The 72,089-nt window shown below is 39.5% G+C and overlaps 1 protein-coding gene and 1 pseudogene across 4 annotated transcripts; one reads left to right on the top strand and one right to left on the bottom strand.

Annotated features, from left to right (window-relative positions):
- Window positions 1–1,552: 1,552 nt before the first annotated feature.
- Window positions 1,553–38,529, bottom strand: RAB3IP (RAB3A interacting protein). 4 transcript variants are annotated; one of them, XM_008155562.3, is made up of 10 exons: window positions 38,254–38,529; window positions 37,276–37,534; window positions 22,455–22,550; window positions 15,667–15,744; window positions 14,210–14,413; window positions 10,728–10,856; window positions 8,942–9,054; window positions 4,762–4,861; window positions 4,609–4,678; window positions 1,553–1,905 (listed from the first exon to the last, which is right to left on the bottom strand). In XM_008155562.3, the coding sequence occupies exons 1-10, from the start codon at window positions 38,502–38,504 to the stop codon at window positions 1,823–1,825; spliced, it is 1,383 nt and encodes a 460-aa protein (XP_008153784.1). In that variant the 5' UTR covers window positions 38,505–38,529; the 3' UTR covers window positions 1,553–1,822. The 4 variants fall into 4 exon arrangements, with proteins under 4 accessions (XP_008153784.1, XP_027987019.1, XP_027987025.1 ...); XM_028131218.2 differs by lacking the exon at window positions 22,455–22,550; XM_028131224.2 differs by lacking the exon at window positions 37,276–37,534 and having other exon boundaries at window positions 38,254–38,336.
- LOC114227782 (NADH dehydrogenase [ubiquinone] 1 beta subcomplex subunit 8, mitochondrial-like) lies at window positions 14,447–15,603 on the top strand (annotated as a pseudogene).
- Window positions 38,530–72,089: the final 33,560 nt, after the last annotated feature.

Here is a 72,089-nt window from a genome sequence, read left to right on the forward strand (position 1 = left end):
ATATTTGAAAGCTGAAATTATTCTTCAAAAATATTAGCAGTACCTTTCTCTAGATGAGATTGATTTGTCATTTCATTCTTCTTGCTTTTCTATACTTACTATATGTCTACCCTGAAACACTTTCCTTTTATAAAAAATTTTAATAAATAATTTATCTATATGATGTCAGTTTTACAGTTTGGGACTTAGAGATCAAGTGATTCTATGACCAATGTATACTCTGCACATATACAGTGTATACTCTGTAACCCACACTCCCCTTCAAAGTCCCTGGTGCACACATCAAACTCCTTATTTATCTTTCTATCCTTTCAACAATTATTACAGTGCTCAACATATACAAAGTAGAAATATATTACATCAAGATGTTCCAGAATGCATTTCTGGGATAAAATGTGACTGTCCTCTATTATATTTAACTAGAGGTCTGGTGCCCGAAATTCATGCACTCGGTGGCGGGGGATGGGGGGGGTCCCTCAGCCCGGCCTGCACCCTCTTGCAGTGGTTCTTAGGGCAGTGGTTCTCAACCTTTCTAATGCCGCGACCCTTTAATACAGTTCCTCATGTTGTGGTGACCCCCAACCATAAAATTATTTTCGTTGCTACTTCATAACTAATTTTGCTACTGTTATGAATCATAATGTAAATATCTGTGTTTTCCAATGGTCTTAGGCTCTGCAGTTCTCAACCTGTGGGTCGCGATTTACATTACGATTCATTAACAGTAGCAAAATTACTGTTATGAAGTAGCAACAAAAATAATTTTATGGTTGGGGGTCACCACAACATGAGGAACTGTATTAAAGGATCACAGCATTAGAAAGGTTGAGAACCACTGCCTTAGGGGATGTCCAGCTAAGCCAGCAGTCGGACATCCTTTGCACTGCCACAGAGGCAGGAGAGACTCTCGCCACCGCCACTGCACTCACCAGCCGTCAGCCTGACTTCTGGCTGAGCAGCGCTCCCGCTGTGGGAGCACGCTGACTACCAGGGATCAGCTCCTGCATTGAGCATCTGCCCCCTGGTGGTCAGTGCACATCATAGGACTGGTCGACCAGTCTACTGTCTGCCCCCTGGTGGTCAGTGCACATCACAGCGAGCGGTTGAGCAGCCTTAACATATCATTAGCATATTATGCTTTGATTGGTTGAACGGCCGACCAGACACTTAGCATATTAGGCTTTTATTATATAGGATTAACATGTTAAGCGCCATGTCAATCACCGGTGACTGATACTATACTTTCCATCCAGAAGACAAAACAGGCTGGGCGCTTAATGTGTTAATCACCATAATAAAGGAATTCTTTAAATTACAAAGAACAGAATGAATAAAACAGTGACTTTCAAACAGAAGTCTCTTTAAATAAAATATTTTTTTGAATCCCAATATGTAAAAACAGAGTCAACTTAGTGGAGACAGAAGCTGATCCTGTCCACTCAGCCCTCTTCTTTGCTCCCCACAGATTGCTTGGAAGTTTGAAAATTATAATTCAATACATTCAACTAGCCCCACATGCTGTGTCAGAGCTAGAAGAGAAAGCAAAAACACATTCGATCTAGTATTTATTTATTTAGCTTTTTTTGTGACTATAAATTACAATCACTAGGACACTTGTAATTCATTATAGTGTGTTCAACTAAAGGACGAGCAAACACAGCACAGGCCAGTTTAAAAGAAATCACAGTACTTCTTGGTGTAATTTGCAAAAGGGGGGAAAAGTCCTGGGCCCACACCGTGGAAATAAATATCACGTAACCATGAAAATATTCAGCCATTTTCCAGGTATCAGGGAGGTTCGTGCATGGTCCCAGGCAGAGGATCAGAGTTCCTCTTTGAAATATCCCAGCTTGGCCAGTGACATCTCTTTTCTCAACTGCATAACCTCCCAAAACATGTGGTCAACTATACAAACAAAAGAGAGACACATAAATTATAAAATACTATCTTAATTATTTTTAATTTGTTTCAATGAAAATTTAAGATTAACTCAAATGCCAGTTGGCATTTCCTAATGACATACCTAATTGCCTAGACATTCCATCACTGTTTCACACTATTTTCTTCATATACTTGTGAGCATCCCAATTTTATTAATAAATAAGCAGTACTCACCAGTTTACTATCACTATTTATTAAATATATCAGTGACTGTCACACTTTAGTCCAACAGAAGGTATACATTTCACTGTCCTGAGTAAATGGCAATGCTGTTGCCTTCGTAAGTAATTACACTCAATGCTCAGTTATGCAAGAGTTATCTAACTTCTAGATCTTCTTGCTCTAGTTTGCTACATCTTGGCCATTTCACTTTTCATTAATACTAACAGAGAGTGAAAAGGAAAACAAGAGACAGTCCAGAGAACTCAGTAACATTCTTTGTGCCTAATAGGGAAAGTTTTATATATGGCTCAAATTAGAAATAAAAAATGTAGAGGGTGATCTGTAAATTTCCATTAGCTCTACTTGTGTGAGGCCCTCTGTAAATAGAAAAAAGATGGCTCTATATTTCAGACTATAAAATCTGACATATGATCAGATTAGACTGATTTAGAGCAGTGGTTCTCAACCAGGGGAGATTTAGTCCCCAGGGGTTCATTTGGCAATGTCTGGAGACATTTTTCATCGATGGCATCTAGTGAGTCAAGCCGAGGGACACTGTTAAACATCCTACAATGTACAAGATCATCCCCCACAACAAGGACTTACCCAGTTCAAAATGTTAACAGTACAACGGCTGAGAAATGCTCCTTTCGCTTTAACTGCTCTAAATTCTTTCTGGCACAGGCACAGATAACAAACAGATTTTCACATTAATATTTATTTACTACAAACCCACACAGTATATGATGTGCATCAAATACTGTCAAGTAGAAGAGTGATGGAAACCAGAGAAGAAACTACTTTTATCACCATCACTCATGATTCTTTCTATTTACATAAATTATCTTTCAGCCTTCCCTACAAAAACATTTCTCATTTTAACAAGGAGAAAAAATATGCTTGACACCTGAACATAACATAAATCCTCTGTTCTCCAGCTTAAGTCACATTATCCACCAAAGGGATTCAAAAAGACTTCAATTTTATTTAAGTCATAAAAAGTATTGCACAGCTTAAAGACTATTTTTATGCTACACAGCCTTTTGAAATTTAACAGAGACAGGTTTCCACCTTTATTCTTTTAGGCATTAAAATCTAATTATATGGGATTCTAACTAAATATGACTGTTTTAGTATACCAGAGCTTGAGAAATGCTAATCTATGTTATTATGGGCATGACTAATTTTTCCAGAGAATTAAGATTCACTGGTTTACCTGATAAAAATAGAAGGCTTCTTATTAGTTTTCAAGTGTAAAAATATTTTCAGTGTCTAAAAAATATATAAACAGACATTTTCCCACAACTTCACATACAAACTGGCATGGCCTTGTCCTCGCCATGTGTGTGACTTCTGGTCTAAAACAATCATGTGTACCTATGAAGCGCTGCTTTAAAGCTGTCAGGCGCATCTGTTTTTATGCTGGTACGTAAGACATTGGGCTATAAAACCATCATTAACCATGAAAGACACAAAAACACTTGCATGAAGGTGGCTCTCCTGGATAGATCATCTGCCTGTTTCTGCTCATTTAGAACACAGCAATCTTCATTCCATTCAGAATTATCCTCATGACTGCTTTATTAATGTGAAAATACAGGACAAAATTGCTAGCTCCTCAGGGTTTTCACCAATTAAAATAAATCTGACCATGTCTAGAGCTTGCTCATTTTTCTCTCTTAAGGAGTAAATTCAATGAACTTTGTACTCTTCTCACAGTTACTAGCTGGTTTATATATGTCTTAAGAGTTAAAACTGAGCCTGCTTTAAAACTCAAAATTAGAGTAAAATGAAGCAAATATAAGGATTAAACTCAATATGTTTTAAAAGAGACATTTGTACCCAAATTCTCCACACATTTTATTAGAACTATAAAAGAGACTCAATATAAATATACCAATAATAAAGTTTATTTGAGCATTACTACTGTGCCCTATACTTTTTACTGAACTGTTATATAAATATTTCATAACTAGAGACCCGGTGCAGGGGGGAAGGGAGGCAGTGTCCCTCAGCCCAGCCTGCACACTCTCGCAATCCAGGACCGCTGGCTCCTAACCACTCTGCCTGACTGCCTGATCACTCCTAACTGCTCACCTGCCTGCCTGATCACCAGTAACCACTCTGCCTGCCTGCCTGATTGCCCCTAATCACCTCTGCCTGCCTGCCTGATTGCCCCAATCACTCTGCCTGCCTGCCTGATGCTCCCCTAACTGCTCGCCTGCCTGGCTAATCACCCCTAACCACTCACCTGCCTGCCTGATTGCCCCTAACCACTCACCTGCCAGCCTGATTGCCCCTAACCACTCTGCCTGCCTGATCACCCCTAACCACTCTGCCTGCCTGCCTGATCGCCCCTAACCGCCTCTGCCTCGGCCCCCGCCATCACGGCTTCATCCACAAGGACATCCAGAATGATGTCCAGAAGGTCTTTCGGCTGTCTGGTCTAATTAGCATATTATGCTTTTATTATTATAGATTATTATAGAGGAATAAAGAACTTACCATCCTGCTGTTTCACAAGTCCCTGCTGAATATATCGAATGTATGTAAAAAAGTTACACACAGACGTGATCTAGGGCAAAAGGAGAAAATGTCATAAATATCAAATGTCTCATATCAGTGAGCTTTATTAAAATTCATTATTACATTACTTACCCTGTATCTACAAAAAGGAGAAATATAATAATAGTTGCTTGAATCTCCTAATTTAATTCTGTGTTTACAAGATTTACTCTGGCCAGTGAGAGCACATTTTCTGTAAAAGAATGATACATTTTAGTTTTTAAAAATTAAAGGCATTTTGCCCCTACCTCTGTACAAGCTGAAGACAACAAATATTTGAGAACCTACTATGGACCAGGCACTGTTCTAGATGCTGGGCTATCAAGATGAGAGAGACCAAGTCCCTCTCCTTTTGGGGTTAACATTCTAGTATAAGCTTAACAGCCTAAAATTAACAGTGGTCTAGAAATAGAAACTAAATGTTTTAAATATATGTCCTATCCTGGAGCAAATTTACATATGAGTAATCTGATTCAGGAAGCTCTGAGCTTTCCATCAGAACTTCAGCTTCTGTCTGAGTTGGAAAAACACCTAATGATGATTACTCAAGTCTCAGAACATGTTACTAATGCTTTCAGGATAACAGCTTCCAGGTAAGGTACTTTCTGGTGTGTTTGGTTGTTTACATGCATTTCATGTGGTAGCTAGACCTGAGAAATACAAAGGAATACAAAATACTGAATCTTAACAATTACATAAAGGGTGCATTACATTTAGACACACATCCCTTCTATTTACATAATATAAAATCTACATTTGGTTGGAATCAGGCTGTAAACCTCTTGAGGGCAGGAACTGTATCGTATTCGTCTTTAAGTGCCTGGCACCAAGCATGTTTCTGGCTGTTGGTTAAGTGATAGCCCACCTGTCCCTCACTCTCCTGCCCAGGATGAAGCTGGCTTGTCTATCTGGCTGGACTTGCAGCAGCTCAGCTATCCCTCTAGTAAGTTAGGAGCTCGGTTGAGTACAACTACCATCCCTATCAGTGTCAAATTACTGTGGCTCTAGGTAAAATAAAGGGGCCAACAGCATTTTATATGACATTACAAATTAAATAGTAAAGAAAAATATATTAAATAAACATTAAATTTCAGCTATACTTATAAGAAATATGACAAAAATGTGTCTCCATATAAGGAAACACATGGAAAATGTATATTTAACACAGGATAATTTGGGCAGTGGCCATTCCAATCACAAAATAATTTTTATCTTTTCAAAGGAATCTTGCCTCATTGCTCCTTTATTAGCAAATTCCTTTAATGATCTATAAAAATGTTTTTTAAAAACACTGAACTATTAGCTGGGGGAGGATAGAAGATTAAGAAATTTAAGGCACAAATGCTGAAAGTCTTTGGAACTTCCAAAAGTATAATTTATACGAGAGAAAAAAAAGGACCATCAAACTGATAAAAATCAATGTATACACAATCCTTCTGGAAGGAGAATATACCTGTTTGACTACTATTTTGTCTAATTTTGAAAGGCTCTGCTACAGTGACTTTAAATATCAAATTTTAAAATAATAAAGTATTCAACTTATCTCATTTTTAAAGCCATTTGTAAACTGTCACAGCCAATATATTTTCATTTGAGCTGGGATTCAATGCTAAGTCTTCCGACCTCCAACTCCAATGTTTTGTTAACATGCTGCTACACTATCTCAGTATCTGTTAACAGCTGTAGTCCCAAGATTTCAAATCCTTGCTTGCCATTTCACTTGCGATGTCCACAGTTTAAACCCAGACCTATCGCCTTCCCAAAGCAGAGCCCTTCCTACTCATTCCCCAAAGGCCACATCATTCTTCTAGTCAGTCATCTCTAAGTCCTTTGTCTTTGACCATCCCCTCTACTACTGTCTCCTAAATTTTCTTTCTTTAGATTTGTCACATCTTTCCTCTCCATACACTCGCCACCCTCTGAATACACCGTTTCCTTGGTTTGAGGCTTTCACAGTCACATGTATTGTTCTTTTTCTATCCAAATTCCACCTATGCTTCAAAACCTCAGGTCAAATCTCCCTCCCTCCAAGAACAGTCCCTGATCACCACCACTGGACTGACTGCCTTCCTCAAAACTCCCACAGCGCCCTGCTGTTCACTTAGGGATGATCATAACCTTGTCCACGACAGTCCTGGCCGAGGCCACACGTCACATTTCATAAAAGAGGGACAGTATCTGCCTTCAGGTGTTCTCCCACACAATACGCACTAAAACACAAATGGGCTTCTGGCCCTGTTCCCACAAGTACAATATCCTAAGTAGGTAAACTGTTCCCTGATTACATAACTATTTTACTAAAATACTATATAAATCCACTTTAACTGATATCCTCATTTGTCATTTGCACATGTGTGATATATTATGCAAGCACGAATTTAAAATTTTACAATAAAAAATATTACATACTATGTTTAAAATATGTTTTAACACAGCCCTTAAAAGCACAAAACTGCTCGCTTTAATGATCACAAACACTTGGGTGTTTGTGGAGGCATAGAATTTAAGAATGTAAATACCTTCCCCAATTTCGGAGGCCACAGTGCTACAGGTGTGGCACAGAGGGAAGTGTAGAACAGGACACAGCTCTGGGTGGATATGCAGCTCACAAATCGAAGGCATGACCAAGTCACCCACAAATGATTACCCAACTACCAGCACTATGTGATCCTAGTGAGACTGTAATTTGCATTAACAGGAACAGGATAAATCATACACCTCCCACAATAGGCTTTAACCAGACCTATGGTGAATCTCAACCAGCTTTTTCCTCTTGTACCTTAAAAATGACCCAGACAAGAGTCTTCTTTCCAATCCCCTATATTAATCTAGTTCTAAACCACCAACTAAGCAGCTTCCTCAAGATCTTTCCAAGTCACTTTTTAAACAGCAGTGCCAAAAGTTCTAGGTCCTGTTCATTTCGGTCTTTTTTCCTCCTCGGACTGGATGAAAAAAGCCTGCCCTGCTATGAAATGTGGGAATCTAACCTCTAAAGATTTATAAGTGCCGAATCTCTCACAGGTGGAAGACAGAACTGATTATTTACCAAAGTGGGAATCCTTTATGACAGCATGAAAGGAGAGGGCTAATTAAGTCGTTTTCATGCTTGATAAGACTTGGTCTAAATCACTGTCTTCCCAAACTAATTTTGATGGTAACCCTGGGGAATAAATACTTTACACAGAAACCGAGGACATAGAACTATATATATATATATATAGGGTGTCCTAAAAAATGTATACACATTTAAACAGTTGATAACTCAATTTTCACTCCTTTTCAGGTTTAACTGATTTGAAATAATGGGTGAAGCCTGACTAAGCTTTGAACAAAGAAATTTATCCTAAAGTGCCACTACTTTTTTTTATGGGGACACATAAAAGACAAAGTTTACAATACAAAACTGGCAACAGTCAATGACTTGAGGGTGCACAAATCAGAACGAAATGATTCTTAATGTTTGTGATTTCTTGATGTTTGTGATTCCATTGCTTCACATTATTAGCAGTGCTTGGACCAGAATGGTCATCAGTTTGAAAACAGGCATTGATTAAAAAAAATTATTCACTTCTATAGATTCTTTTAAATTTTGAAAATGAACTGTATGTTAATAAACACTGACTTTATAATCATTCAAAGTGTGTATACATTTTTTGGGGACACCCTGTATGTATAACAAACAAAAATTGTACTTATAACCCACTAAAGCAGGGGTGGGGGATGTCCGACCCACGGGCCATATAAAGCCCAGGAAATCATTTGGTGTGGCCCTGTCAAGACAACCACAGGCAGAACTCAAAATTCAGTAAATCTAGGAGCTTTTTCATAGCAACATTTATATATATAAAAACCTAAGTGACCAGCCAGTAGCTATGACACGCACGGACCACCAGGGGGCAGACGCTCAACATAGGAGTTGCCAAGTGACAGCAACTTTGCAGAGCGCCCTCTCGCACTCCAGGACCCCTTGGGGGATGTCAGACTGCTGGTTTTGGCCCAATCCCCTGCAGGCCAGGCCAAGGGACCCCACCAGTGCATGAATCTGTGCACCGGGCCTCTAGTATATTTTTGTAATTAAAAGGGCTCCTCTGTGATTCTAATTTGAAATGCTATGTCCCACACTCTCTGGAGACTTGTGCTTGAGCTGCACAGGCTCTAAATAGAAAACTAACAAAACATTTAACCACATTTAAAACTAGAAAAACTAAATAACTCAACAAGTACAAATTTTAAAACTCAGTATCTTCCACAGGACAAGGTTTTGAAAACATACTTTGGTCCTCCACATTCGACTGCAGAAGCTTTCACAAATCGAATAGGTTGTAATCCCACCGGTTCAATGCTTAGAGTATTGTTTTCCACAGCCTCCAAAACAGCTGAAGCCAACTTAAAAAAAAAAAGTATTAGACATTATGCTGGCAGAAAAATATCAAATTTGTATTCTACAGTCAACTTATTTTTAAAATTCTTTCTCCAAGTTCCACTAGCTTGGCCTTAGCCAAGGGGAGGGTGGGGGTGGGAGGAGAGAGACAAAACTACGTAACCTTGGTTTAAATTCTTTTATACAATTCAAACGTTGTTATGAAAGGCAATTCAGTTACAGCTAAATAAGTTTTCTCATTATCTGGAAGAGGATTAAAGGCATTAATTCCAATCTCTGTTCAACCTTCCTCACAATTAACATCTACTGTTAATGCAACTTCAAAATGAATATCATAATGCTTTATTTTGCTAAATATATGCAATTTTTAATATTGGTCATTCATAACACAGCAACATCTTACCTTATAATAGACACATATGCAAATTGACCGCACCTTCGCTACGCCCAAGCCACGCCCACCAACCAAGCCATGCCCACCAACCACGCCCACCAGGAAACCGTTGCAGGGACGTTGGGGTGTGGCGGAGCCCAAGGCCAGGAGAGGCTTTCCCGGCCTTGGGCACCAGCGGGGAGCCTGCACGGATCGCAGGAAACCACTTGGGGTCGGCTCCTGCGATCGGTAGCAGGGACGTTGGGTGCGGCCGAGCCCAAGGCCACCGCCCGGGGCCAAGCCCCGACCCTGAAAGAAGGCAGAAGGCGGTGGCCACAGCCAAGGCCTGGGTCCCCGGTGCCAGCAGAAAACTGGTGCAGGCAGCCAGGTGAATGAAGGTCTATTGCACGAATCTTCGTGCAAACGGGCTACTAGTATACTAATAACAGCTATGTATTTTCTGAACATGCATTTATGTGTACAAGAGTCTACAAAAGAATTAACAGAATTATCAAATATTAAATGCCCAGATGGAGATATTAGCAACTAATAAACAACAGAAGAAACAGGCAATGAAACTCCCGTGTGGCAAAACTATTAATACTCAATGACCTACCTAAAACCAGGCACAGAGCAACAATTAATAACATGTCTATGTATCAAGTGTTTTACTGCTCATCTTAACATCTCCTTATAAGTAACGTTATCATTAAATCCTCTGAAGACTTCAACATAAATAAGACCTTAGGATTAACTATCTTAAACACTGATTGGCATGATATTTACATATACACCTTCCCCAAACAAATTAAAATTATGATCTTATATGTGTATAGGGCCTTATATTTTTAAAAAGTGTTTGTCTATCTACCTCATTCACTTCATTTTATCCTCTTAACAACTCTGTGCTATAGACAAGGAAGGCATTTTTTCCCACTTTAAAGATGAAGAAACTAAATATAGTTTTCATCTTGTACAAGTAAATTCAACGAATATCTTAGAGTACAGAAGTTCCCTTACACTGAAGCCTGGACTGAGAATCAAGAATAAGCCCTGCCCCCAACACATATTTAATACTTCACTCCAATGCAACACACTGCAGTGTGAATGATCCTCTGCTCAAATAAGAAAAGATGTTCAGCACTTGAATGCCAAGAAATTATGATCCTGATATGGAATAGGAAAAATGGTAAAACATGACATTTTATAACTTATGTATATAAGAGTTATTAAAATATATAATGTGACTTAATGAAAGGTACAGAAACAACTCTAAAGCATTCCTATTACATTTTTTTTAATTACCTCACTTTTGGAGAATGTTAAACATGGAAAGATATCTTCCTGATAGATTTTGTCTAAAAAAGGACACGTTCTGTCCATTGTGGGCTCATCCTTCCAAGATCTGAATTCATTATACAGAGACAAGTCAGCCTGGCAAACCAAAAGAAAACACAAAATAACTTGTTAAAAAGTACAAATATAAAATTACTTTATAAACCAAAACCTATTTAAACATTACTGAAAAGAAATGCTCTTCATTTAAAATAATAAATTGAACCATTCTTGATTAGTTATAATACCTGGTAGCAATTTTTCTTTTTAAAAAAATCCAAACTCCCAAATGACTAATTGGCCCTTTTCAATGTACCCACTATGGTATTTAGTGATGCTATCATTACCCCTCCCAAAAATTAATGTAGAGCTCCTCTTAAGATACATGTGCACACTATCCTAAATATAAAAAATGATGACAAGTCTTTTCTGAAAATAATCAAAAATTAATTTGGACTCTAGTTAATTAAATAAAATGTTTGAATAAAGTAAGACTGACTAAATTGTGAAACCAAAAGTTTGGGGTTAAAAATTATGCTAATTGTTCTAATATTATCTGAAGGCATTTCCAAAGGAATTTCCATAGTGTTTATTGTATAAGCAGCAAGACTAAAAGAAGTACACATATAAGCCTCCTAAATTGACTAGCTTAAAATATAACATTTATTTAGATTTCTTTTTTTGGTATATGAATATCCAGTAACCACCAACTGAATAATCAAAAATAATCCAGATTGGCACTAGCCTTCCTATTCACTCTTCCAGTTGTCCCTCTCTTTCCCTCCTCCCTTTTAACTAATTTTCCCCAAGTATTTTTTTCACTACAGATTTCCTAGTCTAGCTTAATACCACCTGTGAACACACAAAGCTATACCTCCCCTCAGCCACCCAAACAAAGTAGTGTCCCTCAGCCTCCTGCAGCTCTGAGGTGCCCTTGTCCAGAAGCACTGCACACTGTAAGTGAGGCCCTGACACACCTCTGACTTCTAGGATAGCTGAGACAGAGGTGCTACCATCTACAGGAAAGTAACAAAAGGCTGAGTGTATCCAACCTATCCTACAGACTTTCTTTTAAGGTGTATAATGGCAATCTGTGAAATTTTTTCATCCCAATCCATAAATTCCTTGAATCAAAGCTAAAGGCAAAAGGATAAAAATATTAGCACATGAGTAATACTTACATTTTCAAATTAATTTTCTTTGTCAAATTTACCCTTTAAGGCAGCAGTCGCCAACCTTTCGGACCTCACGGACCACCAGTGGTCACAGACCACCGGTTGGCGACTGCTGCTTTAAGGGACATAAATGCCAGAGCAGATAAGTGGTGCTTTAAGGAAAGATTCTAGTTTAAAGGCAATAACTTAAACTATTTATTAAAAATGGACTCACTGCCAGGAACTATGGTAAGCACTTCATAAACATTTAATACTCACAGCTACATGAGATAGATATTATGATCTCTGTTTTATAGAAAAGGAAACTGGGGCTTAGAGAGATAAAGTAAGTTGCATAAGATTGCACAGCAAAGCACTAGTAAAAGTTCAAGTTCACATCTAAGTGACCGCATAGTGCACGTGGGTGCGCCTCACTCACCATGACTTAAATGTTGTGATTGTCATGACTGAACGCTCTCACCACATTTTCTACACAAACATATGTTTTACTTTCTTTTGGATTGCTATATCTTTTATTAAGATGTACATGGGTCAAATGTACACGTTTCCTTTGTCTAATAAAACATTTTGTATTCTAATGTTTTGGTATGTTTTCCACAAAACATTAGGATACAGGATACATCTGGAAAGCAAAAAGTTATTATTTTGAAGTTATATACTGCCTATTCATATTTTAAGGAATTTCATAAACTAAAAACAAAACTTTAAAATATTCCATGACAAAAACATTTCAATTTTGTCAGTGTAAATGACAGGAAAAAGGTTAAAATTACAAACATTGAGAAACTGTAGCCAAAATACAAGTTGTACCAAGCAATTAAAAATACTATTTAAATTAAAAGAAATTGAAGTTATGACTAAAAAAAGTTCCTTAAATGTTTAACAGAAACCAACATGAATTTTATATTGTGTTTACAGTCAGATTTGACAAGTACTGAATTTCTCTCTCATAGCATCTTTTGATAACTAAACAAAATATAATCCAATTAAAATATGTAACCACCTTGGTTATTCAGTTTAATAAAGTCCTGGCCTCCATGTAAACATTTAACTGAATGAGCACACATAGCTTCTTGAAGATTAATGGGCTTGAATTCCTCAATGTTAAATACAGCTTTTAAAAAAAAATGGTGAGGGGACAAGAAGAGGTAAGCCAAAGAACTTATATATTTACCAGAGCCCCGGTGCACGAATTCATGCACAGGTAGGGTCCCTCGGCCTGGCCAGTGATCGGGACCAATAGGAGACCAATTGGGGCTGACAGGCCAGCCAGGGGGAGGAACCGCGGGAGGTTGGCCAGCCAGGCCCGGTTGGGGTCTATCGGGGCCAGCCAGCCGGGGAGAGGGACTACGGGAGGTTGGTCAGCCGTGGGAGGTTGGCTGTGGGAGCACACTGACCACCAGGGGGCAGCTCCTGTGTTAAGCTTCTGCACCTGGTGATCAGTGCGCGTCACAGAACTGGTCAACCGGTCATAAAGGTCGCTTAAGCTTTTCTATATATAGATATGTGTAGCCCATAGACACAGGCAATGGAGTAGTGAAGACCTGGGGTGGGAAGGGGGCTGGGGGCTGGGAAGAGGGAGGTAAATGGGGAGAAATGGGAGATATCTGTAATACTATCAACAATGAGAAATATTTTCTTTAAAAAAAAAACTAAATGGAAGGGCTGCTACATAAATTACTGATCAATCCCCTTGGAAATGCATTCTCATCACATGCAAGGATTAAATAAAAAATATTTTACAATTATATAATTTTTACTCAAAACAGCTCAAAAATAATTCCACATTATCTCAGTTATCTTTACATTTTTTTAAATGATAAGGTTTCCATTAGTTCTATTTTTTGTTGCTTAATTATCTAAATTAACTCTAGGACTTTAACTTCTCCCAGAATTTAAAAGCAACATACTGTTCTTCAAGAAATCATCTTATTTTCACACGTCTTACTTTCCTTATTTTGTTTAAGTGCCCTAGCAATGAATTTTAACTAGCCAGATCACAAAAGCTACCCACTCTCCTTTATGCAAAACATGACAGTTTGCTCCTTAAATGAAATATCGAGATTAAGACACTTACCAAGTTTTCAGGAGGTACTCCAAGGTCAGCCAGGTAGAGAATGGAATTGAAGAATCCCTGAAAGCAGCCAACTCTAGATTAAGCCTCCCCCATCTTAATACTGCTAGAAAATTTTGCTGGCAAAAATCATAACTGACACCTCAGTGATGAGAATAAGTAAGTATCAACAGAGTCAGAGGGAACAGTCCTTGACGAGTTACCTCTTTGCAGTCTTTTACAAATGGCTGTATCACATTGAGGTCCTGGTGACTGCCACTCATAGCACTGCTTGTACTTTTATTTCTTGTATGCCCCTTTTTAAAAGGGGTCTTTCCACCTGGCAGAGGCTCCTGTGTTGGTGATGTTGGAGAACTGGACAATACAAGTGTCTTCAATGCAGCTACTTCAGCTTGAAGTACATCAATCTTGAAAAGAAATCAACATAATTTCATAACTAAATGCAGTTAATGACAGAGGCAGCTAAAGGTTAGCAATTTTGTTAAAACACTTTCCTTTCAAAGGTGAAATGTAAGTTTCACCTGTATCTCCTGGGGATTAATAAAAGGAAAGGAAAGCTAAGTTTTTTTATGTTTCCACATGGTTTGTATTCAGCTGCTATTCACAATGTCAAGTGATCTTTAAAAATTATCAAAATGTCTAACATTTATATTCCTGAAACAGTAAACTCTAACATTTCAGTGAATTAAGAAAACAAATATTAACTTTAAAATGTGATCATATAATCCTTTTGATAATACTTGTGATTCACAAGCCTTTGAATCATTTGGTTCTACTATGAATGGGCACCGAATGTTCATTATTAGTCTACATAGTAGCTATTTTCTCCTATACAGTTTCCTATAGTTTCTCACATCTTCTAAAATAAGCACTACTTTACAATCAGAACAAAACCAGTAACTGGTACAGTATCTTTAAGACAGTAATCACTAGGAATGGGAAGAAGGCCCAGATGGTGGCAGCCAGGGTAGGGTCCTAAGAGTCCGAAGGCTACAAAGGGCAACCAGAACCTGGTGCTGCTGAGTGCACAGATAGCCTCCCACTTTACCCAGGACCAGACCTGGGGCTCTATCCCAAGACCCCAGAAGAACGGTCTGCCGCTGCCAAGAAGTATATGCGGGTGGAAGACTATGAGCAGTACCCGGATGATGGCTTAGCATATGGTGTCTCCCCAAAGCTCCGTGACCACTCACAGCACATGAGGGATCCATGGTGTGACTGGACCACCCAGACCTGAGACTGAACTGGGGTGAGCTGATTCACTGGGACTGAAATGTGTGGATCAAGAACCATGTGGACACGGCCCCCAGGCCTGTTTCTTGGAATCTCATGTGTAAGCACCTCTTCAGCTTCATGGCCTTCATGCTATTCATGTCTTGGGTGGGAGAGACTTACCCCTCCTACCAGCTAGTGGGCCTAAGCAGTATTCTTATAATAATCTGAACTGAGAATGAGGTGGCGATCCCACATGGAGCCTGAGCAGGTGGTTCACTATGAAATCTGGGGAAATTCATGGGCTTTGTACCCCCTAATTGACCCCTTCATTACCAGAGATTTAACCTCAATGAAATCCCTAATAAAACAGTTCTGTGGTTAAAATAAAAAATAGTAATCACTAATTTCTTTACATTTTACGCTACTCCAAGCAGTAAAAACTTACTTTTCCTTGTGCTTCTTTTAGCTGTTTTTCTGCTGTTGCCTGCTTGACATTTGCTTCTCTCACCATCTTATGAGCTTCCTGAAAAAGTTAACATCTCAAATTTTGGAAACTAAGTATTTAGCATTTATTTTCAAAAATCTCTTAATAAGTGATTGAAGCAAAGATATACTACCAAAATTTAGCCTGAAAATAAGTACGCAATGTCAACTACTGAAATAACAGTTGTCAGCAGATAGACAAACTATTAGAAATTAGAAAGAGGTACCTTTTTTAGTACCTATTACCACTGAGGCAGCCAAGCTGAGGTCACTCCATCTGATGATGGTTGAATAAAGGACTGTGAATGTGATGAAGAAAATATATGACCCATATGTTAAACCCAACTTCTCTGAAGTTAGGTTTTTAAAACTTGATCACTGTGTGTGTGTGTGTGTGTGTGTGTGTGTGTGTGTGTGTATTAGTTACAGCAAAAACATACAGAAGGGAGAAGTAAAAATATTAAATCATCTATAGTGTTGCAGTTTACAGAAATTAAGCTGAGAAGCCATAGAGATTTCGATTTAAAAAATCCACAAATGATATGAAGTAATGACTTTGTACAGAGCAATCTAAAGAGATAAATCAGTTTAATATTTAATGGGGTCTTAATTTTATAGTGCCACAAATAGGAAACTCCAGGTATTTATCTTTTATTCATATATTTCTTCATCAAACATTTATTCACACCACCTCTGCATGAGGTTCCATTCCAGGTGCTCATAATATACTAGGAAAAGTCAACCTCCCTGCTCTCAAGGATCTTACATCCTGATTATGCTCTAATAATTAAAATATCTAACCAAGAATTCTGGGTATATTCTAAGTGAGGTATGAACTTTTATAGTTTTCTAAGAAAGAGAGGGATATGACTGAACTTGTATTTCTAAAAGATTACTCTGCTGTATGGAATAATCCCTATGAAGAATTAATGATGGACTGGAACAGTATATAGGGTGCTCAAGATAGTCCCCTGGGATGTAGTTTAGAACTCCGATTTGCAGTTCAGGGAAAAGAAGAGAGGAGGAAGGGGGAGGGAAGAAGGAAACTACTTTCAAGCTCTTTAATAAATGGTGTGACAATGACACCCTCACCAGGTCTGTCTGCTACCCAGTGGTGGAGTGGAAGAAGGGAAGTTCTCCGTTCAGAGTTTGACAGTGGCTCTCCTATTTGTTCATTTGCTTTTACAATATTTTTGTTGTTTTGTCAATCCTCACCCAGGGATATTTTTCCATTGATGTTTAGAGAGAGTGGAAGGGAGAGGGAGAGAGAGAGAGAAACATCGATTGGTTGCCTCTCACATGTGCCCTGACCAGGACCGGGGATCAAGCCTGCAACCTAGGTACATGCTCTTGACCAGAATGAACCTGAGACTCTTCAGGTGCACGCCGATGCTCTATCCACTGAACCAAAACTGGCAAAGGCTGCTTTTACAGTATTATAGTGAATTGTGGTTTTACAGTACTGTGGTGAATTGCAGTGCCCATGAACATGAATTTACACATTAAATAAAAGAAGCTTTACTATCAAAGCTTTATAATGAGATGAAATTAACTGTGAAAATCTCCCACTAACAACTGTGCTAGTTATTTTGTGTCAAAGTCCTCAAGAGCTGTCAAATTTAATAATGAAGTAAGCATTTTCCCTGTGAAAATAACCAATGTTTCAGATTTGCTGAATTTTTCTGAAATGATAAGCAGCTGTCAATAGTACTGTTGGCAAATATTTTCAAAATAACACACGTATCTAATCTGACTCTTCAAGAGAAGTGACATTTTAACTATAAATGTAGGGTAACTCATGCTATGTAGAGAATGTTTGTTTAAATGTTTAAAAATGGAGAAACTCTGCTTTCACTAATAGTAAACTATGCAACTTGGACAAAACCTCCCACGGGGGAACAATTAAAAGAGCTGGACATTTATTTTTTAAATGTTTGAAGGCATTAGAGAACAAATAAAACAGTGAAGGACTCGGGGACCAAGATCCAACAGAAGATGTAAACCCAGAAAGTGAGCTGGAATTAGGGGTGACTTTTCCCCTGAGATATAAAGGACACAGTGGAAAGACACAGCACACGTGTAATTGAAGTCGCAGAAGGAAAGAAAAGAGAGCTAGAATGAGGGAGAAGCAGTCTCTAAAAAAGTACCATATAGGATTTCACACGCTGACAAAAGACATCTGGTTTGGCTCACTGGGTAGGGTATCTGCCCACAGACTGAGGGGTCCCTGGTTTGATTCCAGTCAAGGGCACGTACTTCGATTGCAGACTCCATCCCCGATCCCAGTAGGGGTGAATGCGGGAGGCAACCAATCAATGTCTTTCTCTCTCTCTCTCCTCTCCTCCCTTCCCCTCTCTCTAAAAATCAATGGGAAAATAGCCTCGGGTGAAAATTTAAAATAATAATAATAATAATAAATTTTAAAAGTTTGAAATTTTTCCTATCACTTTATCACTCTGTAGCTGAAAATGACAGAAGTACCAGGAGTCAGCAAACTTGTTCTATAAGAGCCAGTTAGTAAATTTGGCTTTGTGAGCCATACAGGCTGTTGCAACTACTCAATTCTGCTGTTGCAATGTGAAAGCAGCCACAGACAATAAATACAGAACAAATGAGTGTGGCCATTTCAATAAAAATATATGGGCACTAAAATTTGAATTTCATATAGTTTTCATAGGTCACAAAATATTCTTCTTTTGATCCCCTGCAACCATTTAAAAATGTAAAAACCACCCTAACTGGTTTGGCTCAGTGGATAGAGTGTCAGCCTGCAGATTGAAGGTCCCAGGTTCAATTCCGGTCAAGGGCATGTACCTTGGTTGCGGGCACATCCCCAGTAGGTGGTGTGCAGGAGGCAGCTGATCAATGTTTCTCTCTCATCGGTGTTTCTAACTCTCTATCCCTCTCCCTTCCTCTCTGTGAAAAAAAATCAATAAAATATATTTTAAAAAAAAATGTAAAAACCAATCTTTGCTCAAGGCCATACGGAAGTAGACATAGACTAGTTTTACCCTGCAGGAAGTAGTTTGCAGACCTCTATTCTACGTAAACATTCAAATCTTTATACTTACAAACTTTGAAAAGAGAATTTTTAACCTAATTCTCCCCAAAGTACGAGTTACTCCTAATCTTCTGATTAGTTTGCAAAAACAATTTGTTGTTATTAGAGAAGACAGAAATTCAGTAAATTCAGTAGAGACTTTTCTGAAAAAACCTTCATGTAACTGTCAATGGAAATGAAACTTTAGTATAATTATTTAAAACAGGGAAAGATATACTTCTTCCATTTGGATCAATATGTTTGTTAGTTATCAGCAACATTAAATATAATTTTTAAAAAAACAAAATAAAACAAACACAAAAACACATTTAGAACAGAACTTAATCTGGATAACAAATTGTTAATACAAGATTTTCAAAAACAAGGTAATATATTCAATCACACTCTTCTCACTAAATACAGGGGTGAGCAAAAGTAGGTTTGCAGTTGTAGCATGCAAGTCACAGTTTTTTCTTGTATTATCATTTATTAATTAATGCATTCTTTTCCATACAAACTGTAAATCTGCTTTTGCTCAACCCTGTAAGCAAAAGCACACATATACACATTATGTTTTAGTGAGAAGAAAATATATTGTACTATTATAAAAAACTTTACGCATTTTTATTCTTACTCTTTTCAAAATTATTGCTTTATAATTTATGTAACACATTATTATGATGGTTAGTGTACGCATATAATTTATGAGTAAGTACATATGCTCTTAGAACAGTGCCTAGTACACAGGGAATACTCAGTAAATATCAGGTATCTTCATCATAATTAAGGTACATGCTCACTTTTTTTTTTACAGATCAGGTACATGAACAAAAAGTTTAGCATATACTGATCTAGGTAAGAAACGATGGTGGCTGGGAAGACGGTGACAGCAGATTCAAAATAGAAAGGCAGACAGATTATGTCATGTAATCCAGGTACTGTCACAGGACCTTCCGGACAGTTTCAGTGTAGGATGAAGAGGGGCCTCAGTGATGACTCCTTTTCTGTGGCCTGAGATAAAGGAATTGCTGATTTTCATAGAACTCAAGGCAAGAGTCCAGGTCATGAATTTGAGTCCCAGCACTGCTCCTTATCTATGCCTCATTTTCTTCACAGATTAAAATAATAATTTGTACTCTATGCCTCATAGCATTATGGAGAGAAAACCAGATATAGCACAAAAATTTACTAAAATTGTCTGACAAAATATTTTTAAAATCTTAACATTACCTATGTTAAATGTAGACTACTTTGTAAAGCATTCTTTCAATGGAATTCATTTTATCTCTAAATCTGAGATACCAGAAAAAAATATATATATGTAACTTTAAAGTCTTCGATTTGATACTTTTAAGACTCAACTTTGCTACATACAAAGTATAATTATATTCAAGATTATTTGTTCATAATACATTAATAAACTCCTAATTTGAATTTACATGGTAAATTTATCAAAACTGTACAAATTGATTTTATTCAGAATAATCTTTAATTCTTAAAACTATACATGTATATCATAAGATGCAAACAAATGCTCTTTTCATAAGACAGTGGTACATTGAGATCACAAAGCCATAATTAAGACCAGAGAAAAACTTTTAGCACTGTTTTTCAAAATTCATAAATAATTGGTTTAAATACAACTTTCTTCATTACCAAAATCATGTTTAATCACAGTAACTTCTTTCCCAGAAAGTTTACAGTATCAATGCAGGTTAGGGACCCCAAAACTATGTTTTTTAGATATACTTTGTCATTAACAGCACAAACTGCATTTCTGGTACTTCACATCCCATTACAGAGAGGAAAAAGTTTCTTTCTGTTAATTTACTTCTATTTCATCAAACAGAATATATATGTAAGTACAAAAGGGTGGAGCTAAGCATGGCTAAAAGTAGGGCAGGCAGGTAAGAAATCAAAATTAATATAAGTAGTATAACACACTTGCTTTCTTCTCTAGTATCCATATCATTACAAAATTTTCTTTTGCCAGACAATATTGGAAGAAAAAGTCTTATGTTTCTGTATACCCCTTGTATATATAAAATGTAACAGGTCACACAGCTCCTATTTCAGATCTTTAACTTTCCACTCTCCTCCACCTTAAATTTCTCTTCCTCTCATCTCCAATGACTAGTTAACTAAACAAAAGAAATTCGTTTTTAAATGTTCATGAAAGAAAATGACTCCAAAAAAGACAAAGACAAAGAAGAGGGCAAACAAGTGTGGAATCAGAAGGCGCATGGAAAGCTCACATGTCTGAAGATATCCACTGCAATGCTACTTATAATGAAAGAAACTGTGGAATACGTATTTGATAGATTATTCTTTCTTTACACTGACTATGCAGTAGCATGAAAAGAGGCTTATTTGGAAAAACACACACACACACCCCTACAAAATGTATTAGTACTGCAACTATGTGAGCAAACATGCATATCCAACACTGAAACAGATGCTGCATAAATACAAATAAAGGGTGAAGAAATTTTCCCCCTAAAATCTTGTAAAAGTTTTAAGAACAAATTTTTGAGAAAAAAATATTGATAAGTGATAACAACATTAGGTATTCTCGTAACACATCAATGTTTTTGATAAGGGATGTTTTCGGAAGCTAATCTGAAGGAGGCACTCCATGGAAGTGATTCTTAACAGCAAGGAAGTACTATTCTCTACTCAACCCTCATGGATATTTATAAGTTGTCAAAATGATCAGGGAGTATTTCTAGCATTTTGGGGGCAAAGCCAAGTATGATGGTTAATCTTGTATGTCAAGTTGACTGGGCCACAGGGTGTGCCCAGATATTTGGTCAAGCATTATTCTGGGTGTTTCTGGATGAGATGGACATTTAAATCAGTAGACTGAGCAAAGCAGACTGCCCTCCATAATGTGGGTGGGCCTCATCCAATCAGTAGAAGACCTGAATAGAGCAAAAAGCTGATCCCACAGAATAAGAGAGAATTCTTCTTGCCTTCAGAGCTGAATTGAAACATCAGCTCTTCCTGCATCTTGAGCCTTTGGACTTGGATTGGAACTATACCATCAGCTGTCCTAGGCCTCCAGCCAGCCAAATCACCCTGCATAACTTGGTACTTACCAGCCTCCATAATCACATGAGCCAATTCCTTATATAAGCCTCTTTCTGTATATATGTATATGTATCTATGTATATACACACATGCTATTAGTTCTGTTTCTTGGAGAATCCTGAATAATATACCAAGGATGCTAAATGTCCTACAATATCAATGGCAGCCCTATTGAGAAATACTGAGTTGGGTAAAAATTTTGGTCCGTAGGCTAGAGATAAAAAGGTGTACCTTCTAAGAAGTATGTATTACCTCCTAACATTCCGCAAATCATCCAGTATCAGATATACATCAAAGGTTTGCCATCTTTGTTGTGGAGTCATACAAAGTTACTCTAAAGCAGTCCCTAAGTATTTGGTGAAAGTCAAAATTAAATTTACCTCCTTTCTTTCCACATATCCATATTTAAAGAACCTGATACTGGCAGCCCATAGTGTTTTTTTGTTTCACAGCATTTTAAGTTGCAGTCTCTACATTTCTTAAAAATTTTATTTTTTTTAGAAGACTTATAAATATGTATAAAGTTAAGCATATTTTTCCTCAAGATTCCCTCAAAAAACAACTCTATCAATATATAAAAATCATGACTTTGCTTTTGGCCAAGACGTAAATAGACCAACCTCAAACAGACTAGCTGTGAGTTCCTCCAATTCCTGTCCAAGTTGATCACGTACTTTAGAAAGCCTCTCACACTCTTCATCTTTTAACTTCAGTTCCTGTGAGAAATTGATCATTTTATTTTGGATTTTCATAGTTTTAAGTCAGATTCAGCAGACTATATAATCTTTACTAATAAGATTACAAAATATTAATACTGTCCCCTCCTACTATATTCACACTGAAAATGTTTATCTAACACTTGCTATGTGGAAGACAATGAGGCAAATCTAAAATTACCAATAATTCTAACTCACATATTAAATTTTCATGTTTCATAAAACATACAAAGATTAAATAGTATATATTATGTATGAAAAGAAACAAGTGATTTCATTCTTTTTTCCTTTAATTTTTCTCTGAACATAATTTATTTCCATCAAGCAAGCAATTTCTTCAACTATGCTTATTAGATAAAAGTTCAACAGGTTTTTTTGCCCATTTTTGCTTTAAAAATTGTTTACTTATAATTTTATGTAATATACCGCAATTAGTCTAAAGTTCCCACCAGGCGACTATACCATTTAATACTACAATAAGAGGCAAATGATGCATATTTAAAATCAAGAAGAATGTTAACAACAAAAACCACATCTTACATTTATACATACCTCCCATTAGGTCACAAAATATGTTAGAAAATTTCTGTATTAAGATGTTACAATATGCTTGTCAGATAAGTACGAGATTTATCTGGATGATCACTTAGTATGTTATATAATGTCTAATCCAGTGGTCACCAACCTTTCGGATCTCATGGACCACCAGTGGCAACCGCTGCTCTAATCACTGGGGTCTACACATGCAACTAATATAATACTGGATATCAACTATAATTGAAAAATAAAAAATGATATAAATGTAAAAAATTTTAAGATGTTACTAATATGCCATTTTATGTTGCCCTAAATTAATCATTCAAATTTAGATATTTAAAAAAATCCAAGCTCCTTATATATTGGTCACAATTGAACTAAAACATAATGGTTTAGTTGTGTAATTATTGTGGTGGCAGCATAGTTTTTGAATATCCCAAGGACAACTTCTGAAAGCTAAACATACCACTGGGATATCAGAAAAACCCAATGACTACATCTTCAATAAAAGCAGGTAAATGTGGTTGCACTGCCAACACTGCAGGATCAGCAACTCTGAGAAAGGGAGCAACAGGAAGTGAATGAATGGGACTACAGAGGTACCTGCAAAATCCCAGAACCCAGAAAATCACTGTAAATACCCCAAAAGCAGAGGATTCTACCATTGGTGGAAACTGGAAGAAGACTGAGAACAAATGGGGAAAAGGAAAAGGTTTTCTCAGGTTCCATATTGTAGGTGAGTGCAAAAATCTGTCCTGAGGCAGCAAACAGTCCTACTGTGAAGCTCTACTCTCAGCTCTCTCAAAGCATCCAGCAGAGAAACCCTTCCAGGACAGAGTGCCAGGCTAAGGGAAAAACTCTTTATCTGAAACCAAACTGCAGGGCAAGAACAATGGAGATAGAGAGGAGTTTCAGATATTAAAGGAGGAAGGTGAGGGCAAAGTTCCAAAGGAAACAGATCACAGAAAACACTATGAAAATATATCTTATGATGTAATGTTAAGCCTACAAAGCTCACAGAGACACTGGGCTAGAGGAGAAACCTTCTTGAATAAGGTTTACCTCTGAGAGAAGTGGCTACACAGATACACCAATAACAATAGAAGGGAAAGCCCTGAACGTAAAACTAAGAAAGTTATCGTGATTTATCCTACTCCTTCACAGGAATCTCCTTCCCATATTCCAGGAAAATCCAATTCATTGAAACATAGAAAACCAATAAAAATCTGTGAAGTTCTCATAATAAAAAGTTAAACAGCCGAAACCGGTTTGGCTCAGTGGATAGAGCGTCGGTCTGCGGACTGAAAGGTCCCAGGTTCGATTCCGGTCAAGGGCATGTACATTGGTTGCGGGCACATCCCCGGTAGGGGTGTGCAGGAGGCAGCTGGTCGATGTTTCTCTCTCATCGATGTTTCTAGCTCTCTGTCCCTCTCCCTTACTCTCTGTAAAAAAATCAATAAAATATATATATATATATATATAAAAACTACAATGATACCACTTCACACACAGTGGGATTCTTATAAAAAAAAAAAAAAGTTAAACATAAAGCCAAGTCACCTAAAAGGGAAAGAAAATCAGGCTGGTATTAAACATCAACAGCATTTTACTAGTATATTAGAAAACAATATAAGTACTAAAAAAAAAGTGAGATGAAGATTTTATTTTTAATGTGTGTGTTTTTTATTGATTTTAGAGAGAGAGGAAAGGAAAGGGAGAGAAAGATAGAAGCATCGATGAGAGTGAAGCATTGATTGGCTGCCTCCTGTATGCCCCCTGCAACCGGGGCATGTGCCCTGACTGGGAATCGAACCAGAGGCCTCCTGGTGCATGGAATGATGCTCAATCCACTGAGCCACACCACCAGGCAAGATGAAGATTTTAAATCCAGCCAAAGTGTCCTTCAAGTGTAATGTCAGAGACAAAGAGTTGTAAACCTGTAAAACTTTAGAGAATATCTCTCCCAGAGCATGCCTGAGTGGTCAAGTGGAGAATGAGTTTCAGATAATCAAGAAAAAAATGAAGAAGATTTAATGTTCAAGACTGAGGATAAGAAGCAAATATATTTAATTATAGAACTGCAACTAAAAGATGGGGATATCAAGAGAATGAATCCATGAGAATATATCTGCAAAAGACATATCTGATAAAGATGTTTGTCCAAAATATACAAAAAATTATTAAAACTCAATAGTAAGGAAATGAACAACCTGGTTACAAAATGGCAAAAGATCTGAATAGACACCTCACACAAAAAAGACATACAGAGAGCAAATAAACATATGGAAAAAAATGTTCCAAATCATATGAAATCAGGGAAATGAAAATTAAAATGAGTACCACCAAAAACCAGAACACAGACAACGCTAAATGCTGGCAAGGATGAGGGGCAACAGGGACTCTCATTCATTGCTGGTGGGAATGCAAAATGGTACAGCCTCTGTGGAAGACACTTCAAGACATATTCTTTTTTTAAAATATACATAAGACTATTTATTGCAAAAGTGATTAGAAATAACCTAAATACCTATTAATAAGGAAGTGGTTAAATAAAGTACAGTAATCCATAGAATGAAATGGGTTCAATTTCAGGATTGGGGTTATGGTTAATGTGAATGCTGAGAGAAAATAGTCAAGAAAGCTTAAGTAAAAAATTCAAGATGTGAACAGTGCTTACATACCTTTACATATTTCAATAGTTTCGTGCATATAGAAAGACTTTAAGGAAATACATAAGAACTTCCTAACCAGGTTGTCTCTGGGAGGCTAACTGGCTGATTGACAGACCGAAAGCAATCTGACAAAAACTAAACACATCTTACTATACAATCGAGCAACCACACTCCTTGATATTGAACCAAAGGAGTTGAAAAAGTATGTCTACACAAAAATCTGCACTTGAATGTTTATATATTCATAACTGCAAAAACTGGGAAGCAACCAAAATATAGGTGAATGGATAAAAAATTCAGTAGGCGAATGAATAAACTGTGGTAGTACATCCAGATAAAGGAATATTACTTAGCACTATAAGGAAATGAGCTACCAAACCATGAAAAGGCATGGAAGAAAATAAACGATGTTACCATATTTAAAAATCCAATCTGAAAAGGCTACTTACTGTATGATTCCAACTATATGACATTCTGGAAAAGGTAAAACTATGGAGACAGTCAAAAGATAAATGGTTAACAGGGTTTAGATGGTAGGAAGGAATAAATAAGTAAAGCATAGAGGATTGTTAGGGCAGTGAAACTATTCTGGATGATATTGTAATGGTAGATCCATGTCACTATACATTGGCTAAAACTCATAGATGTACAACACCAAGAGTAAACCCTAACGTAAATGCAGGACTTTGGGGGATGATGATGTGTCAATTTAGGTTCATCAGTTCTAACAAATGGACCACTCTGGTGCAAAATGTGGATAATGGAGGAGATTGTGTGTGTGTTGGGATGGAGTTTTATGGAAACTCTGTAATTCCCTCTCAATTTTTCTGTAAACCTAAAACTGCTCTAAAAAATAAAGTGTTGGTTGTTTTTTTTTTTAGTAGGGATAGCTCTAGCCAGTGGTGAGAGCACTGGCCCATGCACCAAAGGGTTGCAGGTTCAATTCCTGGTTAAAGGTATATACATGGTGGGGGGGTGTGCAGGAGGCAACAAATCCATCTCTCTCTCTCTCTCTCTCTCTCTCTCTCTCTCTCTCTCTCTCTCTCTCTCTCTCATCGATGTTCCTCTCCCTCTCCCTCCCACTCCCACTCCCTCGCTCCCTTCCACACTATCTAAAAATCAATGGAAAAAATATCCTCAGGTGAGGATTAACAATAAATCAATAAATAAACTGGGACTAAAGCTGACAAAACAGTTATACAAATGTTATAAGCTTCAGGAATGTAAAAGTAATACACACAAACAAAAAATAGGAGAAAGATTAAACTAAATTCAAAACATCTTAAATATTAACTGGGAGTAAAGAAATACAAATCACTATGAGGCTCACAAATCAATTAGTATAAACCTAAACATATTTAACACCATAGAGATTAACATTATTTTAAGTACAATTTAATTAAACAGGAAAAAGAAACAGTAACTAGATAATTTTAGTATTTTTCAAGGTAGGGAACAAAGGCAATAGCTAAAGAAGGGCCAGGAGATATTTATATCTTCAATTAAAGGTAACAACTAGAATGGAAATCAAAACTTCTAAAATATCAAAAAGGAAAAGAGAAGGAGGAGGTCACACACACACACAAAAAATGGAGCACATAGTGAAAAGACATTTGAAAGCCATGTAACAGAAACATGCCCAAATGTAGCACATTTACCAATAAATGCAAATGGGCATAACTCAAGTAAAATTATTTTCAGACTAGAGGCTCGGTGCACAACATTCATGCACTGGGGGGTGGGGGTGTCACTCAGCCCGGCCTGCACCCTTTAGCAGTCCAGGAGCCCTCGGGGGATGTCCGACTGACGGCTTAGGCCCGCTTCCCACAGTGGGACATCTATAGCGCTGCCACGGAGGCAGGAGAGGCTCCCGCCACCACCGCTGCACTCGCCAGCCGACAGCCCGGCTTGTGGCTGAGTGGCGCTCCCGCTATGGGAGCGCACTGACCACCAGGGGGCATCTCCTGCGTTGAGCATCTGCCCCTGGTGGTCAGTGTGCATCATAGCGACCGGTCATTCTGTCTTTTGGTCAATTTGCATATTACCCTTTTATTATATAGGATTAGCTAAAAAAGCAAAAATCTCTCTATTCTCTATACAAGAGACATCGTAAAACAATGATTCATACAAAAATATAAGGATATAAAAAGTACCATATTTTAAAAAAATAAAAGTGCCATATTTTCTGGCGTATAAGACAACTGGGCGTATAGAAGATTTTCCTGGGTTAAAAAGTCATCTTATATGCCAGAAAATACAGTATACTAAAAATATAATACAAATAAAAATTTAAAAAAGAGGGCTGTCAATCTTGATAACAGACTAAGCAGAATACAGGTCAAAATCATTAGAGATAAAGGAAATTTCATAATACTAAAGACTACAATGCAAAATGAAAACTTTAAAATACTCCCAAATAAATAAATACTACTAAATATAGACTTAAACAAACAGAAAGAAGAATATACTACATTCTTGAACAGAAAAATATCATAACGGTGCCAATTTTCCCTGAGTTAATTTATAAATCTGTAAATGCATAAATTTAATATCGGGTTCTTTTAAACTCTAAAATTTTATTATTTTGTAAGTATATATGAAAACTAAGTCAATTCATTCAACATTTCCTACTAGGTAGGCACTATGGTACTCCTTCAGAACACAAAGCCAACTAAGATACTACCGCTTGAGAGGCTTTCAATCTATTAGAGCAATACATATGTCATTCATGAAAGCAAAATTGTTGAATCACTTCCTACTCTTCTAAAGTGGATAAACCTCACCCTAATACTAAAGACCCTTTACATGTGCTCAATTTCCCTTTACAGAGTTATTTCCCTTGGTCCACACAGTAAAGCTAGAACTAAATTGGTCTGATTCATACTTTATTATTGTTGTTGACAGCATCACAAATGTCCCCCATTTGCTCCCCCTGCACCCTCATCCACCCCCAGCCCCTGCCCTATCCCAGGCCTTCACCACAGTAATGTGTGTGTCCATAGGCTATGCATATCTATCTATGTAAAAGCCTAAGTGACCATCGCAACCGAACAGACGACTGAACAGGCTGCGTGGGGCGACCAAGCTGGCAGGGGGGTTAGTGAGGGATGACCAAACGACTGAGCAGCAGGCTGCGTGGGGTGACCCAATCAGCAGGGGGGGTGAGTGAGGGGCGAATGAACAACCGAGCAGCAGGCTGAATGGGGTTACTCAACCGGCAGGGGGGTTAGTGAGGGGCGACCAAACAACCGAGCAACAGGCTGCGTGGGGCGACCAGGACAGCACTGGGGTTAGTGAGGGGTGACCAAACGACCGAGCAGCAGGCTGCATGGGGCAACCAGGCCAGCGGGGGGGGCAGTGAGGGGTGATCCAATGACCGAACAGTAGGCTGCGTGGGGCGACCAGGCCAGCAGGGGTAGGGCAGTTGGGGGTGATCAGGCTGGCAGGCAGAGGCAGTTAGGGGTGATCAGGCTGGCAGGGGGGGCAGTTAGGGGCGATCAGGCAGGCAGGGAGGTGAGCAGTTAGGAGCCAGTGGTCCAGGATTGTGAGAGGGATGTCCCGGATTAGAGAGGGTGCAGGCTGGGCTGAGGGGACCCTCCCCAACCCACCCCTGTGCACAAATTTTGTGCACCGGGCATCTAGTATGCATATAAATTCTTTGGTTAATCTCTTCATATCTCACCACACCCCTTCCCTCTGAGCTCTCTCAGTCTGTTCCATGATCCATGCCTCTGGAGCTATTTTGTTCATCAGTTTATTATGTTCATTAGACTCCACATATAAGTGGATCATATGATATTTGTCTTTCTCTGACTGACTTATTTCACTTAGCATAGTATTCTCCAGGTCCATCCATGCTGTCTCAAAGGGTAAGCAATCCTTTTTATAGCTGCATAGTATTTCATTGTGTAAATGTACCACATCTTTTTTATCTACTCATCTACTGATGAGCACTTGAGCTGTTTCCAGTTCTTAACTATAGTAAATAGCACTGCTATGAACATCTTTGGATAAATTCTCAGAAGTGGAATCTCTGAGTCAAATGGCAGTTCCTTTTTTAATTTTTTTGAGTAAATTTCATACTATTCTCCATAGTGGCTGCACCAGTCTGCATTCCCACCAGCAGTGTACTAGAGTTCCAGTTTCTCCACATCCTCACCAGCACTTGTTGTTTGTTGATTCATTCTTGTTTCATTCCCCAAACTGATCCCATCCAGCTGGGCTAACCCTTTCCCTATAAATGTCTGCCTACCTTCTTTCTATGCTTTGGGTCCAACTTAATCTACCTAATGAAGTCAAATTTGTATAGCATGTCAATATCTTTTTTAGAATTTAATTTGTACTTTTCATTATTGTAATACCGTTTTCAAAATTCATTCCTTTAACAAAAAACATGAATTTTTTGTTAATTGGATGCTAATTTTTCTGTCAGCATCAGGCATTTATTTAGGTGCTGGAGACACAGAAAAGAAGTGAGACCCAGTCCATGGTTTTCACAAAGTCATAGCCTACTGAGGGTAGCCAATCTTTAAACAGATTCACAAAGCAATTTGATAAGAGCTATAGTAGTAATAGGTACATATTAGAAAAAGGAGTTTGCCAAATGTAAAGGAAGGAATAAAACAGTATGGTTTATAGTAGCTAAAGATGGGGAGGAATGGATGCCACAAAAGGGTAATGCCAGAAAGTTAGGCTTATGGCCAGTCCTAAAAAGCCATGGCTAAGAAATTGAGACTTCTGACCAGCGTGGCTTAACAGTTGAGCATCTACCTATGAAACAGGAGTTCAAGTTCAATTCCCCCAGGTTGCAGGCTCAATCTCCAGTGTGGGACGTGCAGGAGTCTGCCACTCAATGATTCTCTTATCATTGATGTTTCTCTCCCCCCCCCTCCCCCTCCCCCTCTCTTCTCCCTTCCCCCTCCCTCTCCCTTATTCTCTGAAATCAATAAAAACATATATATTTTTTAAAAAGTGGTGTTCCAAATACAGTGGAACATTAGTCATTAAAAAAAGGTGAAATATTTTTTAAAAAAGAAATTGAGACTTACTTTAAAGACAAGGAGAAATTATCTCAAAGGCAGTGATAAGTCACCGACAGATTTTAAGCAGAATGGTAACAATCAGATTCACAATTCAAAATGATAACTTGAGCATTGTGGCTAGGTTAAAAAAATAAAAACTGGAATAAAGGAAACCAATTGATCACTGCAATATTTTAGGCAAGAAATACAGATTTAGAGTAGTGATAACAGAGAAAAGAAATTTGAGAGATATTTAAAACACAGAGTGTCAGGACTCTTGATCAAGTGTATTTCATCAAATTTAAGACATAATTTTTAAGATAAACATTTTATATATCAAGAAATAAAAATACTGTCAATGGCCCTGGGCATTGGTTAGAGTGTCAGCCCAAGCACCAGAGGGTCCAGCTTTGATTCCTACGCAAGGGGATGTGCCTGGGTTGCAGGGTTGCTCCCTGCCCCCGGTCAGGGGCATGCAGGAGACAGCCAGTCGATGTGTCTCTCTCACATCAATCACTCCCTCTCCCTCTCCCTCCCCCCCCCCCCACCCCCGCCCCCCCCCCCCCCCCCCCCCCCCCCCCCCCCGTCTCTGTCTCTCTATCTCTCGTCTTTCTCCCCGTCCCTCCATCCCTCCCTCTCTCTCTGAAAAACAATGGTGAGGATTAAAATAATAATAATAATGAAATGAAATAAAAATACTGTCAATGAAACTATGATACAATGCTTTTTTGTTTGAATTTTCATTTTACACTACAGGAAGAACTCTTTTAAACTGACGAAGACATAGATTGCTATTGTATGTCATTCTTTTCTTTTGTGCATTTCTTTCTGTATCAATGTAATATCATAGCGAGATCATTTTGAAGATATTTAACCTAGTAATTAAGTCCAACAAATTCAGCTCCCAACACACATCGTTCAATTCAATTAGTCACACATGACCAAGTGTATGTACATGTAGTCAATGATGACTGTCATGATTATTGCCCAGCTGAGAGCAATTTTAAAACTTATACTGATTTCAGAGATCTTAAAATGGAGAAAAATGTTTAACTCAATCAGGGAAACATTACCATATATACATATGTTTTCTCCCCAATGAGAAACACCTTAAGGACAAAGTAAAAAAATACATATATTTTTTTACCCTCTATAGGACGCGCATAATGCCATGAGTATTCTGGTTACAAAAGTAATATTTCTTTATAAAGAACATAGTAAATGTTTATAAACATCCTCAGCCACAGTTAGAAGGGCCATTCTGAACATAGATTTGGTACAGGTATGTGGTTTGTTTGTTTTTTAATCTTCACATCAGGATATTTTTTCCATGGATTTAAAAAAAATATGGAAGGGAGGGAGAGAGACAGAGAGAGAAGCCTCAAAGTGAGAGAGACATAATGGTTGGTTGCCTCCTGCGTGCACCCGGCCAGGGCTGGGGATCAAGCCTGCAACAGAGGTACATGCCTTTGACCAGAATCAAACCCGCAACCTCCTTCATTCTGCAGGCCCACCCTCTAACCACTGAGCCAAACCAACTAGAGCAGGTATGTGTTTTTTAGTGACTTTCTGTGGCTGTAAGATATTCCACTGGATTTTATTTTTTAAGTTATTTTCTTTCAGGGAAGAACAATTAAAAGATGAAAGTAACTGCTTATACCACTAGGTCTCACACTTTAGGAAATATAAGAATCAACAAGGGAGTTTAGTGAAGGCCTCAATAAAATAATTTTCTTTCAGCAGAATCCGAGAAGCTACATTTTAATAAAGATACACTAAAGCCCAACTTCTAGCCTCAGAATTCCAACAAAAACTATTCTTCAGCAATGATCTGTGGAAGGCCAAACAGGTGAGGGACTACATCATCGTCTCTGGCATCCCGTACTTCAAGTCAGTGATCACATGGGTGTTCCCTCTATATACAGTATGGACTCCTTGCTGGGAAGGGGTTCCTAGCCAGGGACTACATTTCCCGGCCCGCCCACCACATATGTAAACATCAGCATAAAACTGTTCACCCCAAAGGAATGTGAGTAACAGCAACATTTGTCACTTATAAGTCAAGGCTTTTTAGAAGCAGGTGTGCCTTCTTCAAGCTTTCTTTTCCCTTCATCCCATTAGGTACAGATAAATATAAAACTCTAAAAGACTACAAAGATCCAAGATAGAAGAAACACACATCTGTAAATTATTTCATTCACAAAGAACTGCCTATCAACAAGGATCATCTGCTTTGGAGTGTTAAAAGAATAAAAATAAACTTCTATTAGATTAAGTCACTTACAAGCAGCTAGCATGTTCCTAACTAATGTATTATGCATATGTGCCTATTCATACAACAGTGTAACTGAATACACACACACACACACACACACACACACACACATACATATATATTCATTTAATCAACAAAATGCATTGAAAACCCAGTATGTGCTCAAGATATAATTATGAGCAAAATCAAATGTAATCCTTATCCTCATGAAACTCAAAATGAATGGAGAACGTGGGTAAGTATACATTTCTATGTTGGAGTAAAAGAAACAGAACTTTCACTCTCAATCAAGGTAGAGTAACAGGAATCACATTTATCACCCTGCCTGACACAACAAAAATACTACAAAACATATATGAAACAATCATTTTTAAGGCAATGGACATCAGGCAACAAAACAGCAATCCTGCAGATTATTCAAGGATTAAAATAGTTGTTAAACTGAATTTCATATGTTCAAGGAGCTAGAGGAAAGACTGAACGTGTTAAATAAAGCAAATAAAATATTTAAATGATCCAAATCAAACTTTCAGAAATAAAATTACAATGTCTGAAATTAAAAAAAAAAAATACATCCTATAGGATTAGTAGAGTAGATATTGCAGAAGAAAATAGTCACATTGAAAACATAGCAATAGGAACTATTCACAATGAAACAGAGGGGAAAATATTTTTTTTAATGAATAGAGTACCAGTTAGGTATGGGACAACTTTAAGCAATCCAATGTTCATGGAAAAGGAGTCCCGAAGGAGAGGAAAGGTTTTGAGGAAATAATGGCCAAAATTTCCCAAATTCTATAAAATTTAACCTATGGGTTCAAGAAGTTCAAGAAGTCCCAAGCACAAGAAACCTAAAGAAAATTATACCAAAATATAACATACTCAAATTGCTTATCCTATATAATAAAAGGCTAATATGCAAATTGACCAAATGACAGAACAACCAGTCGCTATGATGCTCACTAACCACTAGGAGGCAGACACTCACCACAGGAGCTGCCCCCTGGTGTTCAGTGCACGCTCCCACCGGGGGAGTGCACGAATTTTGTGCACCGGGCCTCTAGTCTATATTATAAAAGGCCTGTGGCCCTAACGCCATAACAACCAAAGACCAGCATGGGCGGGCAGGGTGGCGAGACGCCTGTGGGTGGGCGAGGCCGCACAATTTCGCGCGCTGGGCTTCTAGTCTCTATATATAAAAGGCTAACATGCAAAGTGTCCCCTCGGGAGTTCAATTGCTTGCTATGACATGTGTTGACCACCAGGGGGCAGTGCGGAATGAAGAAAGGCACTGGCCAGCTGCCAGAAGGCCCCGATCGGCCCTGATCGCTGGTCAGGCCTATGGACCCTACCCGTGCATGAATTTCGTGCACCAGGCCTCTAGTAGCAATATAAAGAAGAATCTCACATTTTATGCAGTGGAACAAAGATAAGGATAACAACTGACTTCTGTGAGAAAAAATACAAGTAGAATATATTAGAGCAGTATCTTTAAAGTACTAAAAGAAAAGATGATCAATCTAAAATTCTTTACTGAGTAAAAATGTCTTTCAAAAACAAAGGTGAAAAAAGACCTATTCAGATATACAATAGCTAAAAATAATTATCACCAGCAAACACACATAACAAAATTGTTAAGGATATCCTTCAAGTAGGAAGAAAGTGATATAAGATGAAAATCTGGATCTACATGAAGAAATGAAGAATACTGAAAATCGTACCTACATGAGTAAATATAAAAGGTTCTTATTAAATCCCCTTAAAAATAATCAACTGTTTAATGCAAAAGTAACAACAATGCATCTGTGGAGTTTAAACAGTAAAATGTATGACAATCATAGCACAAAGGCTGGGAGGGGAAAAACAGAAGTACACTTTTGTAGGGAGTTTATACTATACTAAGAGGCCCAGTGGACAGAGGGGTCCAGCTGGCCTGCCCCGATAAGGTGGGGGAAGGGGGCTCGATGGGGACGGCCAGGGGGAGGGGCTGCGGGAGGTTGGCCAGCCGGCGCACCCCTGATCAGGGCAGGGCCAGCCAGGGGAAGGGGCCGTGGGAGGTTGGCCAGCCGGCCCCGCCATTGGGCCAGTTGGCCAGCTGCAGTGCACGTCATAGCGACCAGTCATCCCAGTCGCTTGTCTTTTATATATATATAGATATAGTATAATATTATTAGAAGGTAGACTGCAGTTAGTTAAAAATGTATACTATAAACCTTAAACAACCACTAAATTAGCACAACATCTAAAGTTAATAAGCCAAAGGAGACAAGATGAAATCATAATGAACATGGAATTAATCCAAAAGAAAGCATAAAAGGAGAAAAAAAAGAGGGGGGGAATGAACAGATAGGACAAAAAGTAAACAAATAGTAAGATGATAGATTTAAATCATACCATATCAATATCACATTAAATGTAAGTGGTCTAAACACACCAACTAAAAGGCTGAGATTATTAGAAAGGATAAGAAGGCAAAAAATCCCATTTTAAATAGGAAGATAAAAATAGATCAGAAGTAAAAAGGATGGAAAAATGGTAACTATTGGGCCTCTCCTAAAAGAATAATCAGGATAAAGAGACTTCATTTTGATTCACAGATTGCCATAATTCAATAAAGTAATTATTAGTACTATCTTGTACCCTTCATAATAAAATTCACCATTTGTATGTGTTCACATGTCATTATTATTTCAATTACCTCAACAGTACCTCTAAATACAGCAAATTAAAGATTTCAAAAGGAATTACAACTTGAGCTAAGAAATTAGCAATCTATTCTGATGAATTAGTAACCACAATGTATTCTCAAACATGAATATATATGCTCAACTGTTTACCTTTGCATAAACTGTAATTTCACTTAATACTGTGTATTAAGACAACAGACTCAGATGGCAGAAGCCAAGTACAATCACACCTCAACATACCCCTTTTCTTTGGAAAAAGACTTAAAAGGCTATTGATTTTTCTTTCTGATAAAATATATGTAACCAAAATGTTGTAACATATCTGTATTGCTATTTAACCATAGCCATTCATTAAAGAATTTATAAAGAAACATATATTCCAGGCATTGCATCATATTATGCCAGGAGCTGGGGATACACAAATCTCCCTGGCTGGTGTTGCTCAGTGATTAGAGCGTAAGCCCATGCACTGCAGGGCACTGAGTTCAATTCCCAGTCAAGGGCCTGGGTTACAGGTTCGATCCCCACCCCAATTGGGGCATGTGTGGGTCAGGGCACATGCAGGAGGCAACCAATTGATGTGTCTCTCTCACATGGAAGTTTCTGTCTCTCCCCCTCCCTTCTTTCCACTCTCTCTAAAAATCAATGGAAAAATGTCCTAAGTGAGGATTTACAACAACAAAATCAGCATCATGCTCTTAATAGACAACTCTAGTAGGGACAGGGTGGAAGTATTTGTTTTTGAAATGTGGTAATATGCTGGAAATTATGCCTATAGAATGTTTGTTCTATCTTCTCAAGTATCTAAATGTAAAATGGTCCATTTCACCTAAGTTATCAAATTTATATAGAATTGTGCATATTATTCCGTTATTGTACTTTTGATATCTGCAGGATCTGTAGTAATATCCTATTTTATTCCTGCTATTGAATATAATCTTTCTTCTATCTTCTTTTTAATCAATCCTGCTAGAGGTTTATCTATTTTATTGATCTTTAAAGAAAACCCAGCACTTTGTTTCATTCATTTTTTTCTAGTTTTTCTGTTGTCAATTTCATTGATTTTTGCTTTTTATTATTTCCTTTCTTCTGTTTACTCTGCTTAAGACAGAAAAATATTCAAACCCAGCTATAAGATGAAGGTAATATTCCTAAAACAATTCCTCAAAACAAAATGACTTGAACTGAATGACTTCAAGTAAATGACCATAAAGTCAGGCACATTTAAGAAGTGACAACCTGATCCATGGAACATAACCCACCAAATTTGCATTACAGATAATGCAAGACAGGGAGCAGGGAGGCAGAGGACAGGAAGAGTTTCAGAATCTCATTTTTCCAGTGAGTACTCTCAGATGAATTGCTTTACTACTCCATCAATTTCACAGATTCCTAAATGCTGCCCCACAGGAGCGGAGGCTGTGCACATGTGAAGGATAACTGTAGAACCATCATAATTTCATTTGAGTTACCCCTCCATGGAAAAATGGTAATTTTGAATATAATGTATGGAAGAATATCTTTTTTGCTTACCCTCTGAGCTTTTGCAAGTTCTTCTTTCAATCTTTCATAGCCCTTTTCTCTGACTTCCAAAACAGATGGGCTTCGTAAACGGGACAGACTATCGGTACTCAACCCGAATATGTCATCACTGCCATCACAAGCTTCTGTTATAGTAGCACCCTGCAAAAACTCCCTCTCTGCACTACAGTTGTCCTTTCTCGTAGGTAATGTAGTTAACCCAGCTGTTACTCCAGAGGTAGAACAAGGTGCTGGGTCTGTAACATGGATGCTGTAAAGGAGAGTTCAGGACACATCAGCATGTGCTTAAATATAACTGGCACAAACACAGGTCTAGAAACGCTCAGGTCATAAACACACTGGTCTATCCAATTTGGTAGCCACTATATTAATTAATAGCATGTCCTTGGTCAAAGCTAACATATTCTAAATCCTAATACCCACATGTGGCTAATGGCTATCATATTAGCACAGAAATAGAACATTTTCTTCCTCACAGAAAGTTCTATTGGATAGTGCTACTCTGAACAGGGGTCGGCAAACAAAACAGGTTAAATCCAGCCTGCTGCCTGTTTTCATAAGGCACACAAGCCAAAAATTATTTTTATATTTTCAAATGATTGAAAAAAAATCAAAATATTTTGTGGCACAAGAAAATTGTATGAAATTAAAAACTTGTTGCCCAAGTATAAAGTCTTACTGGAGCTTATTCATTTACATACTGCCTATGGACGCTTTTGCACTTTAACAGCAGAGCTGAAGAGTTACAATAGAAAATGGATAGCCCACAAAGCCTAAAATACTGACTACCTGGCCCTTTCCATAAAGTTTGCTGACCCCTGCTGTCGAGTATTAACATGTATTGCTCTTCATGACAAGCTTATATGATTCAGATTTTTTAAAACATTGAAGCTTAAAATAAGGTAACCAAGCAAACTGTCCATTTGTTTAATACAATACTCCAAAATAAGCATCTTGATGATCTCCTACCTGATACCAGATATTTCCGTACAATTTAAACGTCTGGGGGATGAATATACAGGCTGTGTAGGAAGGTCGGAGACATCTAAGGCGTTAGCCTGGATAGGGGCAGAGCATAAAGATGAAGGGAGAGGCCGGTAGATGACACCTGGTGAGGTAGTCGGCTCTTGAGCTCCTGATTCATACACGCCAAGAAGGTCCGGAGAAGTAGGTGAAGCAAGGTTTACTTCATGGAAGCCTTCCAAGGGGTCATTAGCCATAGTAAAAGCCTCATCATAAGATAACCTATTGTTAAAACAAGAAGGAGGTAATTATTCTGAGATAGTGTAATTTAAAATTAAATTACAATGTATAACTATAAGTATTTAACGGTCCATTGTAAAGTATAAACTTACAAAAGAGAGGTAGCAAAGAAAAATAATTACAATCATTTAACATTTATTAAATGACCTCAGAGTACAAATACTACAAAAGGCAAACAATGTGATTTGGAATAAACTTGAAATGGATAGCTAATACTGTTAAAGCGAGTCATAAGTAACAACGAGAAATAAGTAAAATTTTGTCTGATATTTTTAACTTTGCTATCATGTGACACTGGTTAGAATAAATAGAAGAGGCAGTAAAATACGTATATATATAATGAGACAGACCTAAGTTCAACTATCTGTTCTGTTCTGCTTCATACTGGCTATGTGACTTTGAATGAGTCAGTATTTTCTCTTGTTTTTGTTTTTTTTTTAAATCATTTCCAATTTAATAAGAGCTGCAGAGCTATTATTATATGCCTTTCACAAAGATTATGAAACTGTTAACATTTTGGAACCATTTAAGAATAGGTTTCAGACATGATGCCCATTATCCCTTAATATCACATTGTATATATCCTAAGTACAAGGACAATCTCCTCTTTAACCACAAAACCATCATCAAAATCAGAAAGTTAATGCTGATCAATATTACCACCTAATCAATAGGCCCCAATCAAATTTTACTGACTGTCCCAATAATGTCCTTTGTTGTCCTAGGATCTCATCCAGGATAATGTATGACATTTCTCTAAGCCTTAAATTTCTCCTCAGATGGGATGAGAATGGGGATAACAATATTTCCTCCCTTCTCCAGGTTGCTGTGAGGATTAAGGGAGACAACCCACATAAAATACTTACCATACTGTGCTGGCACACAGTATGGCCTCAGTAAACATTTGTCATCATAGCCAGCCACTAACAATAACATGTATGCTTCAGTTTCTCCATTAGCAAAAAATATTTCCCATAAGTACTCAATTACATCACAGAATTCACATGAAAACTAAAAAGTATACCACTTAAAATTTCCTACCTGAAGGATCTAAAATAACTCTTATAAATCTTTCATTGATTTCCTACTGTCTACAGAATAAAGTCCAAACTTATTAGCTTAAAAAATCAAGGTCTTCTACTATCTGAACCAAACTTCTTTCCAATTTTTTCCTTCCTACAATAGTTAATGCATATAACACAGGACAGCACTTCTGAGCGGTGCCTCTACCCACAATGTTTTCATTCTGGGGTAATACATTTAATCATAGTTTAAATTCAAGATATAGCTCTAAATTTCTTCACTAACTATTACAAAAACTCAATTCATTAAGATGAAAATTTTGACTTTCTCATACTCTTAATAAAAGGTGTTTAGCCCTGGCTGGTGTGTCTCAGTGAACAGGGCATCGGCCCATACACCGAAGGGTCAAGGGTTCGATTTCCCGGTCAAGAGCACATACCTGGGTTGCAGGTTTGATCTATGCCCAGGGTGCAGGAGGCAACCAAATCTAGCTTTCTTGTCTCTCTCTCCCTCTCTCCCTTCCACTATCTCTAAAAAATCAATGGAAAAAATATCCTCGGTGAGGATTAACAAAAGAGAGAGAGAGAGAGAGAGAGAGAGAGAGACAAGAAAGCTACATTTTTTCAAACTAACCTTGTCTTGCAGATTTAAATTTTAGCTTGGAACCATGTAAATAATAAAAAAAAAATTAAATTTTAAAAGAGAATTCCTAAAAATAAAACAAATGAACGTAGCTGTGTCCACATAGAAAAAAGCTATAGCAAATGACTTAAAACAGTAATAAAATTGTATATCCCTAGTGGAACATATTTTATAAACAAAGGAAATGAAAAAGCTCATGAACTATTTTCAGTAATCCTATTAGTAGTAATGCTGATATTGCTATTCTGAAACTATTATATCTAAGATTAAGCAAATAACTTATTATGTTAATGTCATTCAGAACTAAGATTTTTAGCATATAAGAGACACAAACATAAAACCAAAGACGTTAAAACTCTGAAGTCCTAAATTTTAATCAGAAATATCAGAAAAGAAATTATATTAAAAAAATAATTCCAAACTTTATCCACTGAAAAGGTGTAGCAATAGTAATCAACTCAGGAGCAATGAGTACCCCTTGTGCCCAGAGTAATACCATTTCCAACCATTAAAAAAAAAACAACGGAAAAAAACAAAACCAAGGGCTCCTTGGAGAAATGGCTGATTCCAGGCCCAGGGCAGTAATGGACAGTAGGTCCCTGGAACATCTTGTCCTACAAGGAAACAAGGAAGCAAGAAATCTATCCAAGACTACTGGAGTTGTGCCTAAAGGACTCCCACTAACCAAAAATGGGGCCATCTGAACATCAGAAAGGATAATATTTGTAAAGAACTGAAACAAAACATTTTTAAAGGCATGAGCTCATGAAATAATGTGTCTAGGCAATAACTATCAAGAGCTATTAAAACTCTAAGAGAACTTTACTAGTATAACTGATGGATCAGAATGACAGTACCTGAATAACACCTTTATCTCAAAAAGGGAGAAAGTCAAACTATGAGGATTATGTGATAAAACAGGAAATGAATACCCCCACCATTCATGAAGCATTTTTGCCCCTTGAAGGGGAAAAGGGACCCCAATCCAATCACGTGTCTAAGTCTTCATCAGTTCATAGGAAATATAGAGGAGAGAGGAACATATGAAATAGCATCATAAGGATGAAAACAGAAAAATCTAGACTTTGGGAAAGTCTACTTGACAAACCATCTGGTTTTTTCAATAAATATACTAGGGTAAAAAAGTAAAGGGAATTATAAATTTAAAAAGAGTCTGAAGAGACAGCAATAACTACATACAATGTGTGGAACTTCTCTGAATTGTTATTTGAATAAACCAAATGTAAAAACAAATATTATGAGACAATCACACAAACCTAAACACTAGATATTACCGATATTATAAATTATCATCAATTTAGGGATAATAATGGTAATATGGTTATGTAAAAACTCCTTATCTTTTAGAGAGACACACTTAAGTATTTATAGATGAAACCAGAGGCCCAGTGCATGACATTCGTGCTTGGGTAGGGTCCCTAGGCCTGGCTGGCAATCAGGGCCGATCTGTGGGGTAACTGGAGGGGCCATGGGGGGGGGGCACCTGCCTTGGTCATCCTGGCGCCACCAGCTCGCCAGCTGCCCCCGCCGCCCCTGCCGATTGCCTCCCTCTGCAGGGTGACTGGCAGGGCAATCTGCAGGGTGATTGGGGGCCCCTGCTGGCACCCGTCTTGGCTGGCCTGGGGGCTGGGGGCAGCTCCTGCATTGAACATCTGCCCCCTGGTGGTCAGTGTGCGTCACAGCAACCGGTCGTTCCACCAGTCATTCTGCTGTTCAGTTGATTTGCATATTAGGCTTTTATTATATAGGATAAGATTACTTGTATTTGTTTCAAAACAATCCATGGGGAGAGGGAGGGAATGAGGAGCTGAGTGATCCAACTACCAGTCCCAATCACACAGGATTATAGGGCCGTTTCTCCCAAAAAGCAGCTAATATATATTGAGCACTTACTAAATGTCAGGTATAGTTCTAGTGCATTACAGTTAAGGAAACTGCAGCGTAAGGTAGCCAGAATTAAAATCTAAGTCTGTCCGACTCCAGAGTGCAAACTCTTACCCACCACAACACACTACCACCATGAGAACTGCTTTGCCGTTCCATTGTTAGACCATTTGATGAAAAGTATTTCTCCTTATGCTAAATTAAAATCCTTCATCCCTGCAACATCCACTCTATTTTGCCTATATATATAACATAATATTTCAGCTATTCTTTCAACAAGTGTTTATTGAGGGCCTACAATGTGCCAGGCTCTGGGGAAAGAAGATGATAAATCATCTCTGTTTCCAAATAGTATCAATATAGTAGGAGAAACTGACAAGTGGAGAAAATGATACATTGTGATAAGTGCCTCACAAGATGCACAAGTACTAAGAGACCACACCGGAGGGGCAAATAAATCATATGGAAAGGACTTCCAGCGAAACTAAAGCTGAAGACTAGACCCAAAGTACAAGTAGGTAGTAACGATGAACAAAGCCCTTGGAAAGGCTTGCCAGGCATGTCCAAGGTGTGAGAGCAAAACATTTATAGAAAATACAAATATGCCATAAATTGAAGCACAGGCTTTGAACATAAGAGGCAAGCCTGAAAGAGGCAGGTTGGAATTCTGCTTCTGACAAATTACTGAGCCAGTTTGGGCCTAGGTTCACTCATTTGAAAATCTGTGCCTTGCTTTTCTACCACACAGATGAGAATTACAAGAGATAATGCATATAACACTTAGGGCACCTCTGAGCGGTGCCTCTACCTACAATGTTCTCATTCTGGGGTGATACATGTAATCATAGTTTAAATTCAAGTCACTTGTGCAAAGGAGATTATTTTAAGATTAAATTTAGTCCTTTTTTCCAAGCATGTGAAATTTTTGTAAAATGTAATTTAGCTGGTAAGGAGCTAATAATCACACTGGTCTGAAAATCTTTTGCTCTTCACAATATATGGAAGCTTTAAGATTTTATAGTCAAAGTTCTTATATGAGTAATATAAATTGCTATTTTTAAGAAGTACTCTTTGCATTAAGTAATGAGTAATTCAAAAAAATCTAATTTCAATTGGAGATTACCCCAATTCATAAACTAAACTTGTCAAGGATCACTATGGATAGGTGAAAAAGTTAACCATGTTAATTCTTATGGGCGATTTACCAACACAGCTTGGGTGGCTTTATTATTATTATTCAGTTCCAAGTAATAAAGCTGATTTCCAATCATAAGGAAAAGCTGCTTAAAACAACTTTTATTTCTGATTCCCAATATGCATTTCATATTATTTCTTCTTTCTAGAAGTCAGTATTATCACAGAAAAAGCAGCAACCAATATTTACTGAAAGTTAACTATGTGTCAGATACTTTTGCTAAGAATTTCACATGTATCAACTCACTTAATGTCTAGAAAAACCCTGATAACTTTTTATAAAATTTATCCTAATTAAAAGGAATTTTCTAATTGCAAACAAAAGGCATCAAGAGGGCAACACAAGAAATTAAAATGAACTACAGGTTCAGTATTTTCAGTTAAACATCTAAAGGACATGGTTAGATACACATAATAAATGAAATTAAAAAACTCAATTTAGTAGATCAGTAGTCACAAAAAAACAAATAAAATCTATTCCACCATAATTTAAAACACATTTTTCCCTTTATTTTACTTGCCTAGACAAGTGGGAAACATAGGACTTCCTTGGAGGAAAAAAGAAAACATTTTAAAGCCGTAATTTTTATCGTTTTCCTCATCAATTTAGCATTTAAAATGTAAATAATTTTAATTCTGTATTTACTAAAATCCATCAAAGCACTACATTTTGGAAAGTAAATAATTTCCATCACAGCAGAGCAGAAACAACAGTACCTGAAGAAGGTTCTAGTTTTGACCAAGCTCTAAGTTACATATGCAAATTTAGGCAGGCCATTAAACTTCTCTGAGCCCAAATATTTTCATCTATTTAGTCAAGGAATTGAACCCAACGATCCTAATTGTGAAGTAGTGAGTACACCCGTCTGTTAGAGGGAAGCTAAGGGTTTCACTTCCCAATAGGGAAAAATTAATCAATATTTGCTACCTCACCAGAAAGCTTGTACTCCAGAATCAGGCTCAAAACCTCTCTGGACCAGTAACTAAAAATGTGATCTTAAAGCCTTAAGTCTACATTTCTCATCTGAAAAATAGGAATTAAAAACTGCACCTATCTCATAAGGTTGCCATGAGAATTAAGTTATACAATACACATAAAGGGCTTAGCACCATATCTGCACTTACCAATTTAGTTATTACTAATTATAATGTCTCCAAGGTATTTTCTGAATAATATTTGCCAAATATTTTTGTCCCTCTGTATCAGCACAAATGATATCATCAAGAAGAACAAAAAAACAATGGTTTTGTTGGTTTAAATATTATTAAAAATTAAAAGTTTATTGTTCTGAATATTCTTCCTCAACAAAGCAAGTATCTATACTAGTATGTCATACTGTATATAATAAATTTGCTTTGGTTTTATTATCCTATCTATATATATAAAAGCCTAAGCGACCATCGAAACCGAACAGACGACAGAACAGGCTGCATGGGGCGACTAGGCCAGCAGGGAGGTTAGTGAGGGACGACCAAATGACCAAGCAGCAGGCTGTGTGGGGTGACCAGGCCAGCGGGGAGGGGGGGAGGGGGAAAGTGAGGGGTGACCAGGCCAGCAGGGGGGGCAGTGAGGGGTGACCAAGCCAGTGGGGGGGGCAGTTGGGGGCGACCAGGCCGGCATGGGGGGCAGTAAGGGGTGACCAGGCTGGCGGGGGGGCAGTTAGGGGCAACCAGGCCGGCGGGGGGGGGGGCAGTTGGGGCAACCAGGCCAGCGGGGGGGCAGTAAGGGGCGACCAGGCTGGCGGGGGGGGGGGGCAGTTGGGGGTGACCAGGCCAGCAGTGGGGGCAGTTAGGGGTGATCAGGAAGGCAGGCAGGTGAGCAGTTAGAAGCCAGTGGTCCCGGATTGTGAGAGGAATGTTTGCCGATTTAGGCCTGATCCTAGAAAATCGGGCCTAAACTGGCAGTCAGACATCCCCCAAGGGGTCCCAGATTGGAGAGGTTGCAGGCTGGGCTTAGGGGACCCTCCCTGTGCACTAATTTCGTGTACCAGGCCTCTAGTCCTATATAATAAAAGTTTAATATGCAAATCAACTGAACGGCAGAATGACCAGTCGCTATGACATGCACTGACCACCAGGGGGCAAACACTCAACGCAGGAGCTGCCCCCTGGTGGTCAGTGCACTCCCAAATGGGGAGCGTCACTCAGCCAGAAGCTGGGCTCACGACTGGCAAGCACAGCAGCGGTGGCAGGAGCCTCTCCCGCCTCCGCTGTAGGTAGGTGGTAAGGAGCAAGGGGTCCTGGACTGGACTGCGAGAGCCCCGGACTGCAAGAGGGCACAGGCTGGGCTGAGGTCCCACCCGCCCCCCCCCCACCCCGTGCACGAATCTCATACACAGGGCCTCTAGTAATATAATAATAGAAATGAAATATTTCAAGGCAAATCAAAAGAAAAATGTTTAAGAATTATAACATGTATTATTATGTATTATTTTCCTCTCCCAATTTATTGACAGACTGGGAAATGGAGGGAAGGGAGGAACATCCAGATGCTTTTTATCCTAAATTAATTAAGGGTCTTCTTAATTTAGCATAAGTTATGAAAGAAACAGCTTCTGTCATTAAAAATTTGACTGCTACTTCAATAGTATGTATAATGAATTCAAGTATGTATAGTAAATTTCATCAATTAATTTGTCTCGTTAAAAACCCTCAGCAACATTTAAAATATTTATTTATATATTAAGCACATATATATATATACACACACACACACATATATATATATATATATATATATATATATATATATATATATATATATATATATATTATAATACTAGGGGCCCTAGTGCATGAATTCATGCACCTTGAAAGGAACTGTGGACCACGAGGCTGCGGTGGGCACAGGGGCGGGTCTTGGCCCATCCTCCACACCCACGCCCAGCCTCTCACAGCCCCAGGTCCTGTCTGCTGGCAGCCCCACTCCCACAACCTAGTTCCCTCGTATGACAGCGTGGAGCTATTGGGGCTGGCGCTGTCAGCAGGTGCGAGTGGCAGCTGCCGCCCCGATCGCCCCTCAGGATCAGGGGGAGGTGGAGAAGCCCTGAGGGGTGACTGGGCCAGAGGCCGCCGCTCACACCTGCTGACGGTGCCAAGTGATCGGGACCAGCGCTACAGCTGCAGGTGCAAGCAGGGCCGGCACCAGCAGTGGGTGCGAGCAGGACTGTCACCGTCAGCAGGTGTGAGAGGCAGCTGCCGGCCCTGATTACCCCTCAGGAGCTGAGGGAGATGGAGAAGCCCTGAGGGGCGATCGGGGCGGGCAGCTGCCGCTCACACTTGCTGACAGCGCTGAGAGATCGGGGCCGGGGCCGGGCAGCGGGTGCAAGAGGTGGCTCTGGCACCAGCAGTGGGTGTGGGCAGGACCGGCGCCAGCAGCAGGTGCGGGTGCTGCAGCAAGTGAGAGAGCCCAGTGGGACCATGGCACCAGGGAGCAAAGAATTTTCAGTAACCACCAGAGTTCACCCCGATGACAGTGACCAGCGCCCCGCCTTGGTCTGGTGCCCCCGCTCACCTGCTCCACCATCCCACTGCGGTCGATGCCCGCCATGTTCCGCTCTCTGCCATCTGCTGCTCGCCATGTTCTGCGTGCGCCCCCTGGTGGTCAGCACACGTCATAGTGACTGGTTTTTCGGTTGTTCTGCCGTTTGGTCTATTTGCATATTAGGGTTTTATATATATATATATAGACTAGAGGCCCGGTGCACAAAATTCGTGCACAGCTGGGGTCACTAGGCCTGGCTGGTGATCTGAGCCTATCGGAGCCATCACGCCCAGTCCTGATCAGGGCCAGGCTGGCCGGGGCTTTGGGGCCTTCCAACTGCCGGACGGGGCCTGCTGGCTGCCGAACAGGGCCTGCTGGACTGGGGGAGGAACTGCAGGAGGTTTGCTGGCCAAGGGGAGGGACCAGGGGAGGTTGGCTGGTCGTGGGAGCACACTGACCACCAAGGGGCAGCTCCTGCATTGAGCTTCTGCCCCCTCATGGTCAGTACGTGTCATAGCAACTGGTCGACCAGACGTTCCAGTCGTTAGGTCGTAACGGTCACTTAGGCTTTTATATATACAGACTAGAGGCCCGGTGCATGAAATTCGTGCATGGCGGGGGGGGGGGGGGGTCACTCAGCCCAGCCTGCACCCTCTTCATTCCAGGACCCCTCAGGGGATGTCCGACTGCCAGTTTAGGCCCCATCCCTAAACCGGCAGTCAGACATCCCTCTCATAATCTGGGACTGCTGGCTCCTAACCGCTCACCTATCTGCCTGCCTGGTTGCCCCTAACTGCCCTCCCCTGCCAGCATGATTGCCCCTAACTGCCCACTCCTGCTGGCCTGGTCGCCTCCAACTGCCCTCCCCTACGGGCCTGGTCACCCCTAACTGCCCTCCCCGGCCAGCCTGGTCGCCCCTAACTGCCTCTACCTCGGCCCCTGCCACTGTGGCTTTTTCTGGAAGGATGTCCAGAAAATGTCTGGTCTAATTAGCATATTACCCTTTTATTAGTATAGATTAGTATAAAATAAGTGTATTTGATACATTTTATCAATTATATTTATTCTAGTTGGAATGGAAGGAAGATTGCCCACTTCAATTCCTCAAGGCAAATCCTTGGTAATAAATTCTAAGAATATAGGTATGAATATAGACTAAAGAGGTGGTGAATAGCCTCTATAATAACTCTGAGGGTTGGGGGAGGAGTGGAGGGAGAAGAGCATGTTTCAAGAAGTAAAATGTAAGTTAGATTTTAAATGCTGAAGAAGAGTCCAATAGATGAGCAAGGCAATGAAATAGGATAGGGCAGTCAGGGAGTGAGGGTTTGGCACTAATAAAACTAACAAAGGAAGAAAAGACAGAAAATCAGGCTGGAGAAGCACACTGTGACAGACTGACCATTAGAAGCTTTAACATGGAAAATGTTCTTGTAATTTATCCTGAAGAGATGACCAGATCCACATTTCAGAAAGTGCTTATGTACTGTAATGTCACTAGAAAAACGACACCAAAGGCAATGAGGACTTCAGAGAGAAGAGACTAGAGGCAATTGGTTAAGAGGTTAGTCAGTGCAACAGGCTAGGCAAGAGATTATGAAGATCTAATCTAATACCAAGGTCATGCAAATGGAGAGAATGGAGACATATAAAGATGAAAAGGAGTCAAACAATAGACTCATTTACTCACACATACACATGGCATTACACACATATAATTACATTACTACATTCTGTACGTGTGACATACATACATCTACATTATTCTAGTTACTCCTCACAGCATTTCTTTGAAATGGTTCTTATCTCTATTTTACAGATACAGAAACCAAGGCTCAGAAAGATGTATTAACTTCAACCCTCTCAGTCAATAAATAAGACCTAGGATTCAAACCCTGGTGTGTCTGACTCCAACACCTGACTCCATTACATCTAAGAATCACTTAAAAGGTGAAACTGATTGGGGGGGGGCTCAGATAAAGGTTAGATCAAGGCAGAAGATCTCTTAAGACAGGTCTCACCCAATCAACCATAAGAAGTGAACAAGCCAAACAGAAGAATACTACTTAATCTCTGAACCACTGCCTTACCTTCAGAAAGAGAAAACTAAGTTTCTCTAAAACACTGCTCATGAAATGACCATTTGTTATTGCCATGGATAATTTGACACTAAGGAATTAATGTGAATTTTTTAAAAATATATTTTATTGATTTTAGAGAGGAAGGGAGAGGGAGAGAGAGAGAGAAATATCAATGATGAGAGAGAATCATTGATTGGCTGCCTCTTGCATGCCCCCTACTGGGGATTGAACCCGCAACCCAGGCATGTGCCCTTGGCCAGAATTGAACCTGGGACCTTACAGTCCACACGCTGACGCTCTATCCATTGAGCCAAACCAGCTAGGGCTTAAAATGTGAATTTTTAAAAGTATATACTAATACTGTAGCCAGCCCTTCTCTTTTAGAAATACATACTGAAATACTACAGATTAAATTATATACTTCCTGGAATTTACTAAAATAATACCGGAGGGGGAGAAGTAGATGAGGCAGAACTGACCATTGTTGATGGTTATTGAGGCTAGATGATGGGAACTTTAAGGTTCATTACACTACTGAGTCTATTTATTTGATTTAAAATTCTCCATAATTAGAAAGTTTTGAGATGTATTGAAATACTACATAAATAAATAAAGGAGGAAAAAACAAAACAAAAAAGTATATGTATATATAATAAGTACATAAATCATTTTCTCATTAACTTTTATTGTAATTTTAAAGTTGATTTTCCAAATTAACATTTAGGTTGTAACAAAAAAAATCACATTTACATTTTAAGAAGCATTCTATGCTTATAAGTGTGGATTTAATTAATAACCCACGGGAAAAATTAGTCAAATGGTCAATGAAGTTACACCATCTTCGCACTCATTAATATAGACCACAAATTAATGTCTACTTACTAATTCCACAAATATATACAATCTGACATATTTAGATATGTTATTGTAAATTCCTAAATTAAGGGTTTTCAGGAAATGCTCAGTACTTACTGAGTTACTAATGTTGTATTTAATTATAAATCCTTATAACAGAAATATTTTTAAAATCATTTTGTTAAGTTTCTCTTTCTTAATAGTGGAAGCCTCCTTATTTTGTATATGCAAGAATATATGTCAACTAAACATTCAACGGGCACTGAAGTATCTGTTAAAATAAACAATAAGAGTCCTTAGACAGGGGATGAAGAACAAAGCAGTGAGAAGCAGAGACAATGATTACAAGCTACCTTTCCTGAAGAAGAAAAAAGAAAAAAGAAAAAGACAGCTAAAAGAATACCTTCAGAGCAAGCATGTCAAACTCAAAGGCAGGCCAAATAATTGAGGCAGTGGCCTGTGGGCTGAGTTTGACATGCTTGCTTTAGAGTATCACGATTGGAGAAACTGAATTTTCAAAGTTTGGGGGAATAAGAGCATGTTATCAAACTAGCTTCAGAAAACGTTTCTTCCAGTTCAGGTTCTGTCATTGACGAGTTGTATGAACTTGAACATGTCACTTAATTTCTCTGAGTTCAAACAAAATTCTCTTCCCACCAAGAAATTAATTAATGCACATTTACTTGTTTTCTCAAACCTACTTTGGTTGTTCATCCATATTTTATCCCCATTTGTTAACCAAGTGCCTAAAATAAATACCTAATAGTATCCTCTTCTCTAGATACTTCAAATTACAACCCACTTATTTAACTGGTTCTAAGCTCTCATCTGTCTGCTCTTCTATGCTTCTAGGGTACTCACATCCTTAAATTCAGTTTCTTTATACTAGACTGTCAATTCATATACTTATGTCTAGAAGTTCATCAACTTTCATTACATTTACATTGACAACCCTGTTGTTAACTACAAGCAACAAATCCCCCATAAATTTGAACTATTTCAATAATTTTCATTCTTTTCCCTCTGACCTAAATAATCTTAGTTTATGGCTATCACTAATTTTGTGTGGCTGATATCCTAAGATAAATCAAAATTACTTTTTCACTTTTTTCTAACAATGACTATATACAATTTAGTAAGCTTCTGAAACTACCTCATTTGGTTACAAGCTGAAAAGGAAAGCAGAGGGGGGAAATAAAGATGACAAGCTAATGCTACCTGTTGTAAGTATCCCTGTCTTCCTTTCCTCAGTCCCCTCAATGCTCACTCTGAGCCCTCATTTCCATTCCTACTTCTAGATCAATTTCAATCCACCCTAACATTCTTCCACTGACCATCCATCACAGCACAGTACCTGCGTTTGGGTTCCAGGCCCAATGCTCAAGCTATAAAATGGAGTAAGATGACTTAAACCCTGCCCACAAAGCAGGCATACACTAAAGGAAGAGGCCTCCTTGTCATTAACATTATAAATAAAAAGTAAATATCAAGATTAATAAATACTAAAATAGAGGCATTGTTTTTAGGATATCAAGTACATATAAGTAATTAATTTAGTAACCAGTTTACTACCCTTTGTTTTAACTGCATCTTAACCAGGACTATAGAGGACAAAGCTTAGTTTGATAAACTGTACTCCCTCAGAATATCCTCCAAGCTTTCCCTCATTACCTCAACACACAAATATCTCTACCCCACTACTCATCCTTCTTTTCTCCCCATTGTCCAACTATTCTAACACTTTGTCTTATTTTGCACTCATTAAAATTATCACAACAGTGTATAATGTGAAGAACACCTTCTAAATTTGAGGCTTATAAAAGAAATGGGCCCTGGCCGGTTTGGCTCAGTGGATAGAGCGTCGGCCTGGGGGTTCAAGGGTCCCGGGTTCGATTCCAGTCAGGGGCATGTACCTTGGTTATGGGCACATACCCAGTAGGGAGTGTGCAGGAGGCAGCTGATCGATGTTTCTCTTCTCTCATCAATGTTTCTAACTCTCTATCCCTCTCCCTTCCTCTCTGTAAAAAAATCAATAAAATATATATATATTTTTAAAAAGATATGGGAATGGGTATATGGTCTATGTTCCAGACTTATTAAAAATACTTTCCTTTAACCCCACTGTGACTTGCAGAGCAGATGCCGAGAGTTTGATTTAAAAATCTCTGGTGACACGTGAAGAATTACTTATTACACTAATACTAAGCATCTCATAAAAGCTAAATTAAAAATAATTACAACCTGCACATGAGGAAGTAATGGAGTGGAGAGGTTGAGAGCATGGCCATTAAAGACAAATTGCCTGACTTCTAATCTAGTCTTGTCACTTAACTAGCTTTGTGACCTTGAGCAAGCTACATGTCTGAGTTCCTCAATCTTCTCAACTATAAAATGGGATAAAAGTAGGGATTACCTGACTCCTAGGTCACTGTGATTATAAACTGGCATAGTGCTTAGACCAGAACCTGATACATGGTAAGCCCTAGACTCAATAGAAGTAGTAGCACTGGTATCACCCTCATAGGAAAACCTAGATATATAGTCTTAATTTATTGATTTGGGGGAGGGGGTGGAAAGGAGGAGAGAGGGGGGGGGGGAGAGAGAGAGAGAGAGAGAGAGATCATCCATTTGTTGTTCCACTTATTTATACATTCACTGGTTGCTTCTTATATGTGCCCTGAGGGAGATCAAACCCAAAACCTTGACATACCTGGAGGACACTCTAACCAACTGAGCTATATGGCCAGGGCCTGAATATTTTTTTCAACTAGAAATACAAATGATAACACCTTTCACCTTTTATAGTTACAAACTTCTTTTACAGAAGGTGTAGACTAGGAATGGAAGAAACAAGCATGTTAAGAGTTCTATTTTGACTTATTTGTGGAATCTAATAAACAAAATGAATTGACCAACAAAATAAGACCCAAAGCATGGAGGCATGGAACAGACAGACATACACTGATGTGGGGATGGGGAGACAAGAAGAGATAAACTAAAGAACTTACATAGTTATATGCACAGCCCATGGACACGGGCAATAGGGTGGTGAAGACCTGGGGGTATGAGGAGGGCCTGGGGGGGGGGGGGTAAAGGGGGAGAAAATGGGAGACATCTGTAATACTATCAACAATAAAACTTTTTTAAGATTCCATTTGGGGCAATCACTCAGTTTTTAATACTGGCTCTGCCATTAGTCAGCTATAGACTAGTATATGACCTTTGGCAAGTAAACACAGGCAAGTTAGTTCACCTCTCTGAGCCTCAATTCCCTAATCTGTAAAACTCAGTACCACCAATATCCCAGGAACGTCCCAAGAATAAGGAGTCAAGGCACCTAAAGCAACAAGAACAGGGCCTGGCACACTGTCAAGCTTATATTTTTGTCCTCCCTCTACCCCCTAACCCCACATCTTATACAGAGTATCTCATTTAATTCACATCCCACTACCATGAAGTTCATATTAGGTTGAAGCATATGAAAAACAATTGACTACTGGCAAATTCATATGGTTCAACCTAATACTGTACCATTCACAAATAGAGAAAATAAGCTCAGCGTGCTTACATGATTTATTCAAGGTCATATGCACAGTAATGGAGCTAAAACTTAAAAAAAAACACAATTTACTAATTTTTCATTTGATCAGCTTACTAATTGGTTCAACAAGTCCTACTCAGGATGGGAAAAAGGAAGGTATAATAACCACAATAATACATGTAAAACTACTATAACCTACAACTTTTTGTCTGCCCTATTAAAAAATGAAAGAGACCTAGATTTCTAAGAACCTTTAATTTTCAAATTATTTGTGCAGTATCTATGTTGAGGGGAGACAAGTTTAGGGAAAGTTAGAGGGAAAAATATTGAAGGAAGAATATGCATAGGTACATTAATTCAAAAAGTACAATTGGATCTAATTAGAAACCCCACTAACTACAAACCCCATAAGCAGCTGAACATCAAATATCCATCCTGGTGAAAGGTTAAAAGTTTCAATGCCACAAATGAGTTGTTTGCCAAACCCATAAGGAAGAGTTATAGTAAATGTATCCATTTTGATTCAAAGAAAGTATGCACTCATATGTAATTTTGCTGTAGTGAAAAAATAAAAGGTTTCTCTTCTATCAATAAGAAATACACTATTGTAGTAAAATTGTATATAATTGCTAAATTTATTTCTATAAATTCCACAGGGGCTTTAGGATTAGATCCACTAAGCCAACACTGGGATATAATGTCTGTCGAACCATGATGCACAGTACTAGTAAACAACAAATGTTAGCAGAACAAGGCCCCAAAAAAACTGGTGGATTATTTAACAGACATAAAACATTCACTAGGATTGATCTTCAAATCTATTCGGTCTCTTTTCTCCTTGATGTGTCAGTCACCTTAAAAAAAAACAACTGCATGAACAACAAAATAAGAATGAGGAGAATGACTAAACACTGGGTCTTTCAACAGATTTACACTAGAACAGTATTGTTAATCCTCTTATCAGCCTATCCAATTATGTAAGTATTCTATGGCAGAAGATCACACGGCTCTTTCCTGAATCAGGCAGCGCAGGAACAGGCTACATTTCCTCCAAACTCAGTTGCCTCTTAGGAAGCAATATGAAGTCAGCGGTCTTCATTGACAAGACCCTTACCCTTTAGCCATCACAGATTTTTTTTTTTTTTAATTACATAGCAATTGGCAACTCTTCACTGCCGGATCCCACCTAACATCACTTCTAGAATCCATTAATCTCGCTTCTCCCCCCGCCCCCACCCCCGCCCCCCGCGGTCGAGTGAGTTGTCCTCGCTGGAAAGAGCAGTGTAATTACCATTACGTCGGTGCAGCGCGTCCCAACTCCCCGCAACAAAAGTCCGGCGGAACCGGGCTGCCTCCTACGGCGCGACGCCGGCGCCCGCTCCTGCCCGCCAGGTTTCGCCAAACCTCCCGAGGGTGACCCTCGGGATGGGGTCGGGCAGGTGGCTCACGAAGACCCCCTGGTCCATGCCCACTGCTTCGCCCCGCTCCGGCTCCCGCGCAGCTCCGGACTCATCGGGGAACTCTCTCCAGAACCCCCTCCAGGCCCCCGGCCCCGGTCGCGCGCGCCCCGCCGGCAGGTAACCCGGCTCGGAGTCCGAGTCCCCGGCCTCGGGCGCTCGGGGCCGCGCAGTTACTGAGTAACGAGCCCGTACCTGGGAGGAGGGGCGGGGGAGGGGCCGCCGACGCCCGGCGCCCACCGGCGGCCCCTGGGGCGCCCAGATGCCGGAGCCCCGCGCCGGAGAAACCGGAGAACCGAAGCCCGCCGGCCCGGGCGAGAGAGCGCACCCGCCGGGTCCCGGCAGCCGGCCCGACCCCCGCGCCCTGCGCCCTCTGCGGCGCCCGCACCTGCACCTGCCGCGGCCACCCGCAGGGCCGGCTGGGGAGGCGGGGTGCGGGCGCCGATGGGGCGGTGCTCCGCGCCCCGGCCTCTCTCGCGCGCGGCTGCACTCACCTGAGGAACCCGCGGCGGCCGCTGCCCTCGCTCAGAAGCGCTCGCGGAGCCCCCGCGGAGCGCGCCCCGAAGCCACGAGACGGGGAGGAGGCCGCCGGCGACGCCGCTACCCTCGGCCGCGGCGGGCGCACTGCGCTGGGGGGCCCGCCGTGGGAGTGCGGACTGCGCCTGCGCCGGAGCGGGGCCCGAGCCGGGAGCGGCCGGGAGGCGGGGCTGGGGGCGGGGAGGGGGCGGGGCCTGGGGGGACCCACGCGCTCCCCGGACCCAGGCTCCAGGCGGGGCTCTGCGCAGGTGCCGGGGCGGGGGTGAGGGGGGGCCCTCCAGGTGCCTCAGCGGGCGGTTTCCCTGGGAACCGAGCGAGCCGGCCCTGGGCAGTGTTTCCTTGGGCTGGGCGGGCGGTCTCGGGTTCACTGCGAGTGTGATGGGCTCACGGGAGTCGGGAGGTGAACCGTGGATGTGAGTTGAAGACTGCTAACCAACCTGAGACCTGGCGTCACACCTTACCGTGTGTGTGTGTGTGTGTGTGTGTGTGTGTGTGTGTGTGTGTGTGGGGGAGGGAGGAGGGGAGGGGGCAGGAAGGAGAGTCCGATAGAACCCAGATCCCATCATTCCAGCAGCTGCTAGAGCATTCGAGAGCATTCGAGAATGTCCTTTCTGTACCTGCCGTCTCTCACCTTTTGTGTCATCTGTTTTACCCAACTTCCACCCCACTTTAGGGCCTCCAAGTAGGAAAAGTGAAGCTACAGAACCAAGCTCCCAAAATCTGATAAGAAGGAGGCAGTCGCCCTGTGTGTTTTTATGTTTAGTGAAAGGGATACGGGGATCCATGCGATTTATGCGATACGCATCTGGAACAGGACCGTCATTCTGCATATTGGTCACATCTTTTACAGTCAGTGGAGAATGGGGCATGTGCATGTCCGTAGGAACCAGAACTCCTGGATTGGCATTTGCCACCTCTGGCTGTGTGACCTTGGGCAAGGTGATCTCTAATAGCCCCAATGTTCTCATCAGTAAGGGGGGGGGGGTAGTTGAGAATGCCTACCTCACCGAGTTGTTGAGAGGTTAAATGGTTTTATACATGTCAAACACAGAGTGCTGCATGACACAGAGTGCCTAATGAATATTAGTTTCAACATTATTACTATTATCACCCACCTATAATCCAAACAGAAACTTAGAAAGTCATTATTTACTTTTTTATACCACATCTCCAATATATCAAGTCCTAGCCATTTTAATTTCCAAATAATTCTTAAATTTACCTCATCTCATATTCACTGCCACCAAATATGACCTTCCTTATTAATGGACTCCTAACTATTCTTTCTTATATTGTGTCATTCATGTCATGTCATGCAAGCATTTATTGTGCTCCATCTATGTGCCTACTGCTGGACGTGGAAACAGAGACACCATTACAATCTCTAGCACAAAGAATCAAACACGGTGCGGGAGACAAATATGTCAATAGCCACTAAGTGGAATCGATAAACTCAACCTGCAGCAGACTGCTTGGGTTCCCCGATCTTGCCAGACTCTCTCAAGCGTCTTGCTGTTGCGTATGCTGCTCCTTTTTCTTGTTACATCCTGAACCTCCACCTCTTCCTTACCTACCTAATTCCTGCTTATCCTTTACCATTCAACCCAGGTACCAATTCCGTTGTCAACCCTTCCCCATGGCTTGTCACCCAGCCCTGCCCCATCCACACACCCCTAAGAGGTAGGTGCCCCTGACTGTGTTCCCACACCACCTTATCTCTTTTTAGCACTTATCCCATAGAATGCTGATGGTAGTTCTGTTTATTTTCCCAGTTACTATGAGCTTCTTGAGAACTGGCACAAGGACGGGCCAAATAAATGCAGAGTGAATGGAGGAAATACATGGAGATGTACTGTCTTGGTGTATAAATGTTTAGAGGACAGGCCCTATGATATACTCTGCATAGGATCTACGAGGTGTACCGGTTAATAATGCGGATTTTTTTCAATAGATGGAGTTACACATACGTTGATATATATGCGATTTGATATGTATGCTATTTTGTTGTATTGACAACAAGCTTCAAAACTTCATATGTCAAATTTTCTGAAGGTGTTAACATCATAGATATTTTTACGCTTAAAAATGTCGAATTTCATGCCAAAAAAAGGAGCATTTGCGGGAAGTTTTAATTCATTATTTTGAAGAAAAGTGCTGCTGAAAGTTATCATATACTTTGGGAAGCTTATGGTGGACATGCTCCATCTCAAGATACTTGTGAACACTGGTTTAAACACTTTAAAAGTGATTATTTCTTTTTTTTTTATATATATTTTATTGATTTTTTACAGAGAGGAAGGAAGAGGGATAGAAAGCTAGAAACATCGATGAGAGAGAAACATCGACCAGCTGCCTCCTGCACATCTCCCACTGGGAATGTGCCCGCAACCAAGGTACATGCCCTTGACCGGAATCGAACCTGGGACCTTTCAGTCCGCAGGCCGACGCTCTATCCACTGAGCCAAACCGGTTTCGGCAAAAAGTGATTATTTCGATGTGAAAGACAAAGAACGTCCAGGTCAACCGAAAAAGTTTGAAGACCAACAATTACAAGCATTATTGGATGAAGATATGTGTTAAACTCAAAAACAACTTGCAGAAAGATTAAATGTTGCTCAGCAAACAATTTCCGATCATTTACAAGCAATGGGAAAGATTTTAAAGGAAGGAAAATGGGTGCCACATCAACTGAATGAAAGACAAATGGAAAACCGAAAAGTCATCAGTAAAATGTTGTTTCAACTACACAAAAGAAAGTCTTTTTTGCATCGAATTGTGACTGGTGATGAAAAGTGGGCTTTTGAGAATCCCAAATGCACAAAATCATGGGTTGATCCATCAACATCAACTGCAAGGCCAAATCGCTTCAGAAAGAAGACAATGTTCTGCGTTTGGTAGGATCAGGAAGGTGTGGTGTATTGACCCACCTGCCATATTCATCAGACCTTGCTCCTTCAGATTACCACTTGTTCTGATCGATGGCACACACACTTTCTGAGCAGCACTTCAAAACGTACGAAGAAGTGGAAAATTGGGTCTCTGAATGGTCTGCCTCAAAACAAGAAAAGTTCTATTGGGACGGTATTCACAAATTACCTGAAAGATGGGGGAAATGTGTAGCTAGCGATGGACATTATTTTGATTAAAGCACTTTTGATGTTTCTCTTGAAATTATCGTGTTTTCTTTGGATTACAAAATCCGCATTATTAACCGGTTAATAGTTAATCTGTGTTATTAACTGGTTAATAGTTAATCCGTGTTATTAACCGGTTAATAGCTAATCTGCACTATTAACCAGTTAATAGTTAATCCGCATTTTAAACGGTTAATAGTTAATTATTAACCATAATAATACGGATTTTGTAATCAAAGAAAACACGATAATTTCAAGAGAAACATAAAAAGTGCTTTATTCAAAGTAACATCCATTGCTAGCTACACATTTTCCCATCTTTCAGGTAATTTGTGGATACCGTCCCAATAGAACTTTTCTTAGTTTTGAGGCAGACCATTCAGAGACCCAATTTTCCACTTCTTCGTACGTTTTGAAGTGCTGCTCAGAAAGTGTGTGTGCCATCGATCGGAACAAGTGGTAATCTGAAGGAGCAATACAACAAAATAGCATACATATCAAATCGCATATGTATCAACATATGTGTAACTCCATCTTTTGAAAAAACTCTGCATTATTAACCAGTACACCTAGTAAGACATTGTGTATCTATGGGAAATAGTAAGCAATAGCCATATATCTAAGTCCTACACTGGTTTATTTTCAAGCCATCCATAAGGTTCCTTGGAATATATTTAGTGGTGTTTCCTTTCACATATTTAACCTGCTAGCATAGTTTGCGAATGTGAAGAGCGATATGAGTAGTTACCTATAATAACACTTAAGTGTCCTTGCAGCAGAGACCAGGGCACATTATAAGAATGTTAGATACTCAGAATCTCAGCCTGAAAAATATATAGAGCATTGTGAACATCCTAAGTTAGATTGCCCAGCCATATGTTAAAGAGATGAACACTTCACAACTTTATAAAGATAACTAGAGGCACGGTGCACAAAATTCGTGCATGGGGGGGTGTCCCTCAGCCCGGCCTGCACCCTCTCCAATCTGGGACATCCCTCTCACAATTCGGGACCACTGGCTCCTAACCACTCACCTACCTGCCTGCCCGATCGCCCCTAACCACCTCTGCCTGCCTGTCTAATCTCCCCTGACTGCCTCTGCCTGCCAGCCTGCTCACCCCCTAACCGCTCCCCTGCCAGCCTGATGACCCCCCCAACTGCCGTTCCCCTGCTGGCCTGATCTCCCCCAACTGCCCTCCCCTAATCACCCCCCTAACTGCTCTCCCCTGCCGGCCTGATCTTGCCCCTAACTGCTTGCTCCCCTGTCAGCCTGATTGCCCCTAACCACCTCTGCCTTTGTCCCCGCCACTGTGGCTTTGTCTGGAAGGAAAAATGTCCAGTTGACCCAGTCTAATTAGCATATTACCCTTTTATTAGTATAGATGGTAGATTTTGTAATGTGTTCAAGTTTGCCTTCTTTCTCTTTCATTAAAAAAATAAGTTATAATATACAACTAATGTCAAATACAACATTTAAAATAATTTTTTTTTAATTTTAAGATTTTCCCATCCATACCTGGGGCCAGAAAACAAAGGATATGAGTGGAAATATCTAGAAATTGAACAAATCATTCTAAGGTTGTTACCCTGAGTTATCCCTTTGCACTCACTTGCTTTTTTCTCGATTCCTTTATTCTAATGCTAACCGTGTTGAGTCACACTCGACATCCGAGTGCAAAAGGTTATAACTTCTTATTGCTTGTTTGCCTCAATTTTGTTTTCAAAGTTCAGAAAATGTTGTATATTTATATGGTACTTTTCAGTTTCTAACTAACTTCACATAAATTGTCTCATGAGTCCTTTACAAAAAATAATTTAACATGGTATTTGACGTGGGTAGAAAGGTAGTTATTCTTCATTTTTACAGACGGGGAGCTTAGACCACCAGAGTTTGGGCTCCTGTCTTCAGAGTGCAAGGCAATGTCTCACAAACAAATGAAGTTAAAACCCTTTAGAAAGCATACAGGACTTCATGTCCAGCAGTATGGCAGTCTAGAGATTGTTTGGTTCTCCCACCAAAAGCAACTCAAAATGCTAGATAAAATATGTAAAACATCTTATCAAACATATCAAAAACATAAGAAACCCTCAAGAGCCCAAACCAGGTAACCAGAAACCCCATCAGTAAATAATAGCAATGCAAAGGTGTTTTTTTTTTTTAAAGCTGGTTGCAGAAAAAAAAAAAGGTACCAAGAGCAATCTATCATTTCCTTGTCTAGCAAAATAGTAACTTGTGGGCCGGTGCTCACTGCTCACATTCCCTTAAAATGTTGCCTTTGCAACTCCTGTACAAAAGCAGAGCCATCTCTAAAGTGTCTTTCATTAGATCAGTTGTGGACACTGCAGTTCAGGCCCTTTTTCTGAAGTTAAAATAAACAACTGAAGAGATCTGAGGGCTGAGAGGAGCTCAGACTCTAAAAAAGTATGGTTTCTTTCAAAAGAATCACGTTAACAAGCCACATACGTATAAGGAAATGTTTTGAAAATTGGCTTCAGATCCAGTTTATTTCGCAGACACACAAGTTGCCATCCATTAAACACATTTATTTATTGCTTCTCTATGCCAGGTACGTAAATAATCTGCAGAAGGAGAAAGGAGAAAATGAGAGGACTTACTGGCTTCCCCACAGTGTTTCAGTTCTAGTTTATTTCTGAGGCTTCCTTTATCACTGCCCATAGATTCCATGAGAAATCCTTATACCCTTAAAATAATTCCTTCCACTTTGCGTAGATTTTGAATGGAAAGTAATATATTTTCATGGAGAGATTGGTTTTTGTAGCAATTAAACACTCAAAATAACAGTAGCTCAAAATAAAATGTATTCCTTTCATGTAAGGGTAAGAGGTCCAGGGTTGGTATGGTAGCTTTCTGATCAACACAGACACAGACTCCTTCTATCATGTGTCTTCACCATACTGAACATGTAGTTTCTACCTTATAGTCCATGCTGGCTGCTCAAGCTCCAGCCATCACATCCTTATTTCCAGATAGTAGAAAGGAGTTGGGGGCAGAAAAGTACACATGCCTCTATTTAAGAATACTTGCGGAAGTTGTATGCATCACTACACTTACACCTTGTTGGTCAGAAGTTAACTGTAAGGGATGTTGAAACATGTAGTCTCTATTAAGTGGCCATGTCCCCAGCAGAAAATCAGTGGTTCTGATATTAAAGGAGAAGGGGAGAACAAATACTGGAGACAATTAGTCTTGGCTTATTACCTGAGCTCTGACTTAGGATGAGAGAAATGGTGATGGGGTAGACCAGTGGTCGGCAAACTCATTAGTCAACAGAGCCAAATATCAACAGTACAACGATTGAAATTTCTTTCGAGAGCCAAATTTTTTAAACTTAAACTATACAGGTAGGTACATTGTTATTAACTTAATTAGGGTACTCCTAAGCTGGCCTTTGCTAAAAACTCAAGGGGCCAAAGAGCCGCATGTGGCTCGCTAGCCGCGGTTTGCCGACCACTGGGGTAGACTATACAAATAGAGTAAAGGTATTGTAAGGAAAACATACAGTATGTTCAGTGATGGTGAGCAATGCAGATTGGTTAGCACATGGAACAAGTGTAGGTAGATAGATAAGGTAGGAAAATATGTGGGACTCAGATTGCAGAAGATCATAAACGCCCGACAGATAGTCAGAAGAGAGTTCCTGTAAGATTTTGAGCTGGAGAGTGAAATGATGAAAACAGTGCTTTAGAAAGAGTAATGTGGTGACAGTAGCTAGAATGTACCTGAGTGGGGAATGACTAGAGGCAAAGACATTCAATAGGAAACTACCATGAGACAGAGGGTGCCTATACTGCAATAAAAACAGGAAAGGAGAAACATTTCAAGGGGTGAATTTGTCTATTGCCTCTCTCCCTCCCTTCATGTTCAGCATCCATTATACCTTTTTGGGACCGGCACAATGACGTTATTTGGGGAAGTGCCTTTTCACCATGTTCAGTTCCTGTGATTCAAGTAGAACTGAATTTCCCCCACTTCAAGGGCGAGCATGTGACTCAGGTATAACCAATTCAGGAATTCTCCTGGTCATTATCATTTCATAACAAGCAAATGACTCAAGAAGGACCAACATTCTCAGCCATTTCGTCCATTGCCAGCCAATGAAAAACGTGGCTGAGAATGGAACTAACAGCAGAAGGCAGATCTGAGAGATAAGAAAACCAAATGTGAGTCCTAATATCATTTGACTTCCGGGATCAAGCCGTGACTGAAGCTGAAGAACCTGAACTTCTTAGTTACTAGTATATGAGCCAGCAATTTTCTCTTCACGTAAGCCAGTTTGTGTTGGGTTTCCGCTGCTTGGAAATGAATATACAGAAATAAAGGCAAAGAAGGCATTAATGACCATTCCACGATTTTAAAACATCATCTACCATTGTCATACATGGTATTAATAGGCATGGCACAGATAGGCAAGTTTTATCTGTTCCAAAAAATCAAATCTGCATTCAAAAAGAGGATGTTTGGTATGATTGGGAATGGTCACAGATTATCTGTGAAAGCTCTGAAAGTAATTACAGAGTCATAAAACATTGGACCCGGAGGAGATCTTTAAGTCATCTTACCTCACCACCTCTTTTCACAAATGAGGTAACTGAGACCCAGAAAGATGAAATGATTTATCCAGAGTCACAGAGCCGCTATGTGCTGTTCTTGAACCCAGGCCTTTGGAATACTAGTCTATGCATGTCCATTGTATCATTCTGACACTTCAAATCAGGACATCTAAAAATGTTTTCAAGGGCATTTGAACCACACATAATACAAATACAACTCCCTATGCAGTGACTAATTTGAAAGGATAATATTCACTTTGAAAGCACGGGCGTGCCGGCAATATTCACCACATTTTTGTGAGGGTAGATAGATGGTCTTTCTGCACAATGTTGCTATGACTCATGCCACTGTATTTTACGTGAAACCAACAATGCTGCGTTGACCTCTGATAACTGGACCTAGATAGATACTTGAGCCAAAAGCCAGCTGTGTACCAGTTAGTTTGGATATGAGAAAGGTCAACCTTCTGAAGTGGCATGAAGCTCTCCACAACAGGGATCCTCCATTCCATCGACTGGAATCAACCCAGAAAGTCCCCTCTCTTTGAAAATATGAATGCTAAGTGTGCACAGAGAAGGTAGTCATGCAAACTCAACTGGTAACCCAAACCAGCCTAAACTCCCCTTGATGAGGCCTATTACCCATCCTCATTGCAGAAATACTGGGACCCACATGTCCTGTAATACCTAATAATTCCTGTATCTTTGCAATTATTCATTTACACATGTACCCCCTTATTTACACGTACATGACAAATGCTGGGAATATGACAGAAAATAAGACAGTGTCCCCATCTTTGGGCTCTTACATTCTAGTGAAGGAGACAGTCAACATAGGAATAGATATGAAATGTAATGGTAAGTGACGATGCACACTACGAAGAAAAATAAAGCAGGACTCATCACTCAGCACTTGGCGACATGGCCAGACATGGCCATAGTGGGGGCTGGGCAATGTAATCTCTAGCAGTCTGCCAGAAAGAATGCTGAGATGGAAAAAGGGGATGTTACATTATATTGTAACTAACACATTCACAAGTTAACGCATAATCCACCTTATGAATAAACTGTTTAAAAGGATGAGAGAAAATTATGTAAATGAGAGACAAAAGAAATCCAATATATGCACAATCAAGACAGATAACCAAGAAAAGAATCTATATTTTGGGGGAGGTGGGGGTAGAGCTTAAATATGTATTTTGAGAGACTTTCCAGAAATAAAAGACCTAAATCTATAGATAGAAAGGACACATAATATCCCAAAGGGGGAAAAAAATGGCATAGGATAATCAAACTAAGACCTATTCTAGTAAAGCTACTGACTTTTCAAAGCAAATAGAAATATTTTGGGTATCTAGATAAAAATGATCAAGACATCTGTAGGGGGGGAAATATCAAAATGTGACCCCAAAAATTTATATCTAAAAATTTTATACTAGAGAAACCTGTTAAAGTACAAATGTAGTAGACAACATTTTTTAATGTGCAAGAATGTGGTTTCCATGTACCTGTTATAGGACATTAGCTGAGGATGAATTTCACCCAACCAACCAAGAAACTTAGAAAAAAAAATTTACTGTGATCATTGATTCCACTTATCTGTAGAATTAAGTCTAAGACAAATCTAAGCATTGTGGTCATAGAACAAAGAATAAATGTTATAAAATCCTGGCAATATAATAATGAAACAACCAATAGAAGTTGAGAAAGAAAAGGAATAAGTATTATAGAAAATGATATTTTTAGAGAATAAGGAGGGAAGGAACAGGAAATATACTGCTCACTGCTTTAAATAATGTTTAAAAAATAGTTATACTTATAAGGTTAGAAAGATATCCACTGGAACAAAAATACATGTCTTTCAAGTTAAAAAATAAATAAAGCATGCATACATAAAGAATATCCAGGCTTCCACCAGTGTGGCTCAGTGGTTGAGTGTCAACCTATGAACCAGTCAGGGCACATGCCCAGGAGCGTGCAGGAGGCAGCCAGTGATTTTCTCTCATCATTGATGTTTCTAACTCTCTCCCTCTCCCTTCCTCTCTCTGAAATCAATAAAAACATTAAAAAAAAAAAAGAATATTCAGGCTGTATAGTGAAAAAAGTTAAGTGAGCAATATAAACTAAAAGCATAATAACAAAAACATAACTTACTAGTAATATTTATTTTATTTTAAATTTAAGACATAAGCCCATTTGCCAAATGTATGGAATGAAATGTTATAAAGCAGCAGTATCCAAATGGCCTAAGTGACCTTGATTAGCTAGAACACAGAAACGTTTCCAGGGGTATCTCTGCTAGTAAGGAAATGGAGAAGTTAGGTGTACATGTATATGTTTACCACAGGTGGGGTACTGCAATCAAAAAGCGGGAAATACTTCAACACTAATTAAAGACAAAGGAGAAGTCTGATGCTCCTTGCATCAGGCCAGTTTGTGATTTGAGCTGTGTAAGAAAGATTTTTTTTTTCCTGGTGTAAGAATGGGAGTTACTGTGGTTGTCAACATGTTCTGAGCCTGCGCCCTCGACCATCACCAGATTGGACAAAGACACAGCAGTGTGTGCAATTCGGGTTTATTTTAATGTAGTCAGAAGTCTAGATTATGGGCACTCGTTTAAGAGATTGTTTGTTTGTAAGAAACGTTTTTTTTTTGTTTTTTTTTTTAAAAAATATATTTTATTGATTTTTTACAGAGAGGAAGGGAGAGGGAGAGAGTTAGAAACATCGATGAGAGAGAAACATCGATCAGCTGCCTCCTGCACACCCCCTACTGGGGATGTGCCCGCAACCAAGGTACATGCCCTTGACCGGAATCGAACCTGGGACCCTTCAGTCAGCAGGCCGACGCTCTATCCACTGAGCCAAACCAGTTAGGGCTGTAAGAAACGTTTTGAGGTCAAGGACTTTGGGGATGAAAAGGCTCTCAGAGACCCAACTTAACATACAGTGGTCCAAGAGATTGTCCTTTCTTGCTGGTCTGATGAAACATCTGAATATACTGAGCTTGAAAGCCCAAGGGAAAAGAAGACCTTTTATTTCAGGAAGTGAAGATCTCAGGCTCAAGTCAGGCCAATGAAGTGAGCTCATGGCAACTTTTCTAAGCTTCATGTAATTAAAGATTTTGAGGAGTTGCTGTACTGCTTTGGTAAAAATAAAGTCCAAATTTCAGACGACATATTTTGATGAATATGAAATATACTTTAAGTTTCTGCAGCTGTTTTTGGTGTGCAAACCTCAAGATGTGTTTGAGTTACCAAGTAGCTCTCCTATCTGTGCTGCTTGGTTCAAGAGGAATTTCATTTCACAGACCTGAAAGAAAATTATGCTATTGAAAAAGACACAATCTAGAATTTGAGTAGTGGCATATTAATTGCAAAGATTGTCCTAAATTTCTGTCTACATGCCTCTCTTTCATGAAACTGCTGAAATCCAGGCTGATAGCAAGTCAATAACAAAAATTTGGAGCAAAAAAACATTCAGCTATAAACTGCTTGAACGCAGTCCAGATGTCTCAAGAATTGCTCAAATACATAACTGTATTGTCATTAACATAATCGAAATTAATCCGTGAGTTTTTGCTTTAGATGGGTATCTGTCAGGGTCAGAAATACTCTGACATCATCCCCATGTGCAATAAATCTTGCCACATAGGCAGACACTTTTGGCTGCAAGGAATGGGTATCTGTCCCCACTGCAATACCAGCTCAAGGCCCGGATGATTCAGATACTGCAGAGTCTGACCGTGAGGCAAAGAACTGGAAGTAGTGTGGGAACTCTCTAAATATTGCTTGGCATGATATTTTATAGGGAGTAGATGAACAACATGAACTCTTAATTAGTCTGTCTCTTAGGGTCTTGACGTTTCTAGTGTATTGTAATTATGAGGCTCCAGGTAAGGCCTAACCAAAAGAAATGAGGAATCCCTACGTTTGGTAAGCTATATGTGCATTTTTATTAATAGTTGACTAAATAATTTTGAAGAACTTTTTATATATTATCCTAAAAAAATTCATAGTTTTGAATATCACTAGGAGAGAGAATTCAGGCCACACACATATGCGTTCCCAATTATCTACAAAATGTAGACATCACTATTCTAAAGAATTAGAGATGGCTTCTAGGGTGAACATGACTAGCTATATTAGTATTTTCTCTTTGTATTTAAAAATTATTTAAGAGCTACGATTTCCATTCGCCTACATTTCCATTCGCCCAAATCCACAACCCCTTTTTTTTTCTGGTAAACTAGGACACAAGTATACTGCTCAGATCCTAAAACATGAACAAAGGTTGCCAAAAGCAGCTGAGATTGAAGACAAATTGTGTGGGAGAAAGAAGAGAGAAGAAGCAGAGACAGAACTCAACAGCCAGAAGGCCCAGCTTAGGCCTTGCTAAGCAGAAGTCTGACTCCTAAAGGTAAGGAACACTCTGAGTCACAGAGACGTTACCCTTTGTTTGCAAAAGGGGGTGTGAAAACTGGGGCAAGCACACCGTGCTGGCAACAAAAGACCCTGCGCCCAGCTGGATTCAAAAAGACACAGCGATGGAGGCCACACAAAGAGTCACACCGATAGCTCATATTTGCAGGAAGCAATCTGTGCACGCGGCGGGCGGCACAGACCTGTGCTCCTCGAAAACCAGCGCCCTCCCACTGTGCTAGCAACGCTTGCAGAGAGCAGGGCCAGTAAAGCACTTCATTCAATGGAGAGATTTAGGAAAGGAAGGAGCACAGCACCAACATAAAGATCTGTAACAGAAATGCTGGCAAAACGTCAGATATAAAGAACACTTTACCGGTAAAATGTTGCTCCGGTAGATACATTTTTTGAAAAATATATTCCCCTGAATTAGTCTAAAGTTCATCTTTTAGTAGTTTTCTAAAGAAAAGCTAATAGTAACAATGTTAGCTGGGGTTTTGCATATTAAAACTGTCTATAGTCTTCATGCTTGAAATACAGTTTGGCTAGATATAGTCTTTGTGGTCACTTTCTGCACTTGAGTATCTTGTATATGTTACTCCAGTGTCTTCTTGTTATGAATGTTGCTGTGCAGAAATCTAAGGACATCCTATTTCCCCTTTATAAGTGACTTGATAATGTGTAACGTAACCACCCGCCCCTAATTCAGGGGAATATATTTTTCAAATGCTAAAGTACAGCATAAGGACTATAGTCAATAATACTGTAATTACTATGTATTGTAGTCAGATAGATACTAGAGTTATTGGGGTGATCACTTCGTAAAGTATGTAAATGTATAATCACTATGTCACACACCTGAAACTAATATAATATTGTATGTCAACTGTAATTAAAAATAAATTAAAAATTAAATTAAATTTAAATGATGAAATCCTACCTAATAAAATGGTAATATGTAAATTACCATCACTCCACTACGCCCACGATTGGGCCAGCGGGAGGTGCAGGGGGCGGGACTCGGGGTGGCCGGGGTAGCCGATTGGGCCAGTGTCTGCGCCATGGCTGTGCTGCGGAACAGAAGGGGCCTCTGGGGCAGCGAGCTCACGTCCCACCGTGGACCATCAAAAGCAGGGGAGCTGAGTGCCTGTCTGCTCTGGCACCAGGCCTTTCAGAAGCCTCCACCGAGCCGGAGGCTTCTGAAAGGCCTGGTGCACCAGCAGACAGGCACCCAGCTCCCCCGCCATCAAAAGCGAAAGCGTGTAGGGGACCCTACACATGCATGATTCAATCATGCACTGGGCCTCTAGTTAATAATAATTAACAAAAATTAACACATGACAGGCAGTATTATTGACTATAATCCCTCTGCTGTACTTTAGGTCCCCATGACTTGTTTTTATAACTGGCAATGTGTACTTCTCAATCTCTTTCACCCTTTTCACTCAACCCCCCATACCCTTCCTATCTACTATCAATTTGTTCTCTGAATCTATGAGTTTGTTTCTGTTTTATTTGTTTTTTAGATTTCACATATAAGTGCAATCATATGATATTTGTCTTTGTCTTATTTCACTTAGCATAATACCTCCTAGGTCCATCCATGTTGTGGTAAATGATAATGTTTTATTCTTTTCTTTGGCTGAGTCGTATTACATTGTGTATATATACCTATCTTGTTTACCCACATGTCTATTGGTAGACACTTAGGTTGCTTCCGTGTCTTGGCTATTGTAAAGAAAATTGCAGTGGTTTTCAATGATATTAACTCGAATCTAATAATCTCTCTCTTTAGTCTTAGTTCTTGGTGATTTCAATAAATATTTTAGGTTATCCTTCCAACACCATAGTCTTTCATTTTTTTAACTCCTCCACATTCCTCACCATACTTCAGTCACTCACCTCGTAATCATGCTCTATACCTTGTCATTATCAATAACTTCATAATCTCAATGTCATCATTCCATTTTCTGATATCTCAATGTCTATTTTTCCAATTTACTTCCTTTAGTGGCCCAACTCCAACAATCCTTTGATCCCTAGTCAAGGGGGAAAAAGTTATTCATTTCAGCACTGTTCTCAACAGAGAATATTGGAAACAAATCAAATGCACATCTTTAAAGGCATGGTTCCACAACTTAAGGAAGCGGGCAGTCACTCAAAGGAAATTGGACTGTGTTAAGAGGGCTGTCAGACTGGGATGCCACCCACCTCTGATGACTCAGCAAAGAAGGAACCATGGAAATAAGTACCAAACCTCTCTCTTTTCACAGTCTCCTGTTTTCTGACAGTGACTCAGAAGTTGAATAATTATTAAATTGCCTTTTTTAGGCCACGTTGAGAAGACATAGGTTTCCAACTATGGCTATTATTAGGCAGGGTACAAGTTTCATCTAAGAATCGGTGTCAGACCTTGCCTAAAGAGATGGCTCCCAATCTGAGAGCCACTGGATTCTTGAGGATCCTCAAAGGTAATTAGGGGCTCAAAGAACTATTTTCAACATTTCAAAAAGTATATCACATAGAAATTGTACTTTTATCCTTGATAATTCTGTGCAAGCTGACAGAAATGTATTTCCAGCTCTGAGCTGGTATGGTATGAATTCATACTGATCAGCAGTGTGATAAGTGGTTTTATACCATGTTGATTAATAAAGAAAGGAGAAGCATTTTTAAAGTCACAAAGGCCACAAATGCATATTCCAAAACAGTGAAGTTCTAGGGCCTTTCCTGATTTTAGAGTCACTGAATCTAGAAGGTATAGTCTATAATTTATTAAATTATTTTACCCCTAAAAATCACAAAATTTAGTCCATTATTAGACTAAAATAACTAAGATATAAATGTAACTTTTTCATCTGAAATTACTAACTAATTTTTCAGGCTTTATATATATAAAAGCCTAAGCGACCGAACGACCAGTCGCCCAGTCGCTATGACGCGCATTGACCACTGATCAATGCACAGGATCGGCTCCCTCCTGTCTGGATAGGGCCTACAGGGATCAGGCCAAAACCGGCTATCTGACATCCCCCAAGGAGTCCCGGATTGTGAGAGGGCACAGGCCATCTGAGGGACCCCACCAGTACAGGAATCCGTGCACCAGACCTCTAGTATGATAATAAAGTGGCATAATATATGTGCATTAAACATATTAAATAGTATCATGTAAAATAAAGGCATAATATATTATTCTGATTCTAAATTCAGTGGTCAGATGCACTTACTAAATTCTAGAAGCATTCTTTCACTCAGCATTGCTAGTCAAGCACTTTAAGAGCTAAGTTACATTAATAATTTTGTCATTCCTATTTGGTCTGATCAATATTTTGCATAGTTTCATGCAGAATTTGATTTTTATTTTATTGCAGATCTATGTTATTAACTTCTCTGAGAAAAAAAATCAACAGGGCAGTAGAATAAAGAATATTTTGCATCCTATAATAATAAAATCTACTGCCTGAAAGGTTAGTTGACACTTAAAGTGTTGGATTTAGTAGAGTCATTGAAGTTGCAGGTTTCAGAAATGCCATAGTTAAGCAGTTTCAGGGAAGAGGAGGAAGGAAGGGTACCAGAGTGGTCTTCAGAGGCTGTGCAGTCTCTTGGAGACAGAGGGGACATCGCCTAGAAAAGAGGGGGAGCAGATGGAGTCCCTGCTGCTTCCCATAAGGGGTCATTACCTTCAAAACTGTCAAGATGTCAAAGCATTATCGAGACAAAAATATGAGATAAAAGAGCTTTCCTCTAAAACACACCTGAAACCTGAGGTGATTTTTGATGTAGAAATGTGTAGAATCTCCCGTGTGGTGGTGGTCTTCTTATCATTGAACACTTCAGACGCCCTGCCAGGGAACGCACAGGGTCCTCCTCAAGTTCCCACCCCGAGGCCAAGACCTGACTAATTACATCTGCTCAGGAGAGGGTTCCGTAAAGGCAGGCCGGGCAAAGTCAGAATGCATAGAATTTCATTTCTTTATTTGATACACTGACAAGATAATTCAAATGGAAAAGCTTTGGGGCATATGCAAAAATGGAAAGTAATCTCTCCGGGTTGGGAGCCTCCCGGGAGAGGAGTGTGCCTTAGCAATGTTGCAGACCTTCCTCTGCAAAGCCAGCAGCTCCCAGTCAGGGGCACACGCTCAGAACCGCCAGACCCTGGGCCAAGAGCAACAGGGCATAATTAAAATGCAGGCACAGGATCAGGTTAGCAAAGCTCCAGACCGGCACGGAGACTGATTTTAAGTCAGATCTTCCCTTTCAAGTTACCTTCAGCACTTTAAATTTGACCTCCAGAAAGACTTATATATACGTATTGTTGACGGATGATTTCTATAATATGGAAAACTGGGAACAACCTGCATGTCCATCCATAAGGAAATGGCAAAATAAATTATGGCAGATCTATTTTCTAGAACCTTAGACAACTGTTAAAAAGGATGACTTTGATCTCAAAATGCTGACAGGGGATAATGGCTATGATTTTTTGTTAACAAAACAAATATCAGAACAATGTGTGTACTATTCCATTTTGCAAAGCAAGTGTGTTGGATGCAATCATTGAGCACCTTCTCAGACCATGACCACTGCCTTCGCGGAGCTCCCTGAGAGGCTGAAGTTCAAGTTGGAACCCTGGGCCTGCCTAGCCTTTACTTCCTCCACGATGGGCCCTATTGGCATTACATCGTCATCCGAGATTTGGA

The sequence above is a fragment of the Eptesicus fuscus genome, chromosome 7 (assembly GCF_027574615.1).
Source record: "Eptesicus fuscus isolate TK198812 chromosome 7, DD_ASM_mEF_20220401, whole genome shotgun sequence".
NCBI lineage: Eukaryota > Metazoa > Chordata > Mammalia > Chiroptera > Vespertilionidae > Eptesicus > Eptesicus fuscus.

What these genes read in the sequence shown, in the direction of transcription:
- RAB3IP (XM_008155562.3), bottom strand. Translation starts at nt 38,504, where the DNA reads ATGGCTAATGACCCCTTGGAAGGCTTCCATGAAGTAAACCTTGCTTCA. An exon ending in TAACATTCTCCAAAAGTGAG is followed by an intron (nt 9,055 to 10,727) that starts GTAATTAAAAAA and finishes TTTTTTTTTAAG; the next exon opens with TTGGCTTCAGCTGTTTTGGA. An exon ending in CTCCTTTTTGTAGATACAGG is followed by an intron (nt 4,679 to 4,761) that starts GTAAGTAATGTA and finishes CTTTTGCCCTAG; the next exon opens with ATCACGTCTGTGTGTAACTT.